Source organism: Coffea arabica, chromosome 8c (assembly GCF_036785885.1).
Source record: "Coffea arabica cultivar ET-39 chromosome 8c, Coffea Arabica ET-39 HiFi, whole genome shotgun sequence".
In the NCBI taxonomy this organism is placed as follows: Eukaryota; Viridiplantae; Streptophyta; class Magnoliopsida; order Gentianales; family Rubiaceae; genus Coffea; species Coffea arabica.
Window position 1 is genome coordinate 35,960,657 of NC_092325.1, and position 70,573 is coordinate 36,031,229.

At 36.2% G+C, this 70,573-nt stretch overlaps 6 protein-coding genes across 12 annotated transcripts in view; 1 reads left to right on the forward strand and 5 right to left on the reverse strand.

Annotated features, from left to right (window-relative positions):
* Positions 1-12,670: 12,670 nt before the first annotated feature.
* LOC113707435 (uncharacterized) lies at positions 12,671-19,576 on the reverse strand. Of its 2 annotated transcripts, none has more exons than XM_027229768.2 (10): positions 19,539-19,576; positions 18,783-18,877; positions 18,525-18,639; positions 17,593-17,629; positions 17,213-17,282; positions 16,891-16,995; positions 15,851-16,001; positions 15,680-15,762; positions 13,041-13,134; positions 12,671-12,954 (listed from the first exon to the last, which is right to left on the reverse strand). In XM_027229768.2, the coding sequence occupies exons 2-10, from the start codon at positions 18,811-18,813 to the stop codon at positions 12,873-12,875; spliced, it is 768 nt and encodes a 255-aa protein (XP_027085569.1). In that variant the 5' UTR covers positions 18,814-18,877; positions 19,539-19,576; the 3' UTR covers positions 12,671-12,872. The 2 variants fall into 2 exon arrangements, with proteins under 2 accessions (XP_027085569.1, XP_027085568.1); XM_027229767.2 differs by lacking the exon at positions 19,539-19,576 and adding an exon at positions 19,348-19,391.
* Positions 19,577-28,688: 9,112 nt separating this feature from the next.
* Positions 28,689-37,705, reverse strand: LOC113705405 (uncharacterized). 3 transcript variants are annotated; one of them, XM_027227252.2, is made up of 14 exons: positions 37,546-37,705; positions 36,313-36,400; positions 36,080-36,134; positions 35,319-35,407; positions 34,991-35,015; positions 33,806-33,844; positions 33,016-33,133; positions 32,748-32,875; positions 32,130-32,487; positions 31,830-31,930; positions 31,172-31,382; positions 30,305-31,084; positions 30,145-30,210; positions 28,689-29,388 (listed from the first exon to the last, which is right to left on the reverse strand). In XM_027227252.2, exons 2-14 carry the CDS (start codon positions 36,385-36,387, stop codon positions 29,079-29,081), a joined length of 2,355 nt encoding a protein of 784 aa, XP_027083053.1. In that variant the 5' UTR covers positions 36,388-36,400; positions 37,546-37,705; the 3' UTR covers positions 28,689-29,078. The 3 variants fall into 3 exon arrangements, with proteins under 3 accessions (XP_027083053.1, XP_027083052.1, XP_071919625.1); XM_027227251.2 differs by having other exon boundaries at positions 36,313-36,449; positions 37,546-37,699; XM_072063524.1 differs by lacking the exons at positions 36,080-36,134; positions 36,313-36,400; positions 37,546-37,705 and adding an exon at positions 33,545-33,628 and having other exon boundaries at positions 35,319-35,383.
* Positions 37,706-48,624: 10,919 nt separating this feature from the next.
* On the reverse strand, positions 48,625-50,929 carry LOC113706036 (replication protein A 70 kDa DNA-binding subunit D-like). The gene is made up of 10 exons (XM_027227933.1): positions 50,786-50,929; positions 50,419-50,689; positions 50,239-50,335; positions 50,006-50,130; positions 49,825-49,903; positions 49,601-49,727; positions 49,363-49,514; positions 49,140-49,260; positions 48,839-49,067; positions 48,625-48,752 (listed from the first exon to the last, which is right to left on the reverse strand). The coding sequence occupies exons 1-10, from the start codon at positions 50,927-50,929 to the stop codon at positions 48,625-48,627; spliced, it is 1,473 nt and encodes a 490-aa protein (XP_027083734.1).
* Positions 50,930-51,047: 118 nt separating this feature from the next.
* On the reverse strand, positions 51,048-58,757 carry LOC113706037 (uncharacterized). The gene is made up of 11 exons (XM_027227934.2): positions 58,701-58,757; positions 58,347-58,400; positions 58,141-58,235; positions 57,244-57,325; positions 56,361-56,748; positions 55,896-56,273; positions 55,695-55,710; positions 55,555-55,595; positions 54,531-55,442; positions 51,845-54,440; positions 51,048-51,759 (listed from the first exon to the last, which is right to left on the reverse strand). The coding sequence occupies exons 1-11, from the start codon at positions 58,755-58,757 to the stop codon at positions 51,048-51,050; spliced, it is 5,331 nt and encodes a 1,776-aa protein (XP_027083735.2).
* Positions 58,758-62,294: 3,537 nt separating this feature from the next.
* On the reverse strand, positions 62,295-66,037 carry LOC113706038 (ammonium transporter 2 member 5-like). Its single transcript, XM_027227935.2, has 3 exons — positions 65,375-66,037; positions 64,044-64,329; positions 62,295-63,061 (listed from the first exon to the last, which is right to left on the reverse strand). The coding sequence occupies exons 1-3, from the start codon at positions 65,987-65,989 to the stop codon at positions 62,520-62,522; spliced, it is 1,443 nt and encodes a 480-aa protein (XP_027083736.1). The 5' UTR covers positions 65,990-66,037; the 3' UTR covers positions 62,295-62,519.
* A 3,114-nt stretch (positions 66,038-69,151) lies between these two features.
* The window catches only part of LOC113707265 (pentatricopeptide repeat-containing protein At4g32450, mitochondrial), a 6,906-nt gene continuing 5,484 nt past the window's right edge, over positions 69,152-70,573 (forward strand). For all 4 annotated transcript variants that reach the window (XR_003452188.2, XM_027229500.2, XM_027229506.2 and 1 more), the window contains exon 1: positions 69,152-70,573. This exon is cut by the window's right edge and continues 966 nt beyond it. Coding sequence is in view for 3 of the 4 variants with exons in the window: in XM_027229500.2 (XP_027085301.1) it covers positions 69,331-70,573 (1,243 nt within the window). In the remaining variant the exon portion in view is untranslated.

The following is a 70,573-nucleotide window of genomic DNA, read 5'->3' on the forward strand; positions in this document are numbered from 1 at the left end:
ATATATATCTAATAGTAGTATTATTTAAAAAGAATAAAAGTAGCAAACCAATTTTAGCTTGTTTTTTTTTATCTCTATTAGGATCATGATAGCAATAGCAGAACAAGATCCTAATAATAGTCTTGTGGAGATAATGAGATATCAATTCGAAAGATTTTTTAATTCTAAAAGTTTAGATTAGGTTGAGGTGTGTTTGAAATATTTTATTGTAACAATGTCCGTGAAAAACTTTTATTGTAAATATTTTTAGTGGTTTTTTAAGGATATATTTTGTGGTATTTTTTAGATTTAAAATTTTAGTGAGGTATTTTTAAAAATTTTAAAAACTTCATCACAACCACTGCCACTACACCACCCTTCTCCTCCCTCTCTCCCTTCCATTTCTTCCTCTCCTTCTTTCTCCTCCCTTCCCCTCCCTTTCCCCCTCTTTCCCACCTCTCTCCAGCAACCCCTCTCCCACTCCCTCTCTTCCCATGTGATCGTAACCTGTGACCAAATCTAGTTGTAATCTGGTCGCCGTGGTTGGCGATCAGTTTTGTATTATGGGCTATGAACAGAGGGGGAAAGTGATACGCAAATTTCATTCTTATAACGACTTTTCAATTCATTCTTGTAACCAACTACTGAGTTAGAAGGCTGAGCTGGCAAGTAGTTAGTTAGTCAGTTATGGATAGTTACTTAAGGGAATTGAGGTCGTGAAACTGGATAACCAACTTTAGGCGGTCCGGGTAATCGACTAAGATAGCTTATATATACGGAAAAATAAAGAGGAGGAGATGCGTCATTGATTGTAATTAGAATTTTCACTGTATCATTTTCTCTCTCTATTGTTCCTTTTAATAAGATTTTCTCAATCTCCTCGAAAGGTATTCTTCATTGTCGTATCTTTCTGGAGTTGAGTGTGTGAGATCTCCTACTTTTTGCATCATTGGTATCAGAGCTGGGTTAAGAACTCAGCTCAATTTAGGAATGGCAGAAAGCACAAGATCTCAAGACAGCAGACAGATGGAAAAAAATCTGAAAAATTTACTGAAGGAACAAAAGGACCAGTTTGATAAAGAAATTTCGAATCTCAGATCCTCATTTTGGAGATGAATCTACAGAGAAATGGTAGCCATCAGAATTCAGCCAATTCTGAAAATCGCGAGTCCCAGTCTTCTCAAAGATCTGGGTATCAAGCATCCACCCGATTGTCTAGAATGAAATTTCCTAGATTTTCTGGGAAAGATTTTAAGAGTTGGCTCTATTGGTGTGAGCAATTTTTTGATATTGATGATACACCCTTAGAGGCCAAGGTGAGATTGGCTGCTATTCACATGGAGGGTAGAGCTCTTCAGAGGCATTTAGTTTTTTATGAAATCAAGGCTCACCAGAGACCTTCCTTCCTGGGAGGAATATGTGAAGGCAGCAGTGGCACGGTTTGGTAATGTGTTGTATGATGACCCTATGGGTGATTTAAAAAGCCTGAAACAAAGAGGCGATATTCAAGAATACCAAGAGAAGTTTGAAAAATTGCTTAACAGGGTAGAGTTACCAGAAAACTATGCAGTTAGCTGCTTCTTGAGTGGACTGCAAGAAGATATCCAATTGGCTGTCAAAATGTTCATGCCTAAGACATTGCAGCATGTGTATGGGCTGGCCAAGCTTGAAGAGGCTAAGATCTTGAATACCAGCAGAGGCTCCAGAAGTTTTCAAGACTCTCTTAGTCAGCAGAGACATGTTTAGCCCCATGCAATCTCTCAAAGAAATATTTGGTCCTCCACTGTTGCCAAGCCCAACTGAGGCGTCATTCTTAAAGAAGAACTCTAGAACTCTAAGTGCTTCAGAGATGGATGAGAAAAGAGCCAAGGGACTATGTTTCTGGTGCGATGAAAGGTATGGTTAGGGACACAAATGTAAGAAAAAGACAATTATATGGGATTGAAATGCAGGAGGAAGAAGAGGACACGATGGAAGAGGAGGACCAGATGGTCCAGGAGGATGAAGAAACAGAGGAAAATTTGGCTCATATCTCTATGCATGCTATGAATAGCACAGTGACGCTGAGCTTTAAAACGATGAGAGTTACTGGTCATGTGGGAACCAAGTCCATTAACATTTTTATTGACTATGAAAGCTCCTACAATTTTATACACCCCAACGTGGTCAACAAATTGGGGCTTAGAGCTCAGGAAGTGGCACCTTTAAGTGTGGAAGTTCCAGATGGTGGTCAGCTCACAACTAATCAGTTGTGTTCTAAATTTTCTTAGAAGATGCAAGGCCAAACTTTCACTATTGATCTAATGGTCCTATCTATAGAGGGATGTGATGGTTTTGGGAATCTAGTGGCTCTCCACTATTAGGGATGTCAAGTGCAACTTTGCAGACCTCAAGATGGAATTCCTTAGCGGGGGAAAGAACATGGTACTGAGAGGTTCGAAACAAGGCGTTGTCCAATGTGTTTCTAAAAAGAAGATGTAGAAATTGTTCAAGAAACTAGAGGAGGTGGAAGTTGCAAAATTATGCCTTATCTGTACTCACAAAGAGGAGGATCTTGGTACGTTATATTCTGTTGAAGTTCCTTCCAAGCAGGTAACAATTCCTAACTCAAATTTGGATAGATTGTTGCAACAATATGAAGATTTGTCTGCCGAACCTTGAGAATTACCCCCTCATAAAGCACATGATCACCAAATCTGCCTTAAGGAAGGTACACCCCCTGTTAATGTAAGACCCTACAGATATCCAACATTTCAAAAGAATGAAATTGAAAGATTAGTTCAAGAAATGCTGCAAAATGGCATTACAAGGCCCAGCACATCACCTTTTTCTTCACCAGTGGTGTTTGTAAAGAAAAAGGATGGAACCTGAAGAATGTGCATAGAATATAGAGAACTCAATACTGCCACTGTAAAGGACAAATTTCCTATACCACTAATTGAGGAGTTATTGGATGAACTTTTTGGGGCTAAACTTTTCACCGAACTAGACTTGAGATTTGGATATCATCAGATTAGAATGAATGAACTGCTTTTAGAATGAATGATCTGGATATTCACAAAACTGCTTTTAGGACGCATGAAAGTCACTATGAGTTTTTGGTATGCCTTTCGACTTAACAAACACACTCTCAACCTTTCAGAGCCTAATGAATTGCATATTCAAGCCCTATCTCAAGAAGTTTCTATTAGTCTTCTTCGATGATATCTTGATATATAGCGCGATACGGAGTGAACATTTACAGCATCTGCAATGTGTACTGGAGATTCCGAGGCATCATCACTTGAAGCTTAAAGAAAGCAAGTGTGCCTTCACTGTTTCTCATATTGATTATCTGGGGCATGTCATTTTAGAGTAAGGAGTAATTGCAGACAACAGTAAAATTAGTGTAATCCAACAATGGCCCATACCTACTACACTTAAGGAACTTAGGGGATTTCTTGGTCTCACAGGTTATTACAAAAAATTCATCCAAGGATATGGACAATTGGCAATACCTTTGACATATTTAACCAACAAACAAAGCTTCCATTGGTCCCCTACTGCTGCTCAAGCTTTCAATGCCTTGAAGCAAGCCATGATGACTCCACCAGTATTAGCACTACCTAATTTTTCCACAGATTTTGTAATAGAAACTGATGCCTCTGGAATTGGCATAGAGGCAGTATTGATGCAATCTGGCAGACCATTGGCTTACTATAGTCAAGCATTGGTTCCTCAATACCAAGGATTGTCGGTCTATGATCGAGAAATGAAGGAGGTAGTCTTTGTTGTTTAGAAACAGAGAGCATATCTGTTGGGGCGGCATTTTATTATAAAAATTGATCATCACAGCCTTAAGTACCTAATTGAATAGAGGATTTTGATGCCAACACAATAAAAATGGCTAACTAAGCTTGTTGGCTATGATTGTAAGATCCAACATAAAAATGGGGTAGAGAATAGGGCAGCTGATGCCTTGTCTAGGCAGCCTATGAAACAAGGACATTGTTGGGCCCTCATCACTATCGCATTAGATTTGTGGCGAGAAATTCAGTAGAGTTGGAAGGATGATCCCAAGCTACAACTTATCATTACTCAACTCTCTTCTGGTGATCCCAATGCTCCTAAGCATTATTCTTGGACTAGCAACCAACTTCGAAGGAAGGGCAAATTGGTAGTAGGGAGTAACACAACCCTGAAACCGAAGATCATATCCCTATGGCATTCTAGCGGTATTGGCGGGCATTCTGGTACCTACACAACTTATCAAAAAATCAAGAACACCTTATACTAGCCACACATGCACTAGGAAATAGCTGAAGTGGTAGCCTCTTGTGATGCATGTCAAAGGCATAAAATTGAAAATGTAGCCTATCATGGGTTGTTGCAGCCTTTGCCAATACCTGACAGAGTGTGGAAGGATATCTCTATGGATTTCATAGAGGGGTTACTTGTATCTCGGGGGACATCAGTGATCCTTGTAGTGGTGGACAGGTTGAGTAAATATGCTCACTTCATGGCCCTCGCTCACCCTTATTCTGTCATTACAGTGGCGCAAGTTTTTATGGATATTGCTTTGAAACTCCATGGTATGCCCTCTTCTATCGTAAGTGACAGAGATTCAGTTTTCCTTAGCCAATTCTGGCAGTATCTTTTCAAGCACTAGCAGGTGCAATTAAACTGGTCCACCTCTTACCATTCTCAATTTGGTAAATAGATGTTTGAAAGGCTATTTTAGATGTATGACTAGTACTTATCCTAAGTAGTGGTCAAAATGGTTATCTTTAGAGGAGTATTGGCACAATACCAATTACCACTCTGCTATACATACTATACCCTATGAAGCAGTGTGCGGTCAACCTCTACCTATTTACAGCTCTTACATTTCAGGATCTATGTTAGTTGATTCTGTTGATCGTAGTTTGGTAGCAAGAGCAGCAGCAATTCATATGCTAAGGCACCATTTGAAGCAAGCTTAGGATCGGATGAAGCACCAAGCGGACAAACACAGAACTGATAGGGTTTTTTCAGTAGGTGATTATGTCTATGTTAACTTGCAACCTTACTGACAACACTCACTATGAAACCACCATTACCAGAAGTTATCTCCGCAATATTTTAGGCCCTTTCCCATCATTGCTAAGGTTGAACCAGTTGCTTATACACTCCAGTAACCTCCTAGTTCTAAATTTCATCCTACCTTTCACATTTTAGTTCTCAAGAAAAAGGTTGGCAATCAGCCGGTCTTTGCAACTCTTTCCCATGAGGTGGATGATCAGGGCCAGTTACTTGCTGGACCTATGGCAATACTAGATCGGAGGATTGTTAAAAGGGGTAATAAGGGGTAATAAGGCTGTTACCCAATGGTTAATACAATGGACCAATTCATTTCCTGAAGATGCTACCTAGGAATATTTATTTTACATTTGGCAAAAATTTCTTCACTTCAATCCTTAAGGGCAAGGACATTTTCAGGGAGGACATTTGATACGCAAATTTTATTCTCGCAACAACTTTTCAATTCATTCTTGTAACCAACTACTGAGTTGGAAGATTGAGTTGGCAAGTAGTTAGTTAGTCAGTTACGAATAGTTAGTTACGAGAGCTGAGATCGTGAAACTGGATAACCGACTTGAGGCGGTCTAGGTAACCGACTTAGATAGCTTATAAATATAGAAGAATAAGGAGAAGGAGATGCATGATTGATTGTAATCAGAATTTTTATTGTATCATTTTCTCTCTCTATTGTTCCCCTCAATAAGATTTTCTCAATCTTCTCGGGAGGTATTCTCCATTGTCGTATCTTTCCGGAGTTGAGTGTGTGAGATCTCCTGTTTTTTGCATCAGAAAGGGGGAGGAGGACTGCTAGAGAGGGGTGGGGAGGAGGGAGGAAGATAGGGGAGGGGAGGGGAGGGGAGGGGAGGGAAGGGAAGGGAAAGGGAGGAAGAAAGAGAGGGGAGAGGAAGAGGGAGAAGGGGGAAGGGGAGAGAGAGAGGGGAAGAGGGGGGCGGTGGTGGTAGTCATGGATGGAGGTGGTGGCGGTTGGTGGTATCTGATAGTAATAGGTGGTGGTGGTAGATGATAGGTGAGAAAAGAAAGGGGGTAGAGTTTTGATTTTTTTTTTTTTTTAAATTAGGTGTATTAGAAAAACTTGAAGTGTTTTAGGAGTTGTTTTTGTTGGTTTATTACTATAGCATTTTCGGTGAAAAAACTAGTTTATGAAATATGGGCAAATCTAAACAGAGAATCTCTTAAACATTACTTTCTTAGCCTTCTCTCCCTCTCTCTAAAATTGTTAGATGTCTACAACTTTTTTTTTTAGTTTTTTTTTTAGAAATGATATGTCTATAACTTTTAAATCACTCACCAATTTGACTAAAATTTTGCACAATCTTTAGAATTGGTGACGAATTACAAGAATAAAATTAGGTAATCAAAATTTACCAAAATTTCAATTGCCATTGGTCTCCAAAATCTCGAGAAAGTATAGGATTTCTAAGTCCTTGTAATGACATGGGACAAAATACATGATGAAATAATAGAATTACTGCAATTGCATGGGATAGTATGACATGCCTCCCTGAGATCTACAACAATCGCAGGAAGCTAACCACTATTTTTTCGTTAAAGAATTGAGGTGGAAAAAAGAAAAATAGAAAAAAAAGTGCTAGTGCTCATTCAATTCTTCTTCTTCACCACCATCCATCCCAACCTCGTATCCACGACATAATTCCCAATTTCAATCCGCACTGGTCCGGTTGTATCTGGTCGGTATAATTCGAGATCAGAAAAAGATAATTTAGTTTGATTTGAAAAGTATCAGAAAAAGGTAATTTAGTTTGATTTGAAAAGTATTGGTTGGTATGTACATAAAATAACATGTAGTACTGTCCTTTTAGATTTCAGGTTTGTTGGACTATACCTTTAGGTGACATACCATTCTGTAAATCCAATTGTATTTTATAATAGGATAAAAAAATAAGCACTTTGATTTCCCCACTCAATCTGGATAAAGAATATTTGTAGTCTCTTCTTATCATAAGAGGGATTGGAAGACATTCTTGAAAATCATAAAAGAAGTTTATAAAACAACTGTAGCAGTTATATATGAGGTTATGAGATAGAGAAAGAACCGATATAGTGCATCTGCACTAGAGGTGTTAAAATGGGTCACTAGAACGGGTTTGTGTTGGTCATAATTGGATAATGGTTATAATTGGATCAATCTATTTATACCCATTTAATAAATGGGTATGGATATATCCAATTATCAATTTATGATTTATTTAAAATTCTATTTATTTAAAAAAAAATTTCTTATGTTATTTGATAAGAAATAATGATATTTTATTGATATTAGATTGGTAGAAAATTGAACAAATTACCGGGGTAGCCATTAAACTTTTTGATCAGTCGAGTTTTAACCATTCAATTATTAATAGTATACTTTTACCTACTGAACTATTAAAAATATAAATTTTGGACCATTCTGTCTGAATTCACATTAACTCTAGCAAATCTAATAATTAATAATAAGTCTCGTGAATCGTGCGGAGTCTTATATCTAGTAGAATTAATAGTGGAATATGATGGAATAGCCAAAAATTTACATTTTTGATAGCTCAGTGGGTAAAAATATACTATAAATAAATGAGTGATCAAATTTTAACTATTAAAAAAGTTTAGTGACTATTCGGATAATTTACTCTAAAAAAATCAAATTTATCTGCTAAACACCATCTAAAAATTGAGTTTAAATGTATAATTATTTTTAAATAAGTATAAATAGGAGAACTGAATCAATTCACTACCCACCAATTAAATGAGTTTAATTGAGTATTCATTTAAACCCATTCAAAGTTCATAGCATACCAAAGTCCACTTATTAATGGATGGCTTTGGGTGGGTCAATATAATTGAGTTGTAGTTGACACCTCTAATCTGCACTATAAAAATTGACGATAATTTTTTCTTCCCTACAACCAGAAACCTGAACTTTGGACATGCCACAATGTATATTCTAGTTTGAAGTTATGTATACTAAATTGAAATGTTATAACACACAATGTTGGTAGATAAGATAATCACTAACCACTTAATTTTAAAATCATGTATATTTAGTTCAAATGACAGGTGTGCCAGATGAGAATTTTATTTTGAAACTATAGATATTTGCTTGTTCTTTCTTTTCATACACGAATCAACTATCATTAAAGAATTTTGTTAGTTACGATAAACCATATATTTCATTTTTGTACATTTCATGGTATAGTTTTCAGTTTTGACATTACTACGTGCCTAGTTCAAGTTGACATATAAGTTTTGATTAATGTTTAAGAGGAAGAAAGATGGAAAAGTTTGAAAAACTTAAAAACGTGGATAGTAGATTCATGGTATAATTTTCAGATCCTAAATGTCAGGTGCAAAATGGCACGATTGGAGTAATTTGTCACCTTTTTTCTACTTTTTGCATCCTCTCTTCTTCTTCATATATATACACACTTCCTACCCATCTTTTGCATGTAAACACCAAAGTTTCGGTGTTATTGATATAAAGTTCTGTAGCTCTTGGTATAAAACCCTTCTTTTTCATGTAAACTCCAAAGTTTTGCATGTAAACACCAAAGTTTCGGTGTTATTGATATAAAGTTCTGTAGCTCTTGGTATAAAACCCTTCTTTTTCATGTAAACTCCAAAGTTGCAGTGCTCTTGATATAAAGTTATGTTTTCTTGAAGAAGTTCTGTTGCTCTTGACATTAGAAGTCCCTTACAAGACCGACTTTCTTGTTTCAAGAAGTCCTATAAAATGACTATGAACAATGCCCGTGGCCTTGGCATTTGCGGTAGCTGCTGTACTTTTTGCATTCTTGTACAATGTATAAGTGAAACTAGATGGTAACTCTTTATTCTGGAAATTGGAAGTTCTTCCCTTTCAAATAAAGTCGAGTGCACCTCTGTGTCAATAATTTCAGATCTCCTTACCACTTACCTGTGTATAATCATAGTTTTTTTCATTTTTTTCCCAATATCTGCACTTATGACTTCAATTACATTAAACATGACATAGATACATCAATCTAAAAATTAACTAATATAACAAATTTAAAGAATAATAAACTCGATCATAATAGACTGATACAATAAAAACTGTTTTAAGCCTAAGAAAAATTTAAATCTGACTTCCAGATTTTTTGGCTTTTGAATTCTACCAAAAATCTCTAATCTCAGACACCGACAAAAGACAAAAAATGAAAAAAAAAAAACACTCTCACAAGGATATCTTAGGAGAGAATAAAACTCCTATTAATAAAATTTAGGGAAAAAGAATCTCTCAATAGGAAATCTTGGGAGAGAATTTATTCAAACAAAAAAATAAAATTAGGAAAATGACCCTCTAATAGTGAAATACCAGATTATGTGTGAAGTGGTGAATTCTGGTTTCTTGAGCTGGTTGAGCGGCTAGGGTGTTCTCCCGCTGTAGGTCACGGCTTTATGGAAATCACCTGTTCAAGTCATGGAGACGGGGTTGTGTCTCCCAATCCTCCTCCGACGATCTAGTCAGTTGAAATAAGGAGGGGAACGAATGGAGTTCTTTAGAGAGTGATTCTTACAGAATATGTTGTGTGTCCATCTGAGTGAGAGATTCTGATATTTATATGGGACAACTTGAAGGGAAGGATAGTGGGATCCAAGTTCCTAGAATCCAACAGACTAAGCGTATCAGTCTGATTTGACAGATCTGCGCAAGGGACAAGTCTCATCAGATGTCCTGTTCTTCTGCGGGTGTTAGGGTCTTAGACTGGATCTCAGAGGTCACGTCAGGAGCAGTGCCATTGAGGACTATGGCTGAGGAGGTCACTTCGGTCATCCGTTGGCAGGGTGCATCTAAGGTGACCAAAACGGATGGGGATATCCCACGGGATGAGGGGGTCATCTCGGCCCATTATCAAAAACTACTGTGAGACTGTCCCCTGCCTAGCCGGGATGACCACCCTCAATGTGCAATCTCCCACGAGGGAGTCAACGAGATTTTGGTTAAAAGAATTTTAGAGAGAAGGAAGAGAGAATGAGGTCTAGAGAGTAGGAAGAGAAAATTGATAAATCAATTATTAATGTATATAATCTGACTAATTTTTTTTGGAAGGGACAGTTAATCGTGGGTAGTTATTTTTGCGTGTAATAGTATGCAATCGTTATAGGTGTGAAGAATGACAGGAGGGAGAAGAAGTGCTTATTCCTTTTGACACGTCTCCTGCCACCATTATAATACTTTTGGTTTCGGATTAATCGTACTCATACGCTTGCTGATTGTGTAACAAATGCACAAATTTGAAGTATAAATTTCAATTAAGATTGATTGCGATGCATTCTGTCCTTCCACTGGCCTACTTATGCAAAAGTGCAAGAAAAAGGCAATCATTTAGTTTTTATTTTTCTAAATAAGTTAGGCTATAATGTTGGGCTTTGGAAATAAGCTTCAGGGTTAATTACATTTTGCCCCTTGAACTTGATCCATCGTAACACTTTGCCCTTCTAAATTCTAAGTGTGTGTGTGTGTTGTGTGTGTGTGTGTGTGTATATATATACTTACTTACTTTATCCCTTGTAATTAACTTGTTGATGGAGTTAAAATAGAGTTATGTTTTGTATGACCAAAATATCCTTAACAAATTATTGAACACATATAATAATTGTAACATAATAAATAACTATTTTTCAATAGTAACTAAATTCATTTAAACACAATCACACCATGCAAAATTAGAAGATCTGTGAAAAAAGAAGTCTAAATAGTTCAATGTGTTGATCGCAATGCTCAGAGCAGTACTTACTTCAGATGAAATGAAATAAAATTTTGCATTTGGAATAAATATTATTTGATTTTTTTTTCTATTGTAGTATTTTTTTGAATGTGTTTCATGCGAGATAGAAACATATTAAAAGAAAAAAATAATGAAAAATGAATTTAGAGAGTCTCAAATATTTCTCAAAATAATGTAAAATCCAAACCAAACAAAAAGCAACGTACGATTATGGCCTAAAACACCAATTCACATCCTAATGACTCGGAAGAATCTCATGAGAGATACAAGGTAAGCAATAAATTATCAAAACCAATCCATTTATAGTCTAAAGGAACAAAGGGAAACGATAAAAAACTAATTTAGAAGTTTTGAAAATTTTTAAATTCTTTTTTATTCTACAACACAAATTTTCAATTCTTCGGTATTTCACCATCTTTTATTTTTTTAAAATTTTTTATATCATGTAAATTCCTTTTTTTTTAATAAGATGTTTCATATTCTAACTAAAAGTATAGCATTATTCTACAACCATTATGTATGGGTATGACTGTTATTTTTTCAAAATTTTAGATTAAAAAAATTCATCATTCACGTTTGACTAGTCCCATGAAGGGAGCAAAATGTATGCATTTGAAGTTCAAGTGAGCAAGGTTTACGAAGGATCAATTTTAGGGGGACAAACTATAATTACCCTAACTTTAGCGTTTGATATGAGCACTTGATTTACAACGACATTATTCTTTGACTTGATTGTCAAACCTACTTCCACCTTGGCCCCAAGGCCCCCAACCTATGTTTTCAGAACCGGACCGGATAGCGACTCGGCCAAGGTCAGGGGTCAGGGGTCAATGGGTTCGACCGGGGGTCGATAGGGGTCGAACCAGATGACGTCATAAATAAAAATTATTTAAAAATTAAAATATTATATTTATAATATCTAATAATATATTGATATTAAAAAAGGTATATTCATATATATTTGATGTTTCAAATATATTTAACAAGAAAATATAAAGAAATTAGAACAATTAAGTAGCAATTTATATTATTTAATAAATATTAACAAGTTTAGAATTAAAATTATGAGTTTAATTGAAAAATAACATCAAATTTTAGGACAATATTTATAAAGTATCAAATATTTGAGGTATATCGATAAGTTTTAACAATTTAGGGGGTCAAAACATAATATTATAAAGTTTGAATTTTTTTTTTAAAAAATTACTGTTGAACCGGAAAAACCGGTTTTTTTCCGGTCAAACCCGATTTTTGACCGGCTTTGACCGGGTTTTAAATTTCCGGTTTTTTAATAAGACTCGGACCGGCTACCTGGCCGGTTCCCGGTCCGACCGGCCGGTCCGGTCCGAGTTTCAAAACAGAGCCCCCAACCTCATGCAAGCCTAACATGGGGTCATAACGAATTGTTTCAAAAGTGAAAAATTACTTCCGAAATTGAGCTTTTTATCCCACATCAAAAGATCGTGGGGTCTTTACTCTGAGTTTAAGGTCCACAAGGACTTTGTTCTATCACCAATTGGCTGAACAATGATTCTTTGGAGGTCCCCCTTAGATTGTTTTAGGGTCAGTTTCTCGATTAACTCCTGTGTTTGTCTAAATTAGTTAGGTGTGTGGGTCTAAATTAACTCCTGGGGTTAGGGCTTCCTATCCCACATCAAAAGATCGTGGGGTCTTTACTCTAGATTTAAGGTCTACATGGCCCTATTTTGTCACCAATTGGCTGAACAGTAATTCTTTGTGGATCCCCCTTAGATTGATTTCTCGATTAACTCCTGCGTTTGTCTAAATTAGTTGGGTGTGTGTGTTTTTTCCGTTTCCGAAAAAAGAAAAAACTTCCGAAATTGAAAAAGGAAAATTGCCTTTCCAAAATTGAGCTGAAGAAAAACTGGAGAAAGGTAGTACAGGATTAACATCTTATTGATATTTGATACCCACTATTTATTCTGAGAAAAGCAGAAGAACAATTGATTGCAATATTACAACAGTATACCATAGTTAATTTCATCCAAGCTAGTATGCCACTCTACGCCTTAAAGCTGTAATGCTTAAACTTATTTTCCCAAGTATACCAATGTTTCTGAACAAATTTTACGATCCATCAAGTTCCAACATTGAAATGAGCCACCGGCAAACTTCATCTGTTTCTTCAGGGATAGTATAGTGACCAAGCCTGCATGCCAGAAAAGCCTACAGTTTTATTATGTCATATGAAACTGGCCAATCTTTATTTGCTCAAGAAACCATTATATCAAGTACCCGTCATATTTTCTGAATGTGAGGTTCTGAAAGCCGGATGAACTAAGGGTTCGTGCAGATTTCTCTCCATGTGCATATGCCACCACATCATCACCTGCAACAACAAATCTGTCGTTTATTTGCAGTATAGAAATATATGTCTAATCTGTAATAATTGCAGAATAGATATTGCATTTAGTCCAGTGGGCTAACAGCATTTAGGGTGTGAGTTGGTCGTTTTTGACGGTACGTAATCATGTACAGAATGGAGAACAAAGTGATCAAGAGAGATATTCCAGGAAATGAAAATTGTTTGCCTAGAGAAGTATGCCAAACTTGCATCCATGGTGGACAGCTTTCAACTAGGGACATTTACCTCCTAATCAAAGAGAGGAGTATTACCTGGCCAAGACATTAATTCATCTGGCCCTTTCAAATTGTTCCATACGATGTCTAAGCACTAAAACAGGTCATTGCACCCTCTGTCTAATAACTGATACAGAAACCAGCATTATTATCTTCGTACTTCAATCAAGGTCACAGTCAACCTTTGTGTTTTATTTTAATTTTTCACTCAACCTATTGAGATGAGGAAGTGAATGATAAGAAGAGCAATAGAGTCATCGACCGAAAAATTTACTTGAGATATTCTCCAATTGCTTGTCTAAGTAAAAACCTTCAATTTTTGCATTCTAGAAGGTATACTAAATGCAACAACTTCCTACCTGGTAACTTTAGTCATGCTCGTTCCCAGAGATACTACTTGTCCAGCTATTACGGGTTCAAAGCTACCCTAAATGACACCCCAAAAAAAAAAAAAAACTTGTTCTAGACTAATATAATTGATGGTTCTAGACTAACTTGTTCTAGAGCAAGAAATGATGCTCTTAATGAACTTGAGGAACCAGATAAATAAGTACGTGCTTAACAAAATGGTTGGAACAGATCAATACTAAATCATGATTAGAAACCATCAATGATAAGAAAGGTCCAAGAAGATACGTGAATGAGCATGATTGCCTCAAACAGAATAATTATACCATATCCTCCAGGCAAAACTGATTTGTGGAGTGAGTTGAAGGTCAAGTTATCATGCAATTACTAAAGCAATTACCCCCAGAGACCCCAAAAGAACAACTCCGAACTCAACCTTGAATGAAAAAGAAAAAAATCATCATCAGGTCAAGTGAGGAATGGGAGTCTGAATCTGGAAGTGAATGTCTATTTTTCCTGGGACACTGGGTGAAACCATACTGTGCAATGCTTAGATTAAGCCTGCAGGGTCATGCAGAACCATTGGCCCTTATATTTTTAAGTATTCTTAATTAAGACGATGAGATTAAGGGTTGTTCTAACAGTTTCCTTCTCTGCTGCACTAATTCACCATTAGCATGGGTTACCTTATATGTAACAAAATCATAATCAAATACTGGTTCCTTCCCAAAACCATAAAATAAGATATGAAGGCATTTTCCACAATAGCAATCAAAAAGACAGCTTCTAGTTCAGCTTCTAGTCCACCATTGTTGGGCTTCTATGGTGGAGCAAGTTTAATATTGGACGCTACGTGCTTTGCCATTTCAGTTCACATCTTGTGAAGGGGTGTATAGAATTAAAAATTTGTCCGGATAACTGCTTTGCTATTTTGGTTGTCACTTAGATCTCTTGCCAGTCTGATGCAAAAATTATCATACTAGACATGATGAATGAAATTTATAGGTACAGGTTATGGAGGATTATGGGAGAAATCAGGGGGTTTACACACCATCAAACAAGTATTGTGAGACGCGACAACAGAATCTTGAAAATTGTAGAGCATGCCTTGGGATTGACCTTGTTGGTTGAGAATATTCTCACCCATGGTATTCTATAGCTGGTTTTACTAACCTCTTTCGTAATGCTGCTTGAATACACTACTGAAAGCAATCGGATAAACAAAAGTTGTGCTTGTATTTTTCATACTCTATTGAGCGAATATTTCCTGTATGATTGGCCCCAAGCCCTATTATATTACGAGACTAGCAGTGCACAAACAATCTGGAAAGGTATAATTCTAAGCACAAACGGTAAAACTTTTTCCCTCTAACCCATATAGCTCCCAATTTCCAAGTTGTAATATTATTTGCCTATCTTTTTTCCCTAGTGCTGTATTAGGTGTTATCTATTGATCTCATCAATCATCAATGGAAAGATATTTTAGTTAAAACCACTTAGGGAAGAAAATGTCAACTCATCTTGATGATATGATTTTACTTCACATAAGCTCATGTACTGTGGTAATCTCTTCACTGTTTCACTTCTGTGTATCCTAAATATCTTTAAGATGAACAAAGTCTACAGATTTGAATGTACTGAAGTTCATATAGGTAACTGTTTCAAAATCTTAGATTCATCAATCAGGTAATGAGCACAATTCACATAAACAATCAGAAAAAGCACTGGCCTATGGATTTAATCTTGTATTTTGCATGGGGGGCAAGAACCATCAGGCTTAATGCAAGTGGTACACTTAATTCTGAAATTATGAATATACATCAATAACTATCACCTGGAAGGTTTTGTTAGGATGCAACTTTGACTTGTATAGCATTATGAGCAAATATCAACATTGAAATTGAATAAAATCCATCATGACATGGAACTTAGAAATCTATAAATACCAGAGCCATGACAGAGCAAAATAGGCAATGAAGCTGCACGCCTCACAGCTGTGACTGATCCTTCTATCCGGTTCCTCAGCATCCTGATACACAACAGTATGAAATGAAAAATGGACATTGCCCTCATTTTTTATATTGTGTCAAAAGGTTTTCAAAGAATTCAAGCCATACCCTGAACATGGAAGCCAGCCACTAAGACCAACAACTGAGTTGAGGTTGACCTGGTACAAGTTTCCATTTAGATATTGTCCTAGAGCATGACATGTAGCAGAGTAGAGAGCTGTTGCAGCACCCATACTAAAACCCCCAATACCAAGTTTAACTGTAGAAGGATAAAACAATTATTGAATTCATGGAGCAATTGTATCATATTCTCCAGGGAACCAGTTGTCAATGTACTTAAAAATCGGAAAAGGCTGAAGGCACGATGGTGATCTGCGACTTGCTTAAAGCAATAATGGAGGTTAAGATGACTTGTATTACAATTAGTGATGGTACAGATAGGCCTAGTTGAATTACATAACTTAAACCATATGATATAGTTCAAGTATGACCATAGTGCATCTGATAAACCATAGTTTTTCCATATAACTGTCAAAAAAAACAAATTCACATCAAGCACACAACTTATGCAAAGGCTCTTCAAAGGTTTGCAGACAAACTTAGGCTGATGCCTGAGCCAGACCATCAACCTTTGCACTCCTTTTTAGCCTTCACAGTAAACCGCCACCTCCCCCCCCCCCCCCCCCCCCCCCCCAACTCAAAATAAAAGGAAGAACTAAAAAATTCTAAGAAAATTTTCTTATAAAAAATCATGCCTCTAAAAAGAGGGAAGTATAAACCAAAGAAAATAAGTGAGAAAACAAAACCCTAATACCAAAAGAAATTTTTTTCTTTTCTTGTTGGCTACAGAAAATAAATATGTTAGTTAACACCATTTTTTAAATGTGATATATATTCTCAACTTCTCTTCCTACAAAAAAATCAATGGACTTCCAAGGATTGAGATTGTAACACGTCAACATTATCTTCTCACAATTTTCTGGATAAAAAATTGAAAAAAAAAAAACAATTGAAGGTTTTTGGTCGGATGGTTAGATGCTGTAGACATTTATATAGCAAGTCTGCATTAGTTTTTGTTATTGCTTGAATACGAAGTAAATTCATTTATTTGGCATAAATAAGCTATAAATGTTCAGAAGATAACATACTATCAGCAGGTTCAGTTGACAAGAGATTCGCAACATGTGCAGCAGATGCATCTAAACCCTCCAAATCATAAGATGTATCTTCTGCAAAATCTCCTACATCAAACCCTGATACAAAACAAACAAGTATTTGTGCTATAGCATCCTTAAGGAGTTTCAGAAGAAATTGAATGAGGTAATAGAAGAGTAGCTAGTGAAGAAGAGGGTAGCAAAACTTCCATATTGAGTGAAGTACAGAAGATATTTGGAAGCTTGAATCAGTATAAAAATTAATTCTCACAAGCATAAAACCCTAAAATGCAAGTTCAGTAAAAATGAATCTCACAAGCAGTGCATGGAAAACCACCAAGTGCTGCAACTGGACGCGTAGGAGCAGTTGGGCATATCCATTTTATCTGCATTACATAGATATCTCATGAGATATGCTAACTGAACAAACCAAGTCATTGAATGAATAGGATTACACAAACAAGCATCTATTTGATGCTTTGCAGCATGCTACTCATGTATGCCTGCTGAAGCTAATAAATGCCAATGTTTCAGAAACTCTTATTACAAGCCCTTACGTGCTGCTCATGCATGTCTGCAGAAGCTATAGGATATCAATTTTAACAAAATTCTAAAGTAACCCTTCCATGTTGCTCATGCATGCATTCAGAAGCTACGAAATGTCAAAGTTCAAATATCGTTAATAAAAAGCCTTACATTGGGTAGGGGAAGACTTTCAAGAAGCTGTGACCAGCTGAAAAACAAGACAAATTGATCACAATTAACATCTCTATCCAACTTCCAAACAGCATTTTAGATGAGGAAAGGCATCCTTATAAAGGACAACTGAAACAATAGTTGTCAAAATTTAATAACTGAAAACCTATATTATAATCATTTAAGAAGCAACCACCTGAATCAGGTTTACTTTTATATAGCTTAGGGACCACTCACCACACTCGATTTTCAGAAGAGGCTTAAGCACAATGGTACAAAAATAAAATGTAATTGGCATGAAATGAAGGTATCAGTGAGGCCTATTCTTAAATTATGGAAAAGAACAAGGAAGAAATTTTTTTTGTATATCCCTAGTACAACTAACTGAAAAATGATTGCACAATCAGGTCTAGTGGATTCAAAGGACAAACACAAGGAAGTGAAACAGTGGTCCCCTGACCTATACATGGTTTATGGAGCTCCAGACTCAAGGAAACCCCAACTCCCAGATTCAGGTCAAGGAACAGAGCAAAATGACAAGATAGCATGTTTTCTCCTGGTGCTGGGTGGTACATCTCTCCCTTCAACCAATCATATTGCAAATCTTTAGAACTGCCTAGCACTCAAGAACTGGAATTAACACTAATACTTCAGCAGATTGATTTATTTTACTCTTCTTTGGATGCTTACTAACAAAGTAAACTACAACTTTAAAAAAAAAAAAGAAAGAAATAAAAAATACACCAGAGAACAGGACAAAAGACCACATCTCAGCAAGTAGCTAACTGTCGAAGGTCCACAATCTGATCTAAGAAAGTTTGATTATACACATGGACAGATGCACAATAATGCTAAAATCATTGACACGCTTTTTGGGGCACAATCATTTTGAGCTTAATTATTCAATCTCTGCTGGAAAAACGTAATAATACCTCGCCCCCTTATCGCCAAGGCCATGCAGCCAAACTATAGTTGCTTGATGTTTCCCTCTGGGCCGAACAACATGAGTCCTTCCAAATTCAAATGTCCGCCCTGTTGTTTGGCTACCTAAAAAATGGCAAGTAAGAAATTTCCATAGGCATCTTAAGACGGACAAATTACGTTGGCAAAACAACAAGGACTAAAATTAATTTCCATTGATTTTAAAGCATTTTCATTTTAAGCAATCCAGAAGGCAAAAAGGGCCTAACCAGAATCTATGCAGGAGCCACTGAAGCTCATCTTGAAGTTGTACAAAACCCCACAAGGTAAAGCTAGCTACTGCAACTATAAATACAAGAAGCACCTGCAATGAGCAGAAAATCAAGTCATGGCCACCTCTATTTATAACCATGCATTGTCTGCAAATGTGAATATGGAACATGATTCCTTTTTGGCATTAGATTTTTCCTAGCATGCACCAATTTCCACATTACCTAAAACAAGCCAAAGCCAACTAGAAAGGCAATGGAATCTCAGAAAAGGATGCATAAAAGAAAAGAAAAATATAAAAGCGGTCTTTTCCGAGTAAAGAATCCACAGAAATCAAAGGCACACCAATGCCAATATAATATCAAACACTGGTTATGAATGCAGCAGGGATGGGAATATATGCTCGTGGAAACGGAACAAAGAAAGGAAGAAAGAAAACAAAGCACTTCAACTATAACAACTGAAGAATAACTTGAACGGATGAAAAAGGAGCAACCAAAAAAAGAGAGAGACAGAGAAAAAAAAAAGTCTCATTCTACATATGAATAAAGAATGTATGAACACCTCAAAAAGGCCCAAGAAAATTTTCTCTTTCCATTCTTTTACGGAATTGGTGGAAACCCATTAAAACAATGGTCTAGAAGTTCAAGATATCATATCGAATCAAACAAGAATAATCATGTGTACAATGAAATATGAGCTTGAAAATTCTCAAAAGATCTCAGGAAAATGGAAATAATACCAAATGCTCCTACCGTTGTTTTTACAGCTAAGAGTCGCAAGTGGGGTTTTAGCTTTAAAGCACCAACCTGGAGCTGGGGTACAAAAGAGTCGGACAAATCTAAAAGTAAATTAGCTTTTCATTTCACTTGCTTCTCTGCCGCTATTTATGCAAGCATAGTTCCTTTAGTTTTCTTGCCTTCCCACTGTTTTGTCTGCCTCTTTATCATCAAACGTTTTTCAAACACTGCTCGTTCGTTTGGATTCACTATTTTTTCAAAAATAAATTTTTTATATATAATATTACAATAATACATAATAGTTTAAAAAATATCTTATCCACACAATACCTCAAATATTTTTAAAAAATTTTATAGTAAAAGTTTTTATATACACTGTTACAGTAAAATTTTTTAAAATACGCATTCAAAAACAGTTAATCCAAACAGAGTCCGGGCCTCTCTGAAAATGACCGTACAAAATAACAAGCAGAAGTAAAGAATTTTTGCATTTGTACAAACACACTGAATTGGTATGAAGCGAAGCTAATGTTCAAACATTGCTGCAATTAGTTTACCTTTGGTACAGATTCTTGAAAGTATGGTGCTAAAGCAAAATCGAAAGAGTAACAACAGGAAAGGTTCGGCGCACATTAACTGTTTAGGTAATGAATCATATATTTCAAATAAAATAAGACAGTTTTGACTAACCAAATGCATTTGGGACCATACAATTAATTCCCTTTGATTTAAGAATCATTATTAATCTGCAGCCATTGCCATTTCAATATTGCATGGCAATTGTTTGACAAACGAAAAGTGACACTTCAATGTAGGGATGAATTCGCAGCAGGTGTCGTTTTAATGTGCTACCAAAAGGAAAGAGCAATGATAAGGAATTTTGACTCTGTGTGTGTCTTGACATCAAAGAATCAATTATTCCAATTCTCGTGCTTCACAACTCAAAAGCAGCAGTAATTTTTAGCATCATTAAATTCGTGGATATTCCCAGTTCTGTAAATCATTTTTTGTTTTCGTGACTAAGATGCTCCGCTCTTCAAAGGAGCCAGTTATCATTGACGTAAAGTTAAGCTCTTCTCCTCTCCAGGAGGTCATTCATGGACCCTTTCTGTTTTTTGGGCTCGTTTAAATATTTGGGCCGAAGTCTAGATTTGTTTTGTCAGCGGGTAGATTAGTTTTTGCCTGAATTTGTTAGTAAGACTGACAGATGAATCAAACTATATATTCGATATTCAGATCGAACTCGATTTGGTAAGAAATCGTTCGAATTTGATTCGCCAACTAATCAAACCAAACTTAAACAACATTTTATGTTTGATAAACTCGTAAACTCACCTCGAACTTGCTTCAATTAGTATAAAATTGGATTTTATACGTAAGACATTCAAACTACTAGAGCTTGATTTCGATTTTGATTCAACTAATAAACAAGTCAAAATTAAATAAAATTTTATATTTGTTAAGATACTCGAACAAGTTTGAACGCTAAGATGTTACACATAGTCTTCTTGCAATATTAAAATTTGTATTGTGTGATGGAGAGAAGCAGTAGTCATGCAAAGATTCCGATCAGACTTGGCAGCATGGGGCCTAAATGATCGTAGATAAATATATTGTTGTTTACATGAAAATTGTGACGGATGTCTTTATTGGAATCAAGGACAAGAGAAGATAACTTAATTTTTTTTTTTTTTAAATTTAGTGGCGCAAAACGGGAATTATTTTTTTTTTTTTTTTTATAGAATTCAACGACTTTGAAATGTGAATTTGTACATTTTTGAGTCAAGATTCGAGATCAATTGTAATGGACTCTTTCTTATAATACACTAATAAATAAGCTCAAATAGTACACCTCTTTATTAGTGCTAAGACCCGGCAAAACTGAGACTGGTCTACAGATGTACCCACTTTAAGTTTATTTTAGCTATTTCTTAGTTGAAAATTTTTATGAAAACTACCATAGCACAATGTGATTCAGTATATATTAAAATAATAAAGGAAAACAAATGCCCGACAAGTCAAATTGGTCATCACTTTTTTTTTTTTTCCTTGTCAATTAACAGCATCTATGCTATCCTACTTTATCGAAGAGGAGGAGACCAACTGAGTTGTATAAGCGATTAAAAGGAAGATAGACCCATCTAAACTAAAGGGATATTTTGATACTTTTTTTTATTTGTTTATTTTTTTTTTTAACTATAGGATGTAAGGTTTGAACTCCTGCCGTGCAGGTCAAAGAAGGATTTTAAATCGCTTTTGGAGGCTAATTTGCAAGTTATCATTACGTTTAGAGAGTAGAGACGGTGAAGTCTTTAATTCTTTATTCGAGGATCATTTGAAGTTTTAGTCTTGCATAAGTTATTTTCCTTAGCCTAATCTCTAGTTTTAGTTTCACACACATAATAGTTTTCTTTTGATTAGGATTGGTAAACTTTTGACACGTTCGATGTTGTAATTAAGTTTATGGAGTCATGCTTTTGGGGCCAAACGACGTCTCTCATTAAAAGTTAGAACTTAGAAGGATAACAGACCAGTTAGATTGGAACTGAAAATTGACATCATAATTAGGGATATACAACGTTTTGTCTACCATAAGCCAGTGTCAAGATCAACTTTCATATCGTGTCTTAAACAACACATTTGAGAATTTACAGATAAGTTTTCAAGCCAGAAAGGATGTGTATGTTGAGAAATCAAGTGAATAACTATATTTATTATTTTGTTGTTGAAAGGAAAAAGTTTAGTTGGTGGGAAAGATTAGTTGTAGGGGTGGCAATCAGGTCAGAAACGGATTGACGGGCCGGGTTGAGACTCATGTACAACAGACAACTCATTGACCCGAACATAACCCGTCAACCCGCAACGGATCAAGATACCTGATCTAAATCCAAAATTTTCAAGTTGGCGGGTCACCCGAATGACCCGAAACATAATTTCAATTTACTAATCTACCACTATAGTTTTTAACAAAATTAATTTTGCACAAAGCTAACTACATAATCAAGTAATAAAAATCTTGATAAAACAATCCCAAATCAAATCTGAAATAAATTAAAATACCGTGAAAGTGTTTTATCCCAAACCAAATTTAAAATAAATTAAGACACTATAAAAGTAGAAAATAATGTAATGCATCATTTGTCCAAACATAATAATTCCAACTTCACACAAGTTAAACAAATTCATTTAGGTTTAAGTGGTTAATGCCTTTGGAAAAAAAAAAAGAATAACTTAGTTTAGTTAGATAAAATATTTTTATATTTATTGAATTATTTTTAATTCCTAAATGGGTTATCAGGTCAACCCTTGGGTGACCTAAATTCGATCTATTTTCTTTTCAGATTCATCGGATTCGACCCGATTTTGATCCTAACCCGCGAAGTCTCAACTTGAACCCATTAATTTCGTATTAAATTCACATCGTATTTTCAGATCCTGTCAAAACTGTCACCCCTAATTATTATTAAGTTCAACATAATGTCATACTGTATTTTTTTCAAATCTTTTGTTTTCCTTGGGTTTTTGGACAAAGATTGTGCTGTTAATTTAAAAGGACATCAATGACCAAATAAATTATTTGACCAAATAAATTATTTTATGGTGTAGATAGGGTTTTAATGTAATTTGAACCTCATAATTTTAAATTGGGTGGAGCTAAATCCACATTCCTCTAGTCTAAATCTACACCTTTTACACAAAAATATCTATAAAGCCCATACTATTTATCAAGATTTCATAGGAATTTTTCAATACCAAAGCTAAACTTTTGTGGTGGGAAAAGATGGCGCCAATTAAGTTTATTTTTCCCTCCACTCAATTGCATCCTTTCATCATCTCTTTTTCCTTACCTTTTGATATTCACGAACTATAGCAGCAATTATCATCAGGTGGAGAACTCCAAACTTTTAGCTCCATGTGAGTATGAAATCATTGTTGATCGACAAATTTCTGCAAGTGCACAAGGTCAATCATAGTAATAAACCACCTAGAGTATTCTAGGGGTCGAACCCATAGGGACAAGTTAATTATTTACTTTAATTATTCTAAAATAACTAAATTTAAATTCAAGGAGTGGTATTTTCTAACTAAACAATAAAATAATAATCAATTGAAATAAAGTAATGGTGAGAAAATAATAGACACGAGTCTAGAGTTTCAGGTTTTAATCCAGAATTTAAGTCAATTATCTAGTCAATTGCTCAATAAACCATGAACACATCACACATTTGTATTTTAGATCATCTCTCGATACATCTAAAGTGTGTCTAATTAAATCCTACGTCTCTTTCGAAGTCACAAATATTCAATTAAACGCTTTAAGAACCTTGGTGATAAAATGCATCATACAAATTCTAATCTACTCTTGTAATTAGGCTAAGTATGTTTATCTATCTAGTATACGGTTGTATATCCCTTCACAATTCAATATAAACCCTAAGAGTATACCTATGATGGCCAATCACAAACATGTAATTAAATCAAGATAAATAAATCATAGCAAAATATAAGAATCAAATTTCTTCATAAAAACGCTAACCCTGGAAACAATTTAGTTCAACATGATTTGAAAATTGTAACCACGAATTCAAAGAGTTGCTACAAAGCTAAGAAAAAGAGTAAGAAACCTTCTTAGTTGCTTGCTCCAATCTTCTTCTTGTGCACTCCTTGATTCACTTCCGTTTGATCTTGATCTCTCAATAATAAACTATGAAAAGTTGTTAAAACTAACCTAAACTAATGTTTTCCACCCTAAAAAGAAAATGACCTAAAGAACCCCTACTTATAGTTTCTTGAAAATATATTCTAAACAGGGTAGAAATTAGCTTTATTGGACTCGAAAAATTACATTTCTACACATTTTTTCGATGAAGACCAGTCTAATGTTTGGCGTTGATCATTGGGCCAAGATCAAAACACAAAAGAATCTTGAGATGTCCGGTGTGAAGTCTTTTGTGATGTTCAATGCTGGTCATGGATATGATCCGTTCGAGGATCGCATTTGAAGCCCCAAAACTCTATCAAATAGACTGAACCAGTTCTTTCTTAAAACACGAAATTGTAGCCCTTTGAATAAGCTTTCTATCGCCGTAAAAATCAAGTCATTTGAAGGTCTGAATGTTGAGATATACCCAAAATACTGAGACTTGATCGTAAGAGCATGGCAGCACAAGTATACTTTAGTAATTTGGATTTATGACTATGAAACGTGAGAACTGGACTTTGATGTCTTATAAGATTTTTAGAACATTCTCTTAGTTTCAAACTAAATCAAGAATCATCTCAATCCGATTTGAGTAGCTCAAGTTATCGCCAAAATACTGAAATGTGTCCTTCCAATGAAACCTCTTTCTCTTGACTTTTTCCTTTTCCATTGCTTCTTCACTCCATGTTTTTAGTCCATTTTCTCTCCAATTGAGCTTTTCACATATTAGAACAATATAAGAGCAAAATTAAGTAGTTTTCACTCAAGATAAACTAGCAACTTATTCCTATTAATGCACTACAATTTACACCCGATCAATTGCCATGATCATCATTTGTTTTCTTTTTATTATTAATAGATATTTGAAAATCAAGTATCACTCTTCAGTCTTGATTGGAAGTTTTTAAGGAATTTTAGTCATTTTAGAGTCTTTGGATATTATGGTTTCTAATCTTTTATTTGATTTGGACATCAAACAATCATACGTTCAGTTGGTTAAATCAATATGGCTATTGAGATGAGAAGCTTATTTTATGCTGGAAAAAACTGACATGGAAATAATTATTGTCTGGTAGTGTTAATCTGTTTACAAACATAATTCTATTGATTCTCTTAATAGGTTGAGTGCTTGTAACAATTGATCATTTTTAGACTAGTACACTTGTAATCTGTTTTATTCTTAGCGTACATGTGAATTATGGTATGAATCACTAACATTTTATAGGTATGATAGAAATGATAGAATGCAACTCAATTGGCACTATATTTAGTGTAGCTGATGACTTCTTGTGGAGCTAGATTTTAGTATGATTTGCAAGAACTGGTGTACAAAGACATTCCTTTCCATTGATTATGTCTATCCCTAACATGGCATTTTTACTCTTCTTTTTAAGGCTCAAATGCATTAGCTGCGTACATCATGGAAGACAACAGAGGAGAAATTTTGTTTCAAATGGCATTATGGGACTGTGACGAGTTTTATTTCAAACAATAGGGACATTTAGATTTCAATTTTGTATGGAGAATCCATATTCATGTGTTTATTTGGATATCCAATAGATAGCCTTACATATGTTAATTTCTAAATTTCTTAACGTTTTTCTTCATTCCTTTTGTTGGCATTGGTTGAACAATGTTATTATCTCTCTTATTACCTATGAGAAGATGAGAAATGTTCTGGAAAATTTTTGCTGTGCTCTAGTTCATTATAGTTGATAATGATTGTTGCTACTATAAGTCTTCAATATTGGAAGGCAAGGATAGGGGACGATAAAAGTTGCAGGAAAGAGAGAAAAGATGAATTTGATTGGCTCCATCTTTTTCTATCACAAAAGGTTAGTTTTGGTATTGAAAAAGTTCCTATGAAATTCTGATAAATAGTGTGGGTTTTATAGACATTTTGGTGTAAAGAGTGTAGATTTTAAATTGAGTTAAGTCTAAATTGGTTTCCAATTTCGTTCTACAAAATTGTTCTTTTATGTTTTTAACAATTCCCATACAAATCTTTCTGAGACAAATTGGGGCAAATGGAATCCATAAAAAAATTCCTTCTAAAAATGAAGTATGCAATGAATACAAACTATGCAAGATGAAGTAGATGCCATTCCCTATGAATTTATTCAGATTGTAATATAATGCACTTTGGACCAAATAGCTTGAGGTATGCCTGGCCTGATGTAGATTGCCACAATGTTGTTTTACACACAAAAATAAGAAAATGAAGATGATTCAACGTGCCTAGATAATGTTTTTTAAGAGAAAGGATATTCACAAGAATAACTTAAAAATATATAAAATCAAAAGAAGGCCATGACAATTGTACAATGAAATAAACAACTGTAGATGTTGTTTGGGAAGCAACTGTGAAATCAAAAGAAAGTACCTCTGCATGCAAATCATCGCAAAGAAAAAAACTTGAGTGTAGCAACAAAATGATGATTATTTTCACCATTGATGCATCAAATATTTACCATCTACATGGCTATCTAAATTAACCTCCATCGTCTTCTTCATCAATGAACCAGCCTTTTCTCGAGCTCTACCAGAACCCCTCACGGAAACATCAGCCAGAACTGTCAAGAAATCAGGCAATCTTAAAGCATCCCTTATGCATCCCTCACTTTCATCAAACAGTCTAATAAGAATATCAGCTGCACCTTCCTTACTCAACATGCATCTTCCTTTCAAAACTTCCAGCATTGATCCAACAATCTCATCAGTCTTTCTCAAAGCACTCAATCCCTCTTCAAATCTCGCGAGCAGGCACAAAATCGCCAGGGAAGTGCCAGCGAGATCCTCACCATCTCTATTCTCTGCGAATTTGAGTAGCATTGGAACAGCACCTGACCGTACTGCCACTGTGCAGTTGCCGTGGAACTGCACAAGTTCAGCAAGAGAACTAAGAAGGTGATGAGAAGCCGGACCATGTGATCGTGAAGAAATTGCGCTTATTAGAACCTGAATGGTGCCGGCAACTCCAAACTTTGCCTTGTTTTTGTCCAACATTGCTAGGCTACATAAAAATGAGGCTGCTAATTTGCTGGATTCTGCAGAAGCAGGGGCCAGGATGGCAGAGTTGAGGTAGATTATGTTTTCCATCTCTGCCAAAGATTGCTTCAGATTAGGGTTCAGGGAGAGATTGAACAGGATGGTCAGAGCCAGAGTTTCAACCGCTGGGGAGGCAGATTTGGATAGGGAAAGAAGAATAGAGACGGCACCATCTGTTTGTGCCAATAAATTCCTGTTTTGAGGATTGACTTTTGTGATGCTTGCCAAAGTTTGCAGAGCTTTTAGCTGATTCTCTCTTGAATCAGATCGGATTTCATCGAGACATTCGACAATGGCTTCGCGGATACGAAGCGAAGACATATTTCTTGATGATTCTTGATCAATTAATTCACCAGCACTGATGGAAATATTTGTGATTACGATACGCATGTGCAAACTCCAGGCTTCTCCAGAGGAAGAGCTAATGGTAATTTTCTCGTCATATTTAAAGACAGTAGTGATATTTCCAATGTTGTGGTACATAACATGGCCGCTAAATTTCCTTGCTATTTCAGCCCTGGACATCGTCCAGCTCCACTACGCATGCCAATTTGTGTTCTATCTTTTTGGCAGTTGGGATATTTCTTTCCATAATCACACAGGTTGAAGATGAAATGACCTGCGCACATTTTTGTGTGTGTAGTTTTTTGCCATCCGTTTGTGTTCTGCAGATATTAAATCCAAAATCAGCTGAGGCCCAACAGCATTGTCAATTAACAAGTAGGAATCAACAAGTTTCATTCACGGATTTGACTTTTATCCATTTAAAGATGAACATATATATATATATGTTACGTAGTGAATATCTCGAAAAACATGAGGAGTTTGTTTGGATAAGAATTTATTTGGATGATTTATTTGATCCAGTTACTGTAGCACTTTTTGTGATGTGATGTATGTGAGATAAAAAGGTGGTTGGGAATTGTGTGTATGATGCAAGCAAAACAAAATCTGAAATTTTTATTCCAAATTCTTGTTGTCCAAACAAACTCGGGATCTTTTAACCGATGCTGCAGACCTACACTAAGACAGGCAAACACTTTGAGCAGACCGTCTTATGTAGACACACTTGAGCTCTACGCTAAAACATACATACTGTTTTCTACTTGCAGGGCAAATGACGATCTTCCAATCAAGACAAGGGACTACGTGATATTGTTAAGGTGCTGTAAAATCTAAACCATTCAGGTACACAGATTAATCAAGGGAATGAGACCTACGCAGCTGATTTTCGTAATCCAATGTAAATCCCAGGATTCTACACCAAAATGATTATATTCTGAGTCTATATCTGCCATGCAGATAACTAGACAAACTTGGCTGATAGATACATATCAGTCCAAAGAACCTCGAGGCTGGTACACATTAGTAGTTTAAGATAATTCAACAATAAAGTAAAATGTCTAACCTCGAAAGACAAGCCAAAATAAAATGATAGATTCAACTCATCTAAGGACAATATAAGCGTTACGACTTAGGTAGTAAATTATATTGCAGTCTAATTCTCTGCTTCTACCAGGCTGGCAAAAAGATCGTAAACATCGCCAATCCACCAGAAATTTGTGATCCTGGAATAGGAACAAGTATCCTAGGGATTACCAAATAAAGAACGTCTGTAACCCAAATGACTACAATATAACACGCAAAATAACGCATTATTATTCATGCATATACCTAAAAAAGCACACCACCTAGCAGTTCTCTATGATTCCCAAACACCAACTCAACTGTAGTGATGTGGATCTCATAAAACTCCACTGTAAGAGAGAACTCCACCAAGCAGTCTTAAGAGCCAAGATATGATGTTAATCCCGACCTGATTCGGGAGAGCCATCACCATATGAAACCAGGCCTGGCCTCCCTGGGGGACTCCCAGAGGAGGACCTTGACTTCTCTTTGCTAACCCGCTTTGGAGATTGTGAGGCCAGAGATGATTCCGATTCTGATACACTCCTACTCCTAGAAGGTGAACGCCGCCTCTCCACACGTGGTGATCCACGGTATCTATCCACAGGTGATCGGCTGCGAACAGGGCTGCGGCTGTAGCGACGGCGATAACGAATTGGACTATGAGATACACTGCGACTGCGGCTCCTACTTCTCCTTCCTCTGTATCTGCAACATAAGAATTAGGTTAATCACCATGCTGTGTCATGATGCTTCCCAAAGCAAAGCTTGTCATAAATAGGCACTGAAACTTTTACTGATTCACAAATTAATTTTCGGACATACAGAATCAAGAGATATGCAAACAAATACTACACAATTTGATACAGGTAAGCCATCTCCCACTGATATAGGGACACCAAATTAGAAACAGTACAAAGGATAAGTAATCAGCTAGGCCATTCCAATTTAAATCCCAAGCATAACACAGATTGTACTCACACCATTGCTTAACAATGACAAATGAGCAGTTTTTTTGTTTTGTTCCTTAGTTAATATCCTGCAAGGTATGGGTCCTCATTTTCCCAACTATATAGCTGCAACCAGCAACCTATTCATCCTACCATTTATGTTTAATATATACTTCTCTCCAGTAAAAAGTTTTCAACGCACATCTGGACTTGAAAGAAGCTTCATAGAGATTAAAAACCGAACTCAATGTGTATCATCCCATTCCCCATACAGATTCTATTTTCCAAACACATTCACCACCTCCCTCTCCAAACTCCCCCTCCCATCCCCCACCCCAAAAAAAAATATTGATTTCATCATAGTAAATTAGAAATTTATTTGCTCAGATGGTCTTGAAAGTAGAATAATGTGCATCTCCAACAGAGGTGTGGCATAGCAACAAAATAACTTGGAACTTTGTAATGCTCCAAGAACACCAAAGAAAAACTCAGAAAAAGTATTTAAGTTACAGACCTTGGAGGAGTTCTTCCTCTTGGCGGACTCCTGTAGCGCCTAGGGGATCTTCTATAGCTCGGATATCTATCAATAGAAAAAACAGGAGGTAGGAGTGTATTAACACCAAGCATAAAGCTCATATGCTTTTATAGTAAGATGTTCAACCTAAACATTTTACCTGTCACGGTCACTTCGCCCACCATATCTGTAGGACCGTACAGGTGACCTATCTGGAGAACGGCTCCTGTATCTGCGTACATAAGAGTATCGCTCACTGAAGCCCCTCCCCCTCCTAACACGCTTGGGGGATTCCCCTCCAGAGGGACTTGATGAGCTTCGGCGACGATCAGAAACAGGTGACCTTACCCTACGGATTCCACTTCTAGGACTTCTTGAATAGCTGCGGCGATTGTTTCTGCTGGGTGCCCTACCTGAACTCCGGCTTGGACTTCGCTTAGAAGGGGCCCTCCCAGAGCTCCTGCTGACACTCCTGCGAGTTAAACGGACAGGACTTCTGCTCACACTCTTTCGACGCTGAGAAGGGCTTCTACTTAAACTCCTCCGAGAAGATCTGACTGGACTTCTACTTGCTGATTTGTATGAAGACCTCCTAGATGATGTTCTAGGTGGACTCCGAGTAGGCCTCCTAGGTGGAAATGCTGAGGGACTGCTGCTTCTCCGTGTCTGGGCTCTCACTGGAGGACTCACACTGCGACTTACTCCTCTTTTGCTCCTCACTGGACTTCTACTCACACTTCTAGCAGGGCTCCTGCTGCTAGCACTTCTAACAGGGGTAATACTCCTGCTCCTTCGTAATTGCCGCTGACCGCTGATGCTAGCACTTCGACTCCTGCTCATACTGCGTTTGGGGCTAACACTCCGACCTCCACTTGAACTCCTCTTAGGACTAATGCTCATGCTCTTGCTCATTGTTCTTTTAGAACTCATGCTTCGGCTCCTGCTCATTAACTTTCAATAAAACACCAGATCTGCAGAATCCGTAACGTAAATAACAACGCAGGTGTGAAAGAAATGGAATGTGAACCTAGATTTGTCAGGGTGGTCGTCCACTAAATCAGGTTGTTTATCTGCATTTTTCTGAGATCTAGTTTCAACTCCAATCCCATTGCTTTGAGGCTCTCCATTCTCTTTAGGAAATTCACCCTCTTCCCCTTCAAACATGTCAGTTGACCCCCCTCTATTTTCACGAACTAAAGCAGCTTCACCCTCCTCAACTGGAGGAGATTGATTTCTTTCTGCAACATAAAAAAGAATTAGCAGTGTTAGGAACTTCTGAAATGACAAGCTAGTTTGGTTTGAACAAGCAAAAACAGTCATGTGCTTTACAGATCACACTCCTCTACATGCTAACATGTATAAAGCATTTTCACCAAATAAAACAAGATTTCAAAAAAAATATATAAAACATTTTCATCGGAAATAGGTTGTTCAGAACAGGCTTTGCCAAAGAGTGACGCTCATGAGATTAAAGAAGAGTGCAGATTGATTTTTGTTGCATAGAAGAACAGCAAAGATAGTAACTAGGCATGTATAGCGACCAAAAACTAGGATAGAACAGAGAAGCATGCCTTGGATATACAGACAGATACCATGAATATGCATATGTTCAAAACCTCAAGCTGAGAATCCCAGCAGAGTTAACCATTTCATATAGACACGATGAAACAGGGTTGTAATCTTACCGAAGTTTTTAGGCTTCCTGGCCAACACTTGAGCCTCACCATCATTATCTTTAGAACCACTTTCGCTTCCAGTCTCACTCCCCGAAAGACTATCTGATGCCCTACGAACAAATGAAGGAAGCAGAAACTTTAGCACGATAACAAAATGCTGAATGACGGTGGAAGAAACAAGATCCGTATCATTACAAATGCTACCAACAATCTTAACACCAAAGCCCTAACTCAGCACAGTAAAGGGTAACTATGGAGGTATGCCTTAAGAAAGGTTAGACACAAAAGAAAGCAACAGAGTTGCAAAACCTTCTTGATTTGCGCTTTGATTTCTTATCACGTCTCTTGCGCCTTTTTTCCCTCCGCCTATCCTTCTTTCCACGCCTATGTTTGTCTCTCTTGGATCTCTTCCTCTTGCGCCGCCTGTCATCACTTGAGGAGCTATCATATGTGGATGATGTTCTATCAGAATCTGAATCACTATCGGATTCACTAGATTCAGTGTCATCATCTGAGCTAGTATCTGATTCCGAACTATAATGTTTCCTCCTCCTTTTTCTTCTCTCCTTGGATGATTTTTTGTGCTTCGCCTTGCGCCGAAGTTCATGACTGTTGGCCTCAGGAGAAACATCCTTTCCCTGTTTCAGTTTATGCAGCTTCCTCTTGTCTGGACATGCAGACCAGGGGAGAATTAACAGAAAGGAAACCATAGCACAAGCCCTTAAAAACTTTAAGCAAGAGTTACAAGATATAAACCCAAAAATTTCAGAGTTCAGTGACTGTTTAAAAAAAAATTCTTTTGAGATAATCTGGTATAGCATATAAATAGATTTTTTTAGGTAAATAAAATGGATTTGTTATGCTTAAAAAGATCAGGACAATTTTGAAAAGAAACAAAATTTATGTTTTTTCTATCTGAAATCTCACCCCAGTGTAGTTCACCACAATTGACTATCTTCACAGTTACAGAAGGTCTGCCATCTTCATCTCCAGTATTTTCAATCTTCTTCAGAACTTCATTCCCATGCACAAGTTTCCCAAACACAATGCATTTCCTGTTTTGAAGATGCCAAAAAACACTTGAGCTAAGGAAGATGCAACTTTTAAGCACAATGGAAGCATAAATGTTCAACTCTAGAACCTCTGGGACTATTTAGTAAAAACACTAAGTTACTACAGCAGGATGATGACAAACCTGTCGAGATGATGATCAGCTTTAAATGTTAGAATGAACTGTGAGCCGCGTTCATCACGATCAGCAATCGCCATTGATAGAAGACCAGGCCCGTCATGTTTTAGCTTAGGAGGCTCATCTGAAACAAATAATAATGGTTACTGTGTAGAACTTCACTATAACACACTGATGCAAGCTACAAAGATCCCCCCCACTCTTTAGCAAGAATACTACTCTTTCTAGTAGCAGGAGGGAAGACCTCTGGTAGTAATTCAACTAATAAGTTTTCAGGTTGTAATGTAAAGAAAAATGAAGACGTCAGCGGATCTACTAGTGAAAGCAACCCTGTGAACAGAATATTAGCCAATAGTTACAAGGCTAATCTAAAAAATAAAAAGTTGCCTGGATTAAGATGGAACAGCACCCCTGCTATTCCTGGTGCATATGTTCCAGTAGAGCCAAAACATTCATGAGAAAGATGAAGAAAATTATTTCACAAGGATCACTGGCAATCATATATACACGCAGGCATAACATTTGTATTCCCTACCATTGTAAGAGAGAAAACAATTGTCCAATATCATTTGATTGAAGCTCCCAATGCACCGAGAATAACATCAAAGTCAGGCCCCACCTTCACAGGCAATGCAAAAGGAAAACCATTTGCTTTCAACACACAAATGATTTGGGCAAAAAGAATGTATGAAATGCTGCTTAAGGGGTTACCATACACCATACTTTTTCTATAATAGTACTCAAGACACCCCAAATTGTACGAAAATGGGTGGCAGTCAAGGGAGGAAATTCTCACCTGGAAATTTGTCACCATATATACTTTCTCCATAATTACCTGTAAAGTAGGAAGTGAAGTTCAATTCAAAGAATACAGGAAACAATAATGTTAAGATAGTGCAAGAGCATAAGGACATGGGACCTTCAGCCATAAAAAGTTGTCAACTGTAGTAGGCATAAACAGGAAGTACAGCTTGGTAGAGAGAAGTTGTAAATTACTAAGGCTTACCACCTAAGGGTGCTTCATTATCAATTTGCTAAATCTTCAGCATTCATGATTTTTTACACTTTCCCATAGATTTACAGTTCCATAAACATGGGCTCAATGATGCAACCAAATTTGCAGATTCTTCATACTTCATTTACTTTAAAGCAATATCACACTTTCATTCACTAAATCTTTAGAATTAAAAAGGCAAACCTCAGTCACCAGTGTAGGAAAATTGATATCTAGCGTACCTCTCTGTCCTAATATCAGGGTGCATGTTAACAACTACATGAGTTAGAAGGAAATGCATCATGGATCTAGCATAAGCTAAATCACCATACCATTTACCTCTAACCTTCAATAAATGAAAAACGATTCACTTTTTGCCTTAGCACCGCTATCTTCAAAACATAACCTACTACACTATACCAAAAATGTAATTTCCCCAGAGAAACAATTGTCCACAAAGATACTATTATACATTAAGTCTACCAGCATCTGTTTGACAACAAGTACCCACACTCTCAGAACCTAAAAAACATTCTACCACTATCACGATCCTCCCGCATTAACTCTTATCAAACTGCCAAAAAAGCAAGCAGTTTGCCATTTAAAACTCATAGTTATAGAAATTCAGCAGAGAGTATCCTATAGAAAAATGAGCAAATTGGACAAAATGTCAAGTTCTACTGTATAGTACAAATAGAAATGAGTGAGAAGAGAGCAATAAATGGACTATCAAGTTAAGAACATGGGATTCTCTCTTGAGGCACAAATGATGACCACCCTCACATATTTCAGAATAAGCAAAGGAAGTACCAATTGATTGGATCAAGCACTGATCCATTTTGAATTAAGAAAACTATTCATGTAAGACTGGCCCGCCCACCCCAACAACCCCCCCCCCCCAAAAAAAAAAAAAAAACTGGGGAGAAAGCACAACTGAAGAGAGACAAAAGAGTACTTAAGTTTCAATAAAAGTCAACAAATGCATACCATCTCGTCTAAGCAAATCACCAGCCTGCAAAAAAATAATAATCAGTTAGTCTCCTTTCATCAAGAAGACATGATTCTAAAAGCAGGCTCCACATGCTGAAGTTCAGAAATTTCAAAGATGGACAACTAAGTACAACCTCAAAACTAATTCACAAGAAAAGCAGTCGTGACCATCAGCCCTGTACCCTACAGCATAAACACAGATAACTGGCTAAAAGACAGACCACCTCTAAGCCTTTCTAAACCATAGAATCTAAACACAGGCAGCTTAGATCACATTTTAACTCAATCAGAACATGTCAATTCAGGCAAAAATCAGGGGACATACCTTAGCCCAGGATCCTTTAATAATCCTATGGAAGAAAGTCCCTTTGTAATGGAGGGGTCTCTTAGCTCTTGAACTTTCGCCTTCCTCCCCTGAAAAAATTAATAAGCCGTACCAGATTCTGTAAGTATGGGATAAAACTTTCATTAAGATGAGGAAAATCCTGCATCAGGAACAACCAACAGTTTCTCCATTATGAGCAACAAAATCGGCAGATGGACCTTTCCTATACAATGATTTTCAATGGCTCGAAAGTTTATTGCAATTGCCATATGCACTTACAAAGGCAAACAACTATACAAGAGTTAAAATCTGACTATAATCAGTACGAAAAATCATCTTGGCTAATATTTCAAACAAACATGAGGAAAGGGAGTTTAACTAAATCATCCTGAAATTCAGCAATAAAAAAAAGGCTAAGGGCTTTTTCTATTGCAATTTGCAGAGACTAGTTAGTACAAGCTAAGTCATTTGAGAATGCATTTCATCCATGTGTTCTTATTACCATTTTCGAGGTAAAAGTAATTACTAAATCAGAAAATAGAATGAAAACATTTCTTGGTAATTCAAAAGGTGAAATTGATTGCAGTATGACTTACTCTCAGATACTCAGACACATTTCTCAAGATCCCTTGCAAGCAGCAGACATGCTCAAATATTCGAAAATAACTTACAGAGAATTCTCTTAACTATTTTTTCCACAAAAAAGAAATAAGAAATTAACCATGACGTGTGCAGTTCCAAATGCAAAATCGAAAAACCACCTGTACAAAGTGCACGAAAATTTTCAGCAGTCTTTGGAGCAACATCAGTGAAAAGCTGCATGAAGGCAAAAACCAATCAGCTCCAGGTACTTTATTAGTAAGAATGAGGGAAAATAAGAAGGGGACTAGGAAGATTTTCCTACGGAAGAATCGTTGTATAGAAGAGGCAACAAAACAAATAATGATCAAAAGTTTTTTCTTTACATACTAGTGAGCTAGAAAGAATAAAGTACCTCGAATATCATTCTCTCAAAAGGGTCACCATCAATAGACACGTCCAAAAACACCAAAGGCTTTTGCTTACTCATCTTAGCAGAATTTCTGATGTCACAAGCTCAAGTTAGCATCACAAGAAAGGCTGGACAGGTCCCTAACCAGTAACCACAAAAGCAACTAAATGAATTAGTAACCTGACAAGCACATTAACAAAGCACTAACTTTATACAGCATACCACAAGAAACAGCACCTTAGGAAGAATTATTCTTCAAATTAACATCAGGAATCATATAGAGCAGGCACAACATAAAGCATATTTTGATGTGGCAGCCAAACAATAAAAAGACAAATTATAGAGAGGAGACTGAATTGTACATAATCACAAATGACCAAAAACTACAGGGTACAACATAACCAGCAGATGAAGCTAAGATCAGGTCATGCAATTAAAATAATCAGAAAAAGGGCATTCTTGACAAGGGTATTAATTTGTATTTTCAATGACATTGCTTGCAATAGTCTGACAGACGTAGCTTTCTCCATTTAACAAGTAATCAAGCAAGACTTCATCGCCAAGAGTACATAAAACATCCACGACCGAACTTCATCCCTTTTCATAAAGACAAAAGGATATATCTTCAGCACGTAACTATAAATGCATAGCTAAAACACCATAACTTGATATACTCTACAACTAATCACCGATACACCCTTAACAAAAAACTAACTTTAATTAACCGTTCAAGCACATTAGCCCTAAAATGCACTTCACTGCCGCAAAATACCAGATCGAACTATTACAAACATGACCCTTTACAATTTCCGTCAACTAAAAGGACAGAATTAGAAAGTAAAAAAAGGCAAAAAAAAATCCCAAATAAAACATCGCATGCACAACTATGTGTCAGCTAAAACACGACCACAACAACAGATATAACATAAAAAGGTAGGTCCAAACTCCCAAACAAGCAATTGCCTAGAGATACACGAATCAGAAACCTGAAACCCTAAACCCTATCACGAATTTATTAATCTTTTAGATATTCTTCTACCCAAATCAGTAAATCAAATCAACAACAAAATGCTAGTCAGAGTCAATCACAACACATAAATACACAAAAAATATTGATAAAAAATTTAAAAATTAAATAAAAAAAAAGTTCATCCTCAAATTCAACATAGTAACGTTTAAGTGAATAGCTGTGCATAACCGTGCGAATCGATAATTTTATTACGGTAACCGGAATACCTTAAAGAGATGGCGCAGCTGATGAAGCTGCTCCTCCACCCGAAGACACAAAAAAGAGGAAAGATAATTAAGAAAAAATTTGTGAAGATTAGAGGAAGAGAGTGATGGAGTGCGTGCGGGTGAGGTGTGTGAGTGTGTGAGAAAAAGAGAGGACGAAAAACCTAGAACTTGGAGGGTTAGCTTATAAAAGCAGGTCCCAGTACTTCTGCTGGGCATTTTGACGAAATTAGCCCTGGGTTCGTTGCTGATTTACTAGAACCAAAAAAAAATTTTGTTGCTGTGACGGGGAGAGGAGCGTGAATGAGATGTTTGGGTTGAAGGCCTTGTTTGATAACTTAATGAATTTATATCTGAATTTTTAAGATAATTAATTAAATGACACTGAATTTTCTAAGTAAAACTTGCTCCGAAAAAGTATTAATTTATTCACTTATTACTTAATATCATATACACTCAAATGTACTAGATTTGTACTTAACAATTCAATAACTTAATAGATTCAAATTTCAAATTTCAGTTTTCAGACTTTAGTTTTATCAAACGGACCCTTAAAAAATAGAGAAAAACAGTTGTTGTAATATGTAAGAGCATCCAAGTGCATGTAATTGTGCTCATTTGAATTGTAATAATTTTTTTAAAGAGTTTTTACAGAAAAGTATAATGTACCGATTTGAGACATGGTTGATTTAAAAAGATAATTACAGAATGTGTTGAGAAAATATTTCAAATTTTTTTTCTAGAAAATTACAATTTAAACATCAAGTTTAACTTTTTGAAAAGAAAATTGAATGAAAATTAGTTTTACATCAACCTTTCAATTTATTGAGATTGTGTATTTTTTTATCTTAATTTACTTTTCTTAGTTCGAAGGTGATGGAATTTTAGCTCAAACTTTCTTCTATTTTTTATTTTAATATAAGTGAGAGATTTTCGAATCGGAGACCTCTCGTTTACAGGTCTCTTACTTCCTTCATGCATGTGCGGTAGCTAGAAGAAAAAAATGCGAGTATGTAAGGCACTTTGAGATATCACATATTCATGAACCCTAACTTTATATTTTTGTAGTAGTTAGTTAAGTAAACTCTTTTCCTTATTTCAATATTGTCCACTAACCTTTCTTAATGCTAACTTTCTGTGTATCATTTTACCCTCTAAACTTGTAAAGATATTTTTTTTATCACTTCAAAACTGTCCTAAAAGATGAAGTGTGCATGTCACATACTCTTCCACATATCTAAATTAATTGTGGAAACTAAAGGAGAGGTCAAAATATCACACTTTCATAAGTTTGATGAGCAAAATGACCAAAAAAAGAAAAAAAATCAATTGAGCAATTGAAAGCTTTAAGCAATTTGGTGATTGTTGGTGCTTTATTATAGTTTTTATTTGATATGATAGCCTTATGTTATTTCACATAATACAGTAAAACCTTTTATAAATTAAAAACCTTGGAACCATATAAATTCTATTAATTTAAGAAGGTATTTATTAATTTATCGAGTGTACTTGCAATTCAAAAAAATACTCATTTAATCAGCTAATGTTCTATTAATAAGAGGAGTCTAAAAATCTAAGAAAAATCTATTAATAAAAGGCTATAAACTTTACTGCTGCCAATAATTGAGGCTGTAAACAAAAACACTAACCAAAACAAACAATAGAAAAAAAATCTCAGCTAAATTTGACAAAATAACGAATCAAAAAATGTAAAACCATAAAAAATAAATTGGGCAGACGAACCAATAATAACTTGTCATTGTGCTTATAAGCTCTTTGGAGTTGTAATATGATCATTTTCAACAACTCCCCCTCAATTCTAGGAAATTTCATATTAACAACTACAACTAATGCAGCATAAACATCATAAATGCCAAGGGATGCCATCCGACACTTTGATAATTGAACGGGAAAACAACCCTTTCCCACGAATCAGATTCTCAACAAACAGCTCGTTCCATCATTCTCTAGTACTCTAAGCTACTCTGATCTTCCACTAGTTCCATCATCATTCTCGCCATCAAGGATGGCAAAATGTAGACTCCACTGCTTCTTCCCAACTTCTCCGCCTCTAATTGTTCTCTTGCCTCGTTCTTCTTCCCACCATCATCTATAGAGAAAAATGTAGTTTTAGTACCCAAAATTTGGCACATGAATAGTTTTAATCCCCAAATTTTGGACAAAACAAATTCGGTACCCAAAACTTTCAATATATGAGCACATTTAGTACCTTTAACGATTTTTTTACAAAATGCTTTCAGAAAGAGTCATATGATAGTTGCGTGTCCGACCATTATTGCATTAAAAAATGTCAAAAAATGTAAAATATCCTTTTGACACCAAGTACCAAGAAAAATATTTTAAAAACTTTAGTCACTTGCCTAACTCTGCTCATCTTATTCCCTTTCTCCTTCTTTTGCTGCATTTCATCTTCACCTTAGTGTCAGAAAGATATTTTACGTTTTTGTGAGATTTTTTACACAATATTTGCCGAACATATGACTATCACACGATTCTTTCAAGTAGCAATTTGAAAAAAAAAATCACTAAGGTTACTAAATGTGCTCAAATATTGAAAGTTTGGATATCAGAATTGTTTTTGTCCAAAGTTTGGGCATTAAAACTGCTCATGTATCAAAATTTGGATATCAAAACTGCATTTTTCTCGTCATCTATATTTCTCCCCTTTTTCTTTCCATAATCATTAGATTTCCTCCTCTGCTTACTGAGTCTCATTCTCAACATCATTGCCCTCTCTCCTTTTTCTTCTACGACTAGTAATCATCCTCGTACCCTCCCAACCGCTTCACTCATTAGAATTTCGTTCCTTACTGCTATTTCCCCTTCCTTTTTCTAATCCAAAGACTATGAAGAACTGGCTTTAGTTTCACAATTACGAAGGAAAAGTTGGTGGGTAAATAGATTCAGAGAGTTGTTGGAGTAACAAATCCCAGTTATTTTAGAATTAGGATGTATATACGTTCTGGGTTCGGGGTAAATCACTTCTTTAACGTGATGCTACATTGTTTGGATCGCGAGTTTTCATTAAAAAAAATCAAGGAATCTATAAATCTTGATTTTTGTCTATATATTTTTTTTATTTTTATCAATTTTTTTGAGAATTTTATTAATATTCTTGACACATTTTCTAATTATATGTTTATTTCGCATATATAATATTGTTTGCTGAACAAAGGTTTATGGTATATATTTCCCAATCACCTTGGAATATATTTTTTTGGCTTAGTTTCACTTTTATTTTTCCTTTTGAACTTAATAATTTGTAATTTTATTTCAATGATACATAAAGCAGTTATAAAGTTAGAATTTAGGTTACAAAACTTAGAATCAATATACTTTAAACTAGAAACAAACCATCTTATAGAGTTCTTTAACTTAAATTTCATATAATTTCAATATAATTTCAACATTTTTCTGAACTTTACTTATATAATGTACGGATTGAAGATAAAACTAAAGGTTTCTTTTGTTTTTTGTGAAACACATTATTGACACTCTGATAACCTTACTATCTTTCTAAATTGTATAATATTAACCTTAAAATCTTTGACCTCAAGGAAACAAAAGATATCTAAGAAATTAATAAACATGGAATTCAAAAGTTTCCTTGACAAAGTTTTATAAACAAATATTTGGGAAGCATTTTGTTGAAATTTGTATTTTAGAAGATGATAAAAATATGAAATATAGGCATGAATTGATGATTATGCAATTTTAATTTAGTAAAAATGGTGTGGATATTTTTTTAATATAACTAAAGGTGTGGATATTTTTAAATTTCATATAATTTCACTATAATTTCAACATTTTTCTGAACTTTACTTGTATAATGTATGGATTGAAGATAAAACTAAAGGTTTCTTTTATTTTTTACGAAACACATTATTGACACTCTGATAACCTTACTATCTTTCTAAATTGTATAATATTAACCATAAAATGTTTGACCTCAAGGAAACAAAAGTTATCTAAGAAATTAATAAACATGGAATTCAAAAGTTTCCTTGACAAAGTTTTATAAACAAATATTTGGGAAGCATTTTGTTGAAATTTGTATTTTAGAAGATGATAAAAATATGAAATATAGGCATGAATTGATGATTATGCAATTTTAATTTAGTGAAAATTGTGTGGATATTTTTTTAATATAACTAAAGGTGTGGATATTTTTAAATTTCATATAATTTCACTATAATTTCAACATTTTCTGAACTTTACTTGTATAATGTATGGATTGAAGATAAAACTAAAGGTTTCTTTTGTTTTTTGCGAAACACATTATTGACAATCTGATAACCTTACTATCTTTCTAAATTGTATAATATTAACCTTAAAATCTTTGACCTCAAGGAAGCAAAAGATATCTAAGAAATTAATAAACATGGAATTCAAAAGTTTCCTTGACAAAGTTTTATAAACAAATATTTGGGAAGCATTTTTGTTGAAATTTGTATTTTAGAAGATGATAAAAATGTGAAATATAGGCATGAATTGATGATTATGCAATTTTAATTTAGTAAAAATGGTGTGGATATTTTTTTAATTTAACTAAAGGTGTGGATATTTTTAAATTTCATATAATTTCACTATAATTTCAACATTTTTTTGAACTTTACTTGTATAATGTATGGATTGAAGATAAAACTAAAGGTTTCTTTTGTTTTTTGCGAAACACATTATTGACACTCTGATAACCTTACTATCTTTCTAAATTGTATAATTTTAACCTTAAAATCTTTGACCTCAAGGAAGCAAAAGTTATCTAAGAAATTAATAAACATGGAATTCAAAAGTTTCCTTGACAAAGTTTTATAAACAAATATTTGGGAAGCATTTTGTTGAAATTTGCAGTTTAGAAGAAGATAAAAATATGAAATATAGGCATGAATTGATGATTATGCAATTTTAATTTAGTAAAAATGGTGTGGATATTTTTTTAATAGTTAGAATATTTCTGATTTTACTGTAGATGATTAGGTGTTTTTTGGAGTGTTATTAGGGTATTTTATAGAATGTATTTTAGATTATTTTTAGAATTTAAAATTTTAGGTGAAAAAGGGAAATGAGGAAGAGAAAGGGAAAAAGAGGGGAAGGGAAAAGAAAGATGAAGGAGGAAGAACGAGAAGAAGGAAGAGATAGGAGAGATGAGGGGGAAGAGGGAATGGGCGATGGTACTGGTAGTGGTAGAGGTTGAGAAAAAGGAGGGAGGAGGGCAGACGTGCTGGTAGTGGTGGATGGTGATAATGGATGGAAAAAGAAAATATTTTATGATTTGGTAAATTTTTGTTATTTTTTATTTATTTTTATAAGTTATATTTGAGATTGTCTGTGTTTTTGGAGTTGTTATTCCTAGACTCCAAAAACAAAAACAGTTTTGGAAAAAAAAATGTGAATCCATACAAATTATACATCTTTCTATCTTTGAATGTAAAAACCGTAAGCATTGCTTTTAATGTTAAAATTTTTTATCATTAATATTTTTTTTTCAATTTTACCCCCAAATAAGTAAGAATTTATACATATAACCACCACAAACAAAGTAATGATACTTACTCGATTTTAACAACTTACAATAATTTCTTTTATTTTAAATTCCAATAACTTCCTTCAAAAAAAAAATCCACCGGCTTCCTTTTTTTTGGCAAATCAAACTTCCAATAACTTCTACTTTTGTTCCAATGCAACCCTTTTATTGAGAAAAAATTTTATTTTCAATTTGCATGCCCCATAGAGCGTGTCTCTTCCACTAACCTAGGTCTGTAAATGAATTGAGTCGAGTTAAATTTTGACCTAATTGAATTAAGTGTCAACTTAATTTTATCAAGATTGAACTTGAGTTCGAACTTTATGAGCTCTTAATGTAAAACTCGAGCTTAACTCAAAAAACTAAAAAATATTTACTTAATTTTATAAAAAATAAATAAAATAATATTTTTAACAAATAATAAAATATTAGAAATATATAAGTAATTTCACTATTAAAATAATATATATATATATATAATCAAATCGACTTGCAAACTAATGAGTTAAGTATTTTTGAACTCGAATTCGAGATCGAGTTCAATTTGATCAATTCGAGCTCGATATTGACCGAACTCAAGTTGAATTTTGACTCGATCTGCTCGCAAGCGGCTCAGCTCGTGTGCAACCCTACACTAGCCTCTCCATATATAAAGCTTGAGTAGAGAGTTTGGCATTAAAAGATGCGTTTATTTTTTATACACTAACAGTATATACTTTTACACCATTGAAATTTTGACACATGTACAAAAATTAAATTTCAAATTCAAATTTTATACAGTTGTCATTCATTCAGTGCTGATAATGTATATATTGTCAGCGTATGAAAGAATATGTCATTATTTGTTATTTTAAATGTGCTCTTTCATCATTTAGCATGATACATATATACTCACATCTTTATAATATATAAGAAGACGTTTTGGGTTATTGTTCATTGCATTTCATCTGCTCTCCTCGGGGCATTTTTGTCATTTTAGCTTTTTGTTCTTCTAGCCTTTTGGCTGTTCTTTTTCTTGGAGCTATTAGAATTGGTCAGCCAAAATATATAAGAAGACATTTGGAGGGATACTGTTCATTGCATTTCATCTGCTCACTTCAGGGGCATTTTTGTCCTTCTAACCTTTTGGTTGTTCTTTGTTGCTTATTGCAAGCCTTAGCCGAATGTTAGTGGAACATTGGGTGTTTGCAGCGTTAACAAGAAGCATTAATGAGATGTGATGTTCATTTCTATAGCCAGCTCATTTTGTGTTGTTTAATTACATTTTCCTCCCTCAAAATACTTATTGAATGTACTATATATTTTCAACTCATGTCTAACATAGTCATATTACAATAGCTTTTTACTTTTGCTGTTTTTTTTTTTTATTATACTTTTGCTGTTAGACATTAGAAAATTGAGTCTTCTCTTCTCCTGTTTTGTTGGTGCACGTAATCAAGCTGCCTATGAAGCTTGCTGTAGTACCTTTATCTTCTTCTTTTTGTTTTCTTTTTCTTCCATTCCATTTCATTTTTCCCTCGCCCTCTTTGTTCATCTTTTCCTTTTCCATTTAAGCGCTATTTAAGATCGTGAAAACTTCCAATTTTGTAGGAAAATTGTTGTGCACTCCAATGGTGACTTTTTTTCGTAAGTATCAGTTCCAATATTGATGTTAATTTTTAGCTTTTTAAATCAAATTTGGCTATTTTACTTTTCCATTTTTGTCTTGATACAAGGATGTCTATTTCATATTCAATTACTGATTGAAGGATTTGCAGTACTCTCGATTTTCAAGTAAAAGTTGCTGGTGAAGCTCAAGTGGCTGCTCCCTTCTACACTACCACTCATGCCTCCCTTTTTTTTCTTTTTTTTTAGGTGCGGTTTCTTGTCTTTTTCTATTTAAACAAAATTTTGGCCTTTCTCTATTTAATATAAATCAAGCTCATATTTTTCCTCTTTTTTCCTGCAGTATATTTTCAGCAATGGACTAATGGATCTTGACAAGCTTAAAGAGCTTGCTAATGCTGTTGGGAAAGAGAGACTTATATTGGATCTCAGTTGTCGAAAGAAGGTTTGTTTTGACCTTGAGAAAAAACATACCTGAGATGAAATCTTTCTGAGCTAATGGAAATGATTATTTATTTTTGAGACTGTTCCATTCCTTATCTTAGAAAACATTGCACTTTATGTGATTATTAGCCCTGGTATGCAGCTTGTCTCAATCTAAGAAGTATAGCACTTACTCCGTGATTAAGAAACTATTTTGGTCATGGTTCCACATTATACTCTACCATGTAATAAGATTATTTTCAGTGACATTAGTGACTTCAAATATCAATTTGTATGAGGGTAAATATTTTGTCGTCACAGATAGGTGGCAGAAATTTAGTGATGTATGTCTTGATGAGAAAGTGTTGGATTTTCTGGCTCGTTATGCTGACGAGTTTCTTGTCCATAGAGTTGATGTTAAGGGAAAACAGTAAGTGCACTCCTTCAATCATTATATTAATGCCGTCAAGGTTTTTTATAGGTGGTACAGCAACATAATTTAATTTAGAATCAGCATCCTTAACCTTGAGTAGAGGTATTATCAGTGTGTGGTTTTCTTCCAAAACACATATATAAAATTCAAGTTTTTATGCATCTACTCTTTGTCTTGCTGCAGTTTCAGTTCTTCATTGTGGTTTTTTTCTTTCCTCCGCACCCTTTTTCTTTTCTGTTTTTTGTCTATTTGGGAGTGGGGTGGGGTGAGAGGAGATGGTCCCTCACCTTGTTAGTTCAATTTGTTGTACTAGCTTGGGCAGAAGGTCTTCCTCAAGCAATAAGTATAACAAGACATAGTACTGAGTAATACTAGGAGGGGATCACCGCGCGATGCGCGGTGTTAATTCCATGTTGCCCAGAAAATGCCCAGTTTTACTAGCGAAAATATCATAAAGTATATGTATTGTGTCTGAGTTAGTTGGTTAAAAAATGATTAACCCTTGAAGTAAGCAATGGTGCAAGAAAAAACGTGAGTAAATGAAAGTTTGCATTCAACATGCTGTTGAAAAGATTGAATAGGAAAAATGGAGGCGAGTAAAATTGAAGTTTATCAGGATTGTTTTGTTTGATGTAGAGACGTGGTGAAGTGTTGAGAGAAGTAAATGTGAGATCTAAAATTATTAAACAATGAACAAAGGGTTTTTTTTTTCTATTTTCTTGTGGAAGGTTGATAATTTCCGTTGTTTTTTAAATTTACAATAAGAATTGACTCTGATGTTGTTCAATAGTTTGCATATTGTTTATTCTATGGAAATGTCTCACAATTGAAATGTATTGTTTCTTTGCAGCGAATGGAATTGTCTCCTAAATGAAGTTATTGTCGGGAGAATGAATTAAGCAGTTGATGTATTGAAAGGTGGAAATCTGTCCGTGTAGTTGTGTTTCATGCCAGAGTCAATAAAATTAATTACTGCGTATGCGAAGAAAATTAGCGGTAAAGAGCGATGTTACGTATTTGAAATGTTGTTGCCGCATGCATAAATTCATTGCAAATCAGTTATATTTAGTAAGAATGTATAGTGCGCTCGAAGGGGAAAAAATTTCGACCATGTTTGATAAAAAGCTTCAAGAGAAAAGCGAATTTTGTTTACAGAGAAAACCATACTACCTAATCTAGGTAGAAGTAGGACAATTAGAAAAAATTCTGAAGATGCAAGACCATGGAAAGACCCTCTCGACTCCACGATCATCAAATATTAAAACTGTGAAGGTAGTTGCTGATTCTGGAACAAACACAAGGATCTCATTGTGCTGCAATCGATGCTGGAGGACGAAGTTTCTCCAATTTTTTTTTAACTTTTTCCCTTTCACACCAATCTCTGTGAGATTTTCTCCAGTCCTAATGAGAAGCGTCGGTGTTCTTTGTTCATTAACAAAGCGATCGACGAATCTTGGGATTTTCTAATAGAAATGGATGAAAGTTAGTTCCGAGTACATAATGTATAGAGCTTGTTTATAGCAATGTAGTAAGAGGAGGAGAAAGAAATAGATCAAGGATAAGTTACCAATGTGTTTGGAGTTGCTGCATGAAAGGTTTGATAGAAGGAAACCGAGTCAGTGAGGTTTTGGGCTAAATTGGGTTTCATTGATGAAGCAACCGACTGCTGAAGCATCACAGAATCTGCAGGATGAGAAGGTATCCAGCAGATAATAAATTAGGGAGAAATTTGGTACAAGTAACAACATGATATAAAGCGAGGCATAAACTGACCTTGGGGAGGGTCAGCACTAGATTGTAATAAACTTGGCAATGGAACTGTCCAAGATAGGTAAACTTGTTGTTGCAGCTCGGAAAAATGAATGACATCGAAGACGAGATTGCCGATATGCCGTAGAAGCAACATATCATGTCTGGTTGTGACATTTTCATGGCAATATTCATCCCAACCTTCTTCAAATGAACGATCGCCGACGACAACAGGCCATTTATGAATTCCATGCCTGAGAATGATTGTACTGTGGCGGTGCTGATTTAGTAATAGCTTGAATTCAGCGGGCAAAATCTGTGTATTTAGAGATACGAATAGGAAATGTTAAATGAATATATGTAAATTGGTTGTATATCGTCAACATGCATTTTCCAGCACACGAACGAATGATTATACCTCTCTTCTGTGGTTGCATTTAAGCAGAAAACAACAGGCTATCGAGCTGCTGTTTGTCAATCCATGGGTGGATAATTCTTCTGCCATCGCTCTAATCAGAGAAGTTAATTTTTAAAAAAATCAGGAAAGATGTAACTATACGCAGGTAAAGAAATGTGACAAATGGTAGAGATAACCCGGGGAAAGAAGCGGAAAAGTTAACTTGTTGCAGTGATTTGCTTGGAATGTATACTCTATTTAAGTAGCAGGTATATATAAAGAATGGATGGCTAATAGTTTTTTATTTTTGGTAATAAAGGTTTTTATATTTAGTCTGGCTCCCATTTTTTCGCAAGCAAATGGCTTAATGATCTGTCATGTCTGTCTTTCTTAAAGTTATTCAAGGTTGGACAAAGGAAAAAGTTGTTTTTCCTTAAATTTATTGAAGCCTGAGCAACTACAGATTTTACGGATAATAGATCCCCGAGGCTGAGCTGGTGAGAAGAGTAAGTTCAGGTGATAAAGCAGGTGTGATATTTAATAAGAGAGTTATGCCAAGGGGAAGACTTGAATATGTTCTGAGGAATGCATTCTGAAAAATTGATGCACAAGAAATATCACATCCACCAGGAGGGCAATTAATAAACTGAACACAACAGAGGTTGAATTTAAAGGCTACTGCAACAAGTACATAACAGTTGTAAAGCACCAATCTAGATACATAGTTATTGCTAATTGCAGCTTAGTAGCAAAGACAAAAGGCCGTAGAACAAAAGAAGTTAAAAGGGTATCCATGGACAAAAACACATCCTTCGTTGGCACTTAAATAAGCCTTGTAAGATTGGAAAAGAAACTTTGGAAAAAATAGATGACACCAGGTTAGTTCCAACACGTAAAGATCAGGTGGATGCAAGAGGCCGCAGCAGCAACCTAGTTCAGTTTTTGCTTCTTGTTAGAGCTGCATTCTGGATTTCCATCTTGCTCCAGGTCAATGTTTTGTGGTTCATCAAACCTATCAGAAAGTCGAACACAAATCTTTGAACGAGCACTATTCTCTCCTGTGATCATAAATTTGTGACATGTCATGATATGCATAAATTTAGCAGATAAGTGTAGAAAAGAAATCAGGTATCTGGTTCTTTACCTGGAGTCCCTAACTGTATGGTGTCAGAATCTTTGCTAGGAAAAGGAGAGTCATCTTTTGTTTGCATTGCTAACTGGACAGAATCAGTAGCGTCATGAATTTCAGAGTAGTATATAATTGTGTAACGCTGCCTTGCATCGGCCAGCTGTGCTTGTACAGGTTTGATGTGTAGGAGAAAGTTTTTTGATTTGAGCTCATTGTGGACAAACTCGAGTGGCAGCTCAACATTCTGTTAAGAAAACAAAAAATAAGAGTAAAAATTGGATAATATCTTTAGTATTAAGATTTACGAGGTAAGAACCTCATTAAAATGCTGCATTGCTTCTAGCGCATTAAATGTTAATAGCTTCTCTGCTAGTTCGCCAAACAATGAAGCCGGTATCACACCAGTGCCATCAGTCAAATCAACATCAAAGCGGCATCTGAAAAGGGGCACACAGTATGTAGGGAGGCATTTATTGACTCGATCAGTATTAGATAACAGCGAATAGAAAGCAATACATGAAACGTATATTATTTAGTACCTAGGAACTGCAGGATGTTTCTCTTTGCACGAGTTACATGTAAACACAACTTCATGGCCTGCTGATATAGCTCGGCAACAGTTTTTACAGCTCATGTACCAATATTTTTGGAAGATGTGTTCAAAAGAGATCTGCGCCTTCACCCATATAGTCTGAAAGACCAGCAAGCATGAGTCGAAAAAAGTGTTAATACATGAGGAAAAGTACAAAAGGAGGTAAACAGTTGCTGGTGACAGACCTTTTGTGATGAAGTTATGTTACAAATCCTAGTTTTCTGGTCTGATTTTAATGACAGCTGTGGATTATATTTAATATAGGCCTTGTTTTCAACAAGCTCTTTAATCAAGTCAGTGTTTCTCAAGGCCCTGGGCCAAAGGAGACATAAAAAATGTTAGAACTGGAAGGCAGGACAGTTTTTCCATTTAAACTCTGTACAGAATGATGACTGTAAATATATTGTACCAGTTCTTGAGTTCCCTGGCTTCTTGTATAGGTGGATCAACAAGAATCGCTGAATCAAACCAAGTACCTAGTGCGACCCCTATATGGCAAAAAGAAATGGAGAAAGATTTACAGGGGTTGCAGATGACTATAGGAGGATAAACGTAAGTGAAGACGTAAAAAATAAATGTTGGGAGCAAACCATTATAGTTATTCACTTTGACTCTGCGAGCAATGATCACAGGATAGCTGTGAAGCTTAGATAGTATGTCTTCTCCCTCATTAGCTAGAAAGGTATCCCATAGAGACAGTAGGACAGTGTGTGATCTGTAGTTGGGATCAAAGTTAACAGTCACAGATTGGGAAAATGGTTGCAGAGAAAGAGCAGGAGGCGCAATGTGAAGCTTTGGTTAAGCTGGAGTTTAAAGGACTTACTCTTCATTAAGCAGAACAAATTTCTGAACATCTGATTGCCTTGAGTTTTTAGTAATTGTTTTCCTCTCAAGTGCACTAATGACAACTCCCAGCACGTCTATGAATAACACAGAGAAGCTGATTATAAAAAATGGTCTTGAGAATGTAAACTTATTAAGAGTAAAGCATTGAAGCACTCACCTACTGATTTAGTTTTGTCATCCATGTACTGAACTAAATCAGTAAACTTTGAATAGCAGAAACTCACAGGCATGACTTCATCATCATCAGGAATTTTGTCAATGACAGTCCTGCTACTGATTACCCATTGAACTGTAAGGCTAGACGTCTGGAACTTTGCTGGTATAGGTCTGACTTCAGCATTAGAGATTCTATACTTTTTATAAATCTGCAAGATCTGACTCATTCTAGGAATGTCATCATTGAAGATGATTCCTTCGACACTCGTCCCCTATTTAAAGCAGCAAAAGAAACACAAGATTAAGAAAGCAAGAGAACAACCTACTTAACTAATTACTTCTAAAACAGAGCATTAGTTTTGACTAACTTCTGAATCGTAGAAAACAAACTTTTGCTTCTTTGTCGGTGTTCCCATTGAGCTGGTTATCTGTTGCCTTTCTTGAACAGTGATGTCGCAGCTCCAATTTTTCATATGAGGCACAATATCCCGCATCGGCAGCAAGTTAGCCATCCTATAAACACATAAGTTGCTGCGTAAGTGAAACGAATAAAATATCCAAGAACACAATATCTAAGAATTAAAAAGCTGAATAACACCTTGCCGCAGCATGATCGCAGTAGAAAATGATCTATTCCTGGGTTAATCTAAAAATTTCATGAAAGACAACATTCCGAGTTTTGCAATCTATTTTTGTGCCTTCAAATGTTCCAGGAACAAGAAGAATTCTGACTTTAGCGGCAGTCTTAGCTCTGGACAAAGCAACATACAACTGTCCATGAGAAAAAACTGGTTCTCGTAGATAGATGCCGACGTAGTCAAGTGTTTGACCCTGTGATTTATTGATGGTCAGGGCGAAGCAAAGGCGGACAGGAAACTGCGTTCGCATGAATGGAATCCCATTCTTGTCGTTGTCAGGCGACTGAAGAGGTATCCTTGGAATAAAAACTGTTTTTCCTCTGTGATGGCCAAAAACAATCTCGGCAGAAATTGTGTGTTGTGCGAGATCTCTGCATATCAATCTTGTTCCATTGCAGAGACCTTCAGCTGGGTTTAAATTTCTTAGAAGCATTATTGGACAGTTTTTCTTCAACAACAACTTATGAGGAGGGAGACCTTTAGGATTCTGCGAATTGAGGAAGTCCTCATAATCGCTTTGGTGGCGTTGATCTACAGTCTTGTCTGAGCTAATGTAAGTTTGAAGGTTTCCAGGAAACTTCCTAATCATCATTTCATTGAGCTCGTCGACAGAGCTATTTTTAGGAGCAAGGATGCATCTATTTATCAGGTTATAAGGATCATGGGTATAGAAGTCCAGATCTGGAAAAACACTTTCTATTAACCTGTACATAAAAATATTCATTAATAATGACAGTAGAAGGAATAACTATAAAAACGGCTGATTTTGATTAGATGTGGCAAGCTAACCTGTTCAAAGACACCTCTTTATCTACATAAGGAATAACTATATCTGGGGATAAAGTTATCTCGCCTCGATCGTCCACAGGTTCTGTCCCCTCTCCTACTCTTAAAAGGAATTGAGAAAAGCCTGGATCAAGCATAGCTCGCATGTTTTTTGTGAGTCTGATTTTGTGTAGTTTAGACCACAAGGGAGAAACGAGGAAGGTCAATTCTATGAGAACTTCCTTAGTCGCTTGCTCAATGATTGGCAGAGTTTGTCGGAAATCGCCGCCGAAAACAACCACCTTTCCTCCAAAAGGCAAATCTGAATCCATTAAATCTTTTAGCAATTCGTCAAATGCTTCAATTGTTTCCCGCTTAGCCATGGAAGCTTCATCCCACAAAATAAGGGTAGATTCAAAACTCCAGAAAGTTTTAGTTTTCGAGAAATCAAGCGGTATCTTGAATCTCGAGTGAGCTGTCCTTCCTCCGGGAAGGATCGATGCTGCAATTCCAGATGTTGCCATTGCAATTGCAACATGGTTCTGTGAGCGCAAGGTGGCTAGGAGTGACCTATATAGAAAAGTTTTTCCGGTCCCGCCGGGGCCATCAATGAAAAAAGCTTGTCCTTGTAAGGAAAAGCATGCTCTCAGGATTAGATCATAGGCATGTTTTTGCTCAGGGTTCAACTTGTGAGACAACAACAGATCCTCAGGATTTACGGGTAAGCTTTTTTCACTCTCAATCTCCTTTGTTAGCCTTTCAGCATAACTGGATGTAAATTCATTGGAGACAAAGTGAAATTCAGCAAGGCTCTTGCTCATTTGTTCGAGTGAACTGTTTATATCCTGCAAAACCTTTCTTTTAATTTCAAGAGAAGAAAGGCCATGGAATGGTTGCTGGTGATGGTAGTCGGCAGAAAGGTCAAGTTCAAAGCTGTCCCAAAGCAATCTAGGATTCGTCGGAGAACAGTACACAAGGAGAGTGGCAAACAATAAACGCAATGAGGACGGCATTTGGAATGCCACTGCTTCCCGAAGCGTGTCCTCTATGTACGCATCAGACTGCAGAAGGCCGAGAGCTAAAGCAGACTCTCTAAACGAAGCTAATCTTTGCCCGTTAATAGACAAAAGGGCTTCAAAAGACGTCGGCCCAGCAATGTGAGTTAAAAGCAACCTCAAATAATATCTCTCTCCTTCTTTTGGACTAACAGTCACCATCCGGCCAATGACTTTTCGACGCTTTCGTTCGGTCCACTCCTTATATTTAGGAGACCAAACAAAATGTTCAGGGAAATCTCTATAGAAGCATTTCAGGGTTTGTGCTCTGTGATTTGTTCTATTCATGTGGAAAAACTGAGTTAACATTGTTTTAGAAAAATCAACTTTGTTCAGTAATTGCAACAGGTCAGAATTCTTGTCGAAGGAAACAAGCTGCTGGTCTGGAAGATGAACTTGAAGAGTGTAAACTGCTGGAGTCATTTCATTGAGCTTGAATTCATAAATACGCCAAAAAGCTTCCGGAGGTGAAACCCATCTACCTTTCTGAAAGTCTCTTATTTCATCAATATCATTGACTGATTCACAAGAAATAATCTTAAAGCTCACCAGATCATGTCCTTTGAAAACATACTTATACAAGTACTTCACGAGCTTAAGAGTTGAACAGATTTCCACGTTGATGTGGCAATCAAATAAAGCAAGTAGGTAAGGGTTATAAGGCACAACCCACCTATTATCAAGAGTAAATCTGTGAATTTTGATACTCTTGCCGTCGTCTCTTCTTCTGTAGTATGGATAAGTATCCTCACCATGGGTTGTTTGTGCACAAAAGTTTTTTGGATAGCGATTTTTGCAGGTTCCGTCTCTCATGCAAGGGCAAGATTTATCCATGGCCCCGCAAGGACCATGGATCATATGTTTGATAACGAGAGAATACAAGTGAGGATAACGATCTTTGTCGGGCAGTTCAGCACAAACTATTTTGTCATATGACTCCGGGTTAAGTAGCTTATGACCAGGCTTTAAGATCAATAATAAATGGGCATGAGGAAATCCCCGTTTCTGAAACTCGATCACATAAACACACGCTGCAACTTCGCCAAAGATTTGCCTATTCAGGATCTCTGCTTTAAGCATTTCAAACTTGGATCTAAAAACTCTGGCTAGAAGGTCCGGCCTGTCTTGAGGTTTTTCATGGTATTTCAAGTTCTCTTGAATCTCTTTCCATGCTGGATTACATGTCATTGTAAGGAAAATGTCTGATTTTTCGTACTTTTGGACCAGCGCCATCGCATCAAGGTAGCGACGGCGCATATCCCTCGGCCCACCTATAAAGGAACCAGGTAAGATGACCTTACGACCAACCTTAGAACCAGCAGTTTGGCCAATAGAAACACTATCAAGAACTCCTTGAAGAATTTCGGAGCGTATCTTGTTTTGCCGATGTCTATGGAAGTCAAGCCTAGATGTTTCTATCTTGACATAACCATCAACCGAAAACTGCTGTAGCAATCTAAGGGTGTGTAACAACATTGACTCATCAGTGTCCCTTATTTGAAACCTATAACAGTAGTACTCCCTAACTGATACAGTATCAGCCTCTGTTTTGCCTCGATCAGCAGCTAAAAGACGAAAAATAGGTTGGACATGATTAGATGATATAATGCAACGGATGGATTGAGTAACTTATAATAAGGGAGAAATGTACTCGCCTCTCTGTTCTAAATCTATTAATTCTGATGAGGAGCTAACTGAAGCTGGATCAAGGGTAATATCACTTTCACAGGAGTCCCCTCCTCTTTTCCTTTTGTGAAGTCTCTTAATTCCATGGTGCCAACCACACTCACCACGGGGGAAAAGGAGAGGGTACTGTAAAGGGTCATAACAACCATAATAATGCTGGATCCTATGGCTACCAGCTGAGCGAGAATAGACCCGAATATGAGCGCGCCTATCAGATGACTGATCTTCACTTTCAGTCCATATAGCTGCTACTTGAGAGGCAGAGGGAAGATTATACACGCGCTGGTCAAGTGAAGGATAACAATTAAGGACAATGTTTAGGTTGTCAATGTTCGGAACATCCTTAAGGCTTTTAAAGAAGCGAGTATAAGGATTATTAGAAAGAACGCGCATAAGTAATCTTAAAGTGTGTTCGCGCAGCTTATCAGAGTTACCAAGCCTCTTTGCTAATTCTTCATCAGTGTCAAAGAAATATAATTGGATGCCAGATGGTCTATCGCCCAAGTGAATAAGGCCATCAAGGAAGTGGTAGACCTGGCCCTGAACACGGAAGGTATAAACACCTTTTGTGTTCTTTGTTAGGTCAGAGTCATACTTCGCAGCAAAGGTTGTGAAGCCCAGGTTGTTGTTATAAGTGCGCACATTGTTTCTGAAATGAGCACTCTCTTCATCGTTGCCAATGAACAAACGTTTCAGATCGTAAGGCATTGGAGGAGCGACGATAGAGATTTCTCCTCCCGAGCAGCAAAATGTAGGAGGCTCCAAATGGAACCTCTTCGCTCCACAGTGCTCACAATCAGGAGCATCTGGTAGAACCAGAGATGAAGAAGGAATATTGGCAATACGAGATAGATACGAAGATGAAGGTGTTCGTTCTATCGCTGCAGTTTTATTTTTTACATACAAGTGTCTCTATTAGCGCTGGATGGATATATAGATAAATCTGAGTTTAAGGGAGTCAACGACCAAGGGAGATCAGAAACTGATGACAACCTGATTTCTGGTTGGCTACAGTTCCAGGAGCATTGCGTTTCCTGCTACGAGGTCAGCTAAAAGATGGAGAAGTAGAAGGATTTGCTTCCCTGCTTCCTATTTCCAAATGACCAGTTGCTGGTTCACAACCGACGACATACTTTCCAGGAATTATGCCTGCGAATTGCAGGACCAAATAAGCATTCAAAAATAGCCCAAAATCCCTTAAAGGGACACGTCAGAGAAAGGGCAAAGGGTCTCAGAAACCAGGCTATAAAGATGAGTATTCATTTTTTTACAGCCTGGTCGAAGCAGTGCAGCAATGATACAAAGACAATGAATATGCCAAGGTAAGGCAGTACCTGTGCCAGGAGGGGGTAAAACAGAATCTGAAAACGGAGTAGAGAAAGAATTACTTTCACAAGGAAGATGTTTCTGGACTGGTTGTTCAGAGTTGATAAGAGTTGAATTCAAGGAGAACAAGCCAAGCATAATTTCAGAATGTTCATTGTTCATGAAGTGTTCATTTTCAGGGGAAAGGGGTAGTATGTTCTTAGGGACTCCTTTACTTGATCCAGCACTGACTTGGCAATCAGTAGAATGAACAGGGATTTTTGTTGGGTCCGCACCATTAGACGACCTTTGATATTTTACCGACGCAAGGCTATGATGGAACGGAAGGTCTGCAGTTACGAACAGAGGCAGATTTGATTTGAGAGGTACAAGGAAAGGAATGTCAGCTAATAGAGATGAATAAGGTTTAACGGCGCTTCAGAGAGGGGAGCTAAACAGTCCTAGGGATCGGATAATGAGAAATGTTGATATACCTGCAGCAGGAGGCGGCTTATGGACAGGAATTGTTCTGTTAAAGGAGGAAGAAGAAGAAGAACCAAAGGGACTAGACAGTTGCCCGGACATGAATTCTAATCCTTCACCAGTCGCAAGGACATTATCAGCGGGAAACACAACATCTGTGTTCCCCAACGATTGAGAATGAACAAACGTCTGATCTGCACCATGGCAAGGCATACAACGAGCATTTGGCAACGACACACCAGATTCCACATAGCCTAAAGGAACCTTGCGAACGCGAACAGGTAAAGGTTTTTCATCTCTCTTTGCTGCTCTCGCTTCTTTCCGAGAGCGCAGGAGGTCGGCTTTCTTTGTAGGAGACATTTCGGCATATTTTTTGCGGCGCATAGCATTTCTATCCATCTGATTACTACACACCTCAGTAGTTGAAAGAAAAGCTAACACACACCCCTAATGCACTACTATAGGACTGCGAAAAATAAGCACTAAGGAGGGTTAAGCTCAAGGGAAAAGGCAAGCATAAAGAAATGGCATAACAAAGGCGCGCTAAATGGCTGTCATCAAGGGGAGGAAAAACAGAGGAAAGAGAAGCCAAAGAAAAGTTTATATGCAGCACCACTTAGCTGAGCATTCAATCCGTTTGATTAATACATGTGTTAGTAGGCGAAAGAGAGGTTCACACACATCTCTAATGCACTATCATAGGGCCGACAAAATAAGCACAACAGAGGCCAAAGTTTAGGAGAAAAGAGGCCAACATAAAGGAATGCCATAACAAAGGTATGCATTAAGTGCCTACTATCAAAGGAGAAAAAAGACAGAGGAAATTAAAGCTAAAGCAAAGTCCTTATACAGCACCACTGAAGCGAGCACTCTTTCGATCTAATAACTACATACCTTAGAAGGTGAAAGAAAGGCTAGCGCATCAATGTAATGCACAGGCATAGAGCCGACAAAATAAGCACAAAGGAGGCTAAAGCTGAAGCAAAAAAGGTTAACGTAAAGAAATGCCACAACAAATATTTCTTATTGGGGGGTGGGGGGGAATCAGAGCAAAGAAAAGGCAAAGTAAAGTTCTTTGGCAGCTACATGAAACCAAGCAGATAAGAATAAAGAAGGTAAATGGTTGAGAAAACCTTTGTAATATTTTAAAAGTGGCGCAGCAGAAAGCATGAAGCAAATGGTTAGTAGGCAGAAGCAAGCTAACAAGCAAGGCAAAAAATAATATTTAAAAAGTGACGCAGCAGAAAGCATGAAGCAAATGGGTAGTGCGCAGAAGCAAGCTAACAGGCAAGGCAAAAAAGCTGAGCATTTGTAGAAGAGAGAACAAGGAATGTTACCTTAACGTTAGATAGACACAACAAGGCGTATTCAGCCAACAGTAGAGCAGCAGGAAAGAGGGCAGAACCTGTCCCTGCACCAAACAAACCAACGAGGGGCGGGAAAAGATTAAGAAGAGACAAGGAGAAAGGGTAAATGCGGTATAATACGCAGCAGAGATCAAAAGGGAAAAAGGTATAAGAGAATCAATGAGAAATGGACAGAAAGTATAAAACAGAAAGTGGGGAAAGCAAACCTGAACGAGGTAAGCACGGCAGAACAGGAGCTACAAAGGAAAAAGGGCCGTAAGTACAGTTGACAGGAGGGAAACGAAGCACGCAGGTAAAAAAATGTTAGCAGGAAAGCAAAAGCGTCGGCAGGAACAGCAAAATGAGGAGTAAAGCAAAGCAAGCAGAAAATGCAACAGTAACAGCAAACCAGGGCATAAAATTGAGAGAAGAAAATCAAATAAACACGCCAATGCAGACAGCAAGCTCACCAGGAGGCAAAAAGCTAACAATAACAGGGGAAGTAAGAAGTAAGCTTGACACAAGAAGCCAGCAAGATAGCTGGTCCGAGGAAGAAAAGAAGGGAACAGAAAGAAATGAGCTAATAACGCAGCACATACAAGCGGACAGAGGAAGGGCAAGGAAAGAACAATCAGCATGAGGCACACTTACCGCGGAGCATGATGATGCCTCGGGGAAAAGGCGGCACCAGTAGCATAGATACCTCTGCATACATCGGAGGAACAAAGAGGTTTCAGTCCTTTCAATCAAAGGAAAGAGATTTGGGGTTGTCCTCGGGAAGAGAAGGCAGAGAGCGCTCTTCTCTCAGGCAAACGGAGAGAGAAAGAGGTTTCAGTGCTCTCAATCAAAAAAAGAAGAGCAAAAAGGGTTTTTTTGTCATCTCTCTTGAACGGAGGCGAAACCCCATTTGAACAAAGGATAAAGGAAAGTAAGAAGCTCAGAAACAGAAAACGGTGAACTTTTTTTTTTTTTTAAAGAAGGGCGAAATCGTAAAAGCATGCAAACCCACATTGAGCCCATCACCCAACACCTGTCATCAATCAAGCCATCATCGACCGCCATAAGTTCAGTCAGCTGGTCAGCTGGTGCTCATTTTCTTCTATCGGACAAAAGCACCAATTCTACTCCTCCTCCCAGCAGACAAAAGCAAGAATTATACTTCTCCTCCGAGCGAAGAACGAACGTAAGCACGCGAGGTGCACGTGATTGACGACCAAATTCCACCCAATAAAATACATCCACATCAGCACAGCAACCACCGAACCCATTCACGCTTTTACTATATAGGTTGATGAAGCCAAGCTAAGATGTTTTGGCTTTCTACTAGGATTTGGCTGTTTAAATAAAATTTAAACACAGTACGAGGTTCAGTTTTCATCCTACATGTCATTCTCTAATTATACTTGTGCCTTTAAGGACGGGCTTTTTGATTATGTATTACAAGAATGGACCCGAAATCCTACCCCTTATATGAAATTCCTAAATCTCTGGCATGATGTTCTTTAATTTTAGTTCTTTCCATGAGAGATTTACTCTGACATTTAGGGAAATCGCTGACACTTATCAAAGACATTCTAGGATACTCTATTGATTGGTGGTGTGTTTTGCCTCACTTACATGTTGCTTTAGACTGGTTTTTCAACCAATCAAGCATACAATAGATTAGAGTGCTATGAAACTGAGAATCATGATTAATCCTGTAAAAGAGCAAATTAACAACACTTTCTTCCACTTGAGTATTGCAGGCTTGGAATTGACAATGAGCTTGTGGCATTGCTTGGAAACCATTCCCGGGTGTGTACTTGTTCATTTAGCTTTCATCATTCTTGCTTGTTTTCCAGACTTAGGAAATGTATATAGGGAATTCTTGTATAGTTTAGGGTAGTTTCTAATTGGTTTATGATGTTTTAATATTTTTTTTACTTAAAAATTGGAATTAGTGACTCAAGATGGAGTCAAAGCGTAATGCCCAACTTTTAAAAATATGAGAAAAAGAATTTGATAACCGATGACGCAAGACAATGTTAGCAAGCATTTGAAAACAATTAGCTCACGATTTTTGAATTAACCAATTTAAGCACGACACAGGCCTTGGTACATGTTCTTTTGTTGGAGTCTTCTTGGTTTGGAATAGCATTGGTTGCAGTAATTGTGCTTATGAATCACTATGGAAGTTTGGTTTTTGGTTGGCTTATATTGGCATTATTACTGGTCGCTGGCCTTACATGCAAAATCTCATGTATTGATGAAGTACCTTTTGTGTTTTTGTTTTTCTTGTGACTGGTTCGTGCTCTTACCCTTCTCATATCTGACATTGCATTGCTGGCGTTGTTTTATGAATGGCAGATTCCAGTGACTTATGCTGGTGGCATGAGCACAATGGCTGATTAGGAGACAATTAAAAGTGCAGGAATGGGTAGTGTAGATGTCATCGTCGGCGTTCCCAAATTTTTTTTTCCTTCCTTTCTTCCTCCCTCTCTCCTTCCCTCTCCTCTCCCCCTCCCCTCCCTGGCCAAACTCCCCCGACCTATGCAACAGCAACAGTTACTTTCCTCCTGCGTTTTTCTTTCTCCCTCCAATCACGCCAATGCTATGGCTGATGAGGGAACGGGGGAAAGAAAGAACGGGGTGGCGGGAAACCGGAAGGGAAACAGGGGAGGGGGAAACGGGAAGGGGGTGGTGGGGACAGAGAGGGTGGCGTGCAGAGGGGAGGGGGAAGGGGCAGGGAGGTGGCGGGGCAACGGGGGAAAGGGCACGGGGGAAGGGGAAGTGGCAGGGCAGAGGAGCTAGCGGGGGAAGGGTTGGCGGGGGGAGGGGGTGGTGTGCAGAGGGGAGTAGGAAGGGGTAGAGGGGGTGGCGCGGCAGCGGGGGAAGGGCTGGCGGGGGGAGGGGATGGCAGGGCAGAGGGACTGGCGAGGGAAGGGGACTGACGGGGGAAGGGTTGGCGGGACAGAGGGGGTGGCGTGCAGAGGGGAGGGGGAAGAGGCAGAGGGGCTGGGGGGGAAAGGGGGCTGGCGGGGGAAATGCAGAGGAGAAGAGAAGGGGAAAGGGAGGAGAGAGATGGCGGCAGGGGGAAGAAAAAAGAAGAAGAAGAAAGAGAGGAAAGAAAAGAAAAAGGAAAAAAAGAAAGAGAAAGAAAAAAAGAAAGAAAAAAAGAAAAGGAAAAAAAAAATTCACCTTACAAAAAAGTTTTTCACCTTACAAAAATTTTTACAAAATTTTTTCAAAAATTTCTACAGTGCACTACAGTAAAGTTTTAGACAAACTCCCAAAAAACTTAGATTCCAAACAGGTCCAATTTATTAATGTATACCGCTTTTGCATGGCAGGTAACCTTACTAATAGGTCTAAAGTTCCCACGCCTTGCATGGGAAGCAAACCCTAGTTTTATCTACTAAACTTCTCCCTTCTACGTAACTGTTGCCACTATAGTCTTCCCATAATTGCTGCACATTGCTAGTATATTTTTTTCTATGTTAGGTCTCCACTATTCAATAACATAGTAATTAGCACAAAACCACCGATAACCTCCTTTCATTTATAAGCCCGATAAAAGTTTCAATAATCATCAACAAATTTTTTTTCCTTTGCAAATATTTTTTAATATGCACCCACAAAGTGCACGCACTTCTGACTGGTATACATAAAGCATAAGACTTGCCTTTGGTTTTAAAAATTTTTTGTCATCATTTATTGTTCTAGTTTAACCCTATATATATATGTGTGTGTGTGTATATATACAGATATATACACACACATATACATATATATAGACCCTATAAACAAACTAAGAAACTTACTTCCTTTAAAAAAAACATCCAATAACTTCTTTTTTTTTCCTTTGCAAATCAAACTTCTAATAACTTCTACCATTGTTGTATACTAAAATTTAAAACTACCCTTTTATTATGAAAACTTTTCTTTTAAATTTGCACATCCATAAGGTGTGCCCTTTTCACTAGTATATAACATTAAAATAAAACACAAAACAAGTACGTACATAAATACCCTTGCATATATTTGTGCGTGTATGTATATGTTGCAAGATTGAGTTTTGCATTTCCTCTTGTTTGATCTCTTAAAAATTGTGGCAATTCTACACTTTCAAAACATTGATCAATTATAGGTCACTGAGGCAACCTTTAGGCCAGGATCGGTGTGAAGTACTAGTGGAGGTTTTAGTGGAACGTCAGAAGCAATTGGTGAGCCTTTTATGAGTTTTTGCAAGCAATGGAGATGCACTTGGCTTGTATTTAAATCATTTGTATATTTGTAACTTCTTGCAAACGAGAGCAATTAGGGTAATCTAAATTGTCAAACCCTTGAAAGTAAAGGGATTAAATATGTTAACCCAAAACTTGAGGGAACTAAAACTACACGTTTGGCCACCAATTACCAACCTAAAGGAAGGGACCAAATAGCAATTTAGTTAAACCATATTCATTTAGTTGATTTTTTTTTTTGTTTTTTAAACTCAAATGAAGGTGAATTTTTTTTTATCTTTCACATTGATCATGCAAAATATACTTATAAACAAATCATAGAAAAACTTTGCTTCTTGACAAATTTAATAAGGTTACACTTAATAACATTTTCAAGTTAAGTGACAACATGCATTTTTTTTTTATTTCTCCACTACAATTGATCTTCTTTGAGTTGGATAACGCGTCCTCCACATTGACAAGCATACAATTTCTTTTTTAGGAAATAAAACTTGATCAAACTAAAAGTCTGTTTTCCCACAAAAGAAACATATTGCAGAAAAATTAAGGCAAGCATACATTTCCAATATTTTCACTTGAAAAGCCATCAAATTTTCTCATCTCATGTCGTCTCAAGCCTTGATTCCTTAGTCCTAGGTGCTCCAAGTTCAACATCATTAACTGAAATCCTTGAATTCTCAAGCCTTTCACCTTGGCCCCAAATAGCATAAGCTTCTTCTCCATGGGCAGCTTCATCACCAACCTCCATATCTTCCTCTGTCATTCTCAGTGGGACAACAAGTTGTATTAGAAGACAGATCAAACTCGTACTAACAACATTAAGAGCAACCACAAAAAGCACTCCAATAAGCTGCAATCCTATTTGTCTGAACCCATCACGGGCTTTGCTGTTGTGAAAGCCATAAAATAGGCCAGTATAACTTCCAGGCTTCCCATAGAACAAATTGCATAAATTCGGTTCGGCAAATAAACCAGTGAGGATTCCTCCAAGGCTTCCAGCCACAGCATGAGTGTGGAAAACAGCCATTGTGTCATCAACTCTTTGAAGTAGCTGAGACTTTTTGTGCACAACCATCATAGTGAACCAAGGTATAGCACCTGAGCAAAGTCCCATTAGTATGGCTGCCCATCCTTGAACAACACCTACAACCAAAAGATAAAAGGGTTCGTGATAAGTTGAGAAGTAGTCTAGCATGGCACATGCAACACGTACGAATTGAGAATATAATTTCATCTCATTTGTAACATTTTAGACTTTATTATTATTATTTAAATTAATTTGATATACACTTACTGACAGTACACATACTATCATGTTTGGCTAGTTGCATGACACATATGCAAAATTTGGGTTTCCAATTAAAATTTAGATTATGTATAGAAGATTAATCCTTATTACTTTCTATTAATGCAATCTTTACTTTTTCATTGAAGGTCTTACACTTTAATTAATTTACATTAACCTTTTTTCTTTCGCTATTCAACCTTCTCAATCGCTAAACTTTAGGAATCAAAAGCAAGAAGATTCTACAATTTCTTTAGGGTACCATTCTATTAGTTCAACACGACAGGTTATAATAAACTAATGGTATGTGATAATTAAAAGGGCCATTAAAGCAACCTCAACTATAGTACTACTTATTCAATTTTTTAGTCACATAAAATTAAGGTGTTGTAATGTGGCCGATTAACAATGTGGACGGCTTCAATGATGCTTCAAAGAAGAAGATAAACAGGAGAGTATTAAAGCATGTTGAAACGTAAAGACTCATAAAGTAACAAAACGGTATTGTATTGCAATAAAAATTTTAAAGATGCCCAAGTTAGTACCAATACAAACGGAGTGGGGAAAAAGCACAGAAGTGTATAGCTGTTGAGATAGTGATATTAGGTTGAACAAAAAAATCAAAAAGAATAACAGCAACAAGAATTAATCTTCTATTTACTGTAATAATATATACACTAGCAGAATTAAATGCATGACACATATACAAAATTTGGATTTCGAATTCAATTTAAAATTAGTTGTCATGCATTTGAATCTGATAATATATATACTGTCAATATATAAAAAATTAACCAACACGAGTAAGAAAAAGAAACAAGCTGAAAGATAATTATATACCAGCTGCTGGGGTGATACAAACTAAGCCAGTGATCATGCCTTGAACAACTCCAATAACAGAGGCTTTGCCAAAGAACACAATATCGAGTATAAGCCATGTTAATAAGCTGGTAGCAGTACAAACATGAGTGTTCAAGACTGCCAAAGAAGCGTCGATACTAGCAGCATAGGGGTCTCCACCATTGAACCCTGTCCACCCCATCCACAGCAGGCCAGCACCAGCTAGCATTAGCAAGATGTTGTTTGGAGGAAAATTTTGTCTGTCCTTTGTCAAACGAGGACCAACCTGATGATCATTTTTCGGAACAAAAAGTCTCATCAATTGTATAAGTTAAGTTATTCAATTTAGCATCTTTTAATTGTTTAAACTTTGTAGATTAGATGGAATTGAAATGTTGAAGTTTAGTTTTTCCTTGAAAAATGACCGTTTTTTCTTTTTTTTTTTTGAGAGTTTATATTAATGGCACCAATTCATATCTTATATCTAAATGACCTTTTTTTTTTTTGTATCTAAGAAAGCCAAAGCCAGTGAAACTTGAATTTTCTACAAGAATTAAGTAGCTTGGAATTTATTTCTATTTTCGGTAAAAGGTTACGACAATTTTGCTAAGCAAACAGACCAAAAGAAAAAACTATTGAAAGAATGCTATATGTCTTGTTCCTTTGAAGTGCGGTATAATGTTGAAAATTAAGTATTGAAAGAAAAAGGGCAAAATACACTTTACCTCCCGTATTTTAGTAATTTTTCACATAACCTCCTATAGTTTCATAAATTATATATAACCTTCTCATAATTTGGATTAAAGTGTTAAAATGACGAAAATGATCATTTGTAACAAAACTCATAAAAATGTCAAAACTATCCTTATTTAAAAACTACAATGGCTGATAAGGGGGTTGATACTACTACTTTTGTTAAATATAAATATGCTAAAACATAAAAGCACTAGACAAAACCCTGCCTTTTTACACTTAAAACTTCTAGATGAAGTTGTAAATTTCATTCTGGATCTTATTCAATAGTTGCAGCACAAATTTTCTTGGAAGATTGAATGTCAAGAAAAAGACGAGATATCCAAACTTCATCCCACTAGACAAATTAAGAACCTCGAAATTTTCCTTCGTTGTTAGCAAAGCAATACTCTACTTCTTTGAATAGTTTCACGGACACGTTTCTTGGAAAATTGCTTAATTACAAAATTCTAACAATGTCAGAATTTCATAGACATGTTTCTTGGATATCTTTAATCAAACTAAAGAAGAACTAGAAATGTAGGTGGAAATCTATAACTGAAGAACAAAAGTTAAGAAATCTCACGAGAAAAATTTACCCAATAAGCAGCTGTGAAGCCAGCAACTCCCGAAGATAAATGGATAACATAACCACCAGAATAATCAATGATCCCAGCTGATGATAGCCAACCGTTAAGAGACCAAATGGTATAAGCTCCAAATGTGTAAGAAAATGTTAGCCACAGAGGAACAAACAACATCCATGCATAAAAATTCATTCGTCCCAACACAGCCCCAGCAATCAAAATCAAAGTAATTGCAGCAAAAACAAACTGAAAAAACACCATAGTTGCATTTGGAAAATTGCCAGTAAATGCTTGTGACAACAGGTACTTTTGTTCCAAGGCAACGTTAATTTTCCCCCAGATTGGGATCAATTCGTTCCCAAAAGAAAGTTGATATCCCCAGCAAACCCAACAAACCAAAACAGAAGCAAAAGCATATAATGCCATGAAAGCTGAATTTACTGCCCATTTCTTCTTCACAGCTCCTCCATACAAGATTATCAGGCCTGGAACACTTTGTAAACCGACGAGCGTTGCTGCCGTGAGCTGCCATGCATTGTCTCCCTTGTTCATCCATTCAGGGTTAGCGTCATTAGGCTGCAGATTCTTAGGAAGCCAAAAATATGGAGGGGGTGGTGCGGAACTCATTTTTGATGGATTAATTCTCTTTAGAGTTCAATCCTAGACTCTAAAAAGATCAAGAAATTTTTGCAATATTGGTACATGCCGGTATAGCTTGTTTATATACACAAAATTCTTGAGTTCATGATTCTCACGATGAGCTGTCCTATGCCAGTATCTAGCTATTATAAAAAAAATTGCAGATTCTTTAATTTTTAATGGTTTTTCACCTTGAGATTATTGGTGGGTTCAAAACGATGTTGGATTTATTGATAGGGCTCAAGAACTTGAATGATGTTTTCAAAGTAATTCGTTTGGAGGTTGCTTAATTTTGTTGATCACTTCAAGGTCGTACGATGCTGAAAGTTTGCCATCAGCAACTTCGGGTTCGGGCTGCTGCAGCTGCTACCTACTTCGCCTGATTTGGAATACTGGTATTCATGAGCATTGAAAATGTATCACCAATATTTATGGAATACTACAAAATTGGCAATTCTTGTCTTCAATAGAAAATTTAGAGCTTCTTGATCAATAAAAGTGGAGGAAATACTAAAAACTAAAAGTGGACTAATTCTTCTCGAGTCCTTCGCCTAAGATGGTGGAGCTGTATATTGTGATTTACAGTCATAATATTAACACTAAGATAATCATAGCGATGAAAAGGGCAGGCAGTATCAAAGTTAATTAGTGGTAGTACAAACTTCAGAAATAGTACTATTTGAGAAAATATTTTACTTCTTGATTAACTTTTAGTCTTGAATGGTAATGTGTTATTGCTATTACTACTATAAAATTGATTGATTAGGAATCAGAATCTAGATTAAATGAATCTCTTCTGAAATGGGCTGTAAATAATTCTTTGATTCCTTTATTGATCTTGTTGCTAGTTGTCTATTCAGCTTGTTCTTTAGTTAGGTGTTCCATCATGTTGAAACAAGCAAATCCCTATGTAGACTTAGACCAATTGGAAGCAAGTAATACACATTGTCTAATTAATTTCATGCGATTTGGCAACTTAAACACAGTATCTCTAATTCGGCATGCAACTTGGGGACAATGTATCAAAAGTCATCTACAATTTCATTATGATATTTGAGAATTTGGCTATTGTTTTTTTATATATATATAAAATGAATTCAATATTCCAAGAAAGAGTAACAATATATAAACGAAAACTAACAAACAAATATGATAGCTGGCTCCATTGGCTTCAGTTTTTATATCCGGAATCTGCAGAAAATTGCAGTCCAAATTTATTGGACAAAATTTTACTATTCCACATCAAAATTGTAATACATACTAATTTACGGATTCATTTTCTAACACAAATCCAAGAACCCCCACTGTCAATTTGAATATAGTAGAGGTGGGATCACATGGTTTCATCTGGATCACTTGGAAGAATCATGAAGAGATTTTGATGTGAAGCTGGAGTGTTTCTTACTAAGTTCTTTGTTTGACATTTATAGTAGCATTTGATTATCTGTATTTTTCTCTTGAAGAATCTGCAAGGTACATGAAAATTATATATGAATGCTAATTTGATTTTATTTCTTGCTACTTTAAAACAATGTAATTACGTAGTTCTTTTTTTTTTTTAAAGCCACTATAATTAGTTTTTCTTATGAGGGAGTGTTTTTTTTTAATATGCACTTTGCATCGCATTAGTTAATTGTAGAATCATTGGCTTGCATTTGCCTAATAATATCAAATGGTGTCTTCCCTTTATCCATCGAAATCGAAGGATTTTTTTTTAAAATTTTTACCCTTCGCTCCTTCCCATGCCCTTCATATCCCCAATGGTCTTGGTGTTTTCCCTTTATCCATCCAAATCGAAGGATTTTTTTTAATTCTCTCGTTTCTTCCCATATTCTTCCTATGTCAAAGTCCGCGATTCGTTTTGAATCCTAAATCTTACGCCACGAAGAAGTCTAAAAACCCTATTTTGATCATTGAGTCAACCCCAATAGTTTGCCTAATATTAAATGGGATCACTCATCAATCAAAATATAAAAAATAAAATGAAATGGTATCAATAATCATATTCTATCTGGCCTAAATAAAAATTCTTATTTATTCAGTCATCTTTGATTTGACTCTCGAGACATTTTTTGTTTATTTTTTCCCTTGTAATGATCAAAGTTAATTATTTAGCTAAATTTCTCCTAATTATTTAATAATTAATCTTTGACAAACAGGGATTTTATATGTTACAAGAAGCACATCTTACATTTAGAATTCTTTTATTTTATACATGGCATACACACATAAGATGCTCTGGATGCAAAAAAAAAAAAAAAAAAAAAAAAATCATCACAATATAGAGGTCTTTCTTTATATATGTTTTTTTTGCTACACAAATATTAGTATAGTATTATATATAAAAAAGAAATAAAATTAAAATTTAGGGTATTATATAGAAAAAAAGGAAAAATTGTTCAAAACGTTCTTCACATTTTGCAAAAATGACTTTTTTCATCATTTACTTTTAAAAGTATAAATTTACTTCCTTTACATATTTATATTGGTCAAATTTAATCCCTATTTAGATATTCAACTAATTTTTAATCGGAATTCCCTATGTGCTTTGCACGTAATCATTTTTTTAAGGGACAAAATTATCAAATCACATTTCACATAATCCGAACTATAGTTCCTCACATTTCATAAAATGAATTTTTTTCCATCACATTTCACAAAATGAAACTTTTCGTCCCTCATTGATCATGTGTACGAAATTTTTTTATAAACCTATGTATATATCTATTTGATTTTATTGAATTACATGCTACTCGTACTGTTCAATGAAATCAAATAGACATAAATATAAATTTTCAAAAATAAGAAAAAATTATTTGTACACATAATTAATGAGAAATAAAAAACTTGTTTTGTGAAATGTGAGGAATAAAAAAATTTATTTTGTGAATTGTGAGGAATTATAGATCAAATTATGTAGAATATAATTTAACAATTTTTCCCTAAAAAATGATTACGTGCAAAGCATGTGATGGATTTCGATAAAAAATTAGTCGAAAAATTTAGATAAGAATCAAATTTGATCAATATTAATTTATAAAGAACGTAAAATTATACTTTTAAAAGTAACAAGCTAAAATAAGTTATTTTACAAATTGTGATACACGTTTTTTAACTATTTTTCCAAATTAAAATTAAGGGAAAAAACGAGAGGGTTTACTGAAAACTCCATTAAAACAGAACAAACGGAGGGAGCTGTTTTCTGCAGCTTCCAAAACTCTCCTCTTTCTTCCTTCTCCAAACTCCGGCCATTCGTCTCCCTGACGTGGTGGTCTGACTCACTGAGTTAACCGGAACGAGTCTAGTCAAGTGGAGTTCAACGCACAGACATGTATAGGAAGAAAGCTACGCTTCTTACTACTTTCAACTCTCTCGCAACTCTCCCAAAGGTACGCAGATATCCCAACTCTCAGAGCTGCATAAAGACCCTTGCTTTATTGTGTAATTTCAGTACTGCCACTGAAAGATCAGATTTTAGATCAGATTTTGATACCTCCACTGAGATTAATAGCGATTATTATGCTGATTATAAGCAAAACAATAATGGGTTTTATAGAAATAATAGTGGGAAGGTGGGAAATTGGAACGTTGGAGGAAAGTATGGGCAATTTGAGGAAAATCCACATGGGTTTTATGTTAGAAACGGAAATCAAACTGGGGTGGTTTATCAGCAAAACCCTAGTAGGGTTTATCCCATAAACCCTAGGCAGCAAAACCCAGTTGGCAAAAGTGGGGTTTTTGCAAGTAATAGTGATAGCAATATGTCTTTTGATGGCTTTAAGAAGGGGTTTCAGCCGAACCAGGAAGAGCGAAATGGGGATTTCATGCCTATAAATGAGTTTCAGCACGGTTCAGGTGGGCAAAATGTGAATTTTGGGAGGGAAAGCTATGAAAGTATGCAACAGAATTCAGGTGCAATTTATCAGAGACGAGAGGGGGGAAATGGGAATTTTACAAATGGGCATTTCAGAGAGGGCCATAGAACTCAGCTTCAGCAGAGCTCGGTTGGTAGAAGTGGGAATTTGAGTAATGGGGGTTCAGTTGGGGCTGAACGGAATCTAAATTGGAATCACAGAACCAATCCAGCATTACAGACGGGTGGTTTCTCTGATGGTTATGGTGGAGCGTCACAGCATAATGGAATGAGCCATAATGTGGGGAAGGTTGGAACTTTGCAGCAAAATTCTCAGAATATTCATGCTGGAAGACCTGGAAATATTGAACAAATGCAGGGCGGCTATGGTAATGCACGAATGCGTCAGCAAATTATAAGTGAAGATTTGAAAGCGGGTGATGAGTCAAGTGGAAATTATGGAGATATGAATATGACAGGCAGGATTGAGGAGCTTGATCATTACGTTGAAGAGGGTAAACTGGAGGAAGCAGTGAAAGTTTTGGGGTTGTTAGGGGAGCAGGGTATCAAAGTTGATTTGCCTCGTTATTTAGCCTTGATGACTGCATGTGGCAAGGATAAAGCTCTTGAAGAGGCAAAGTGCATTCATCAACATCTTATGAGATCGATACCTAATCTTGAAGTTAGTACTTACAATAAGATTCTTGAGATGTACTGTC

What these genes read in the sequence shown, in the direction of transcription:
- LOC113707435 (XM_027229768.2), bottom strand. Translation starts at nt 18,813, where the DNA reads ATGAGCTTCAGTGGCTCCTGCATAGATTCTG. An exon ending in TGGCTCCTGCATAGATTCTG is followed by an intron (nt 18,640 to 18,782) that starts GTTAGGCCCTTT and finishes GCCATTTTTTAG; the next exon opens with GTAGCCAAACAACAGGGCGG. An exon ending in GTCAACTGAACCTGCTGATA is followed by an intron (nt 16,002 to 16,890) that starts GTATGTTATCTT and finishes ATCCTTCTACAG; the next exon opens with TTAAACTTGGTATTGGGGGT.
- LOC113706036 (XM_027227933.1), bottom strand. Translation starts at nt 50,929, where the DNA reads ATGGCTAACTTGCTGCCGATGCGGGATATTGTGCCTCATATGAAAAAT. An exon ending in TGACAAAACTAAATCAGTAG is followed by an intron (nt 50,336 to 50,418) that starts GTGAGTGCTTCA and finishes TGTTATTCATAG; the next exon opens with ACGTGCTGGGAGTTGTCATT. An exon ending in CATACAGTTAGGGACTCCAG is followed by an intron (nt 48,753 to 48,838) that starts GTAAAGAACCAG and finishes TTATGATCACAG; the next exon opens with GAGAGAATAGTGCTCGTTCA.
- LOC113706037 (XM_027227934.2), bottom strand. Translation starts at nt 58,757, where the DNA reads ATGGCGGTCGATGATGGCTTGATTGATGACAGGTGTTGGGTGATGGGC. An exon ending in CTTGCTGTCTGCATTGGCGT is followed by an intron (nt 57,326 to 58,140) that starts GTTTATTTGATT and finishes TTTTTGCTTCAG; the next exon opens with CTTTAGCCTCCTTTGTGCTT. An exon ending in AATAGATTTAGAACAGAGAG is followed by an intron (nt 54,441 to 54,530) that starts GCGAGTACATTT and finishes TTCGTCTTTTAG; the next exon opens with CTGCTGATCGAGGCAAAACA.
- LOC113705405 (XM_027227252.2), bottom strand. Translation starts at nt 36,387, where the DNA reads ATGAGTAAGCAAAAGCCTTTGGTGTTTTTGGACGTGTCTATTGATGGT. An exon ending in TTAAAGGATCCTGGGCTAAG is followed by an intron (nt 35,016 to 35,318) that starts GTATGTCCCCTG and finishes ATTTTTTTGCAG; the next exon opens with GCTGGTGATTTGCTTAGACG. An exon ending in ATATGGTGACAAATTTCCAG is followed by an intron (nt 33,134 to 33,805) that starts GTGAGAATTTCC and finishes TATTTGTTTCAG; the next exon opens with ATGAGCCTCCTAAGCTAAAA.
- LOC113706038 (XM_027227935.2), bottom strand. Translation starts at nt 65,989, where the DNA reads ATGAGTTCCGCACCACCCCCTCCATATTTTTGGCTTCCTAAGAATCTG. An exon ending in GCTTCACAGCTGCTTATTGG is followed by an intron (nt 64,330 to 65,374) that starts GTAAATTTTTCT and finishes AATGATCATCAG; the next exon opens with GTTGGTCCTCGTTTGACAAA. An exon ending in TTGTATCACCCCAGCAGCTG is followed by an intron (nt 63,062 to 64,043) that starts GTATATAATTAT and finishes TTTTGGTTGTAG; the next exon opens with GTGTTGTTCAAGGATGGGCA.